General features: G+C 45.8%; 1 protein-coding gene, 1 long non-coding RNA gene and 1 pseudogene across 2 annotated transcripts; 2 read left to right on the top strand and 1 right to left on the bottom strand.

Moving 5' to 3' along the window:
- Nucleotides 1-38,978: 38,978 nt before the first annotated feature.
- Nucleotides 38,979-41,183, bottom strand: LOC138733842 (acrosin-like; annotated as a pseudogene).
- Nucleotides 41,184-41,327: 144 nt separating this feature from the next.
- Nucleotides 41,328-59,388, top strand: LOC138733815 (src substrate cortactin-like). Its single transcript, XM_069881301.1, has 9 exons — nt 41,328-41,451; nt 44,321-44,431; nt 45,047-45,157; nt 46,051-46,106; nt 47,379-47,489; nt 57,508-57,582; nt 58,086-58,196; nt 58,632-58,932; nt 59,204-59,388. The coding sequence occupies exons 1-8, from the start codon at nt 41,328-41,330 to the stop codon at nt 58,887-58,889; spliced, it is 957 nt and encodes a 318-aa protein (XP_069737402.1). The 3' UTR covers nt 58,890-58,932; nt 59,204-59,388.
- A 9,641-nt stretch (nt 59,389-69,029) lies between these two features.
- LOC138733849 (uncharacterized) lies at nt 69,030-70,339 on the top strand. The gene is made up of 3 exons (XR_011339482.1): nt 69,030-69,193; nt 69,380-69,507; nt 70,048-70,339. It is a non-coding gene; the product is annotated as an uncharacterized lncRNA (long non-coding RNA).
- The last annotated feature ends 1,429 nt before the right edge of the window (nt 70,340-71,768 follow it).

Raw genomic sequence — 71,768 nt, 5'->3', positions numbered from 1 at the left:
TCTGACTCAAACTCAGCAAGCTAGATGAGATTGATTGTCTTTGCAAGACTGCTGATAAGCTTCTAAGTGAGATGGTGTGTAGTCCATGCTGGACAAATATTAATTGCTCTCACGTGATTGCTCAGCGTACTGTGCTCTGGCAAGCCGGACAACCTATTTTTGTCCTTGTGAAATTGTCACCTAAAGGGTTAAGCAGATCAGTAAACTCTCCTTTCTGAAGTCTCTTGTGTTTTTAGGACCGATCTCATCTTCTGGGCACTGTGTAGGGGCTGCAGTGGACACAGCATTCAGTGCAGGGGTGTTCCAGTACCAAAACTCCTATGGGGAGCGGAGATGCTGTAGCAGGAACTGCTGCTTCTGCGCTGGGGAGCAGCTTTGCTGCTGGGTGCTGGTGCATGGAAGTATCCTGAAAGCACTGGGCAAATGGCTCCACAGATTTCAGTTAGCAGTCAAATGCAACAGTTCTAGAAGAGGATTCATTATTATCATCATTTATGTCGCTCCTTAATGGCTTTAAAATAAAAAATCATCCTTGGTTGCTCATAGAATGTTGTCTGCAACATGACAGAGACCTATGCAAAATGCATTTAAGCTGCTAAGTAACTGCTGCTGCAGCTGGCCACAGAGCTGCTGTGTATCCACGAGGAATGCTTTCAAACTCCTCTGTTGCAGGCTTATTTTGTTTGCACCCTTGCAGCAAGGAGAGGATGCTGCTGCTGGTGCAGAGTAAGGACCAAGGGACATGTAGTGAAATGAGCATGAAGTGTTGTGTGGCTCTCATGGGAGCCTTGGAAGCAGTCACATATGCTGCAGGGTGCAGCCCTTGGTGCTCCATGGGCCCTGCTTGTCTGCTGTGAGAGCTGTGTACGTGACAAACGGCTTTGCAGTGGGTATCTCAGTGGTTTACTTGCTCACGGGTTTTAACAGCAAAGTACATCAGTAGTTTCAGACTTGTGTGGCTGTGCAAGTTTTCTTGAGCATTTTTAAAGCTTCAGATCTCGGTACAAATTAGCTGCCTAGTAGGGTTGTTTTGAAATATCTTGCCTTGTTGCTAGCAAGTAAGTCCAGGATGAGAAGCATTGTTGAAATAATGCTTCCTACAGATGTGTGCTGAGAAAAGAGCGTGCTAGCTGCAGAATTCTTGCTGTTTGTTCCCCTGTTATCAAGCACAGACATGGATTATTTTGAATTAGTGTGTTAGATCTACCTGAACAGAATGCTTATTTAGTGAACATGCATGCTGTAAGCCCAACAAAAAATAGGAGTTCAGTGTATTTTAGAAAAGAAATTCTAACTTTGCATGAGTCATTCATGTTTAAGATGTTTTAATTCATTGGCTCCTCATGAGTTGTTTTTTTTTTCTTCAAAAAGAACCCTGAACAAGCTGTTTCCCTGTCCTAGATGCTTGTGTATCTCAGCTGCTCTTTGACTCTGTGTTATCAGAGAAGGTTGGGTTGAGCTAGTAGCAGTTAAAGTAATAAAACTAGAACCGGGTAGGTGTTTCTTAGCTGAAATAGGCTATGGAAACTAAATATGTTCAAGCTTAAAATACAATTGTGCAAAATAAATTGAGTCCTGTTATTGAAAAATGGCATAATTATGGCTTTTTAGGGCAGGACAAAATACACTATTCTAAAAAATAACAAGCATGACAAGCAGAAGTGAGAGGGGAAAACTGTAACTGGACAACACTTAAAGGAAAGCTGACTAAAGCATCAGACAGAGATTTTTATTTTTTTTGTCTTAAGTACTGTGGTTTCAACACATGTGATACAAAACCCTGCACAGAACAACAGAAATGAGGAAGACAGCAAGGAAGAGAAGAACTCACCAGAAGAGAGCGTAGAGGGGAAAAATAAGAAGAAAGAAAGGTGAAATAATAGCTGAGCATTATTATCCAGGACTTGAGTACATTTCCCAACATTCTCTTGAAGACTCTGATTAAGGCTTTGTTGTATTTGTGTAGATTTATGCTTGAACAGTGCTTATGGTGGGATTTCACGAAGCACATATGCCCTACAGCTCAGTTATCAGCCTACAAGTGCTTTCCTATTTAAACTTATTGAACTAGAGTATAGAGCACAGTAACTTGGGAAGTAAAGTGTCCAGGTGTTTTGTTTAACTTGTATCTGTTGGTGTTCCCTTCCAAGATTTAATTTGGGGGCTGGAAATATTTTAACTATTACCTGATTTGATCCTTAAGATCTATGCAGGCAAGAAAAGAAAGAAGTTCTTCTGTTTTTTTTCCCTTTACTGTTCTGGAAGTGATTAGAAATACTGTGTTTATAAAGTGCATGGACATTTCAAAATCAAGGCAGGACAGTATGTTACCATGTAGTTCCAAAAGTATATGCTTATCACACTTCTTTTATTCATCCTCCAAGTTGCAGTCTCAGATCATCTTGTGTAGTTCTCTTGCTTTGGCTTTTTATACCTTGCAGGGACTTAAATCGTGAGCTCAGAAGTGCTGGTTCAACCTGAGGGTGAGGGAGCAATAAGTCAGTACTGGGAATTGGAAAGGCTACAATTCCTCAAATATTTTGTATACATTTAGTTCATAGCTTCACTCAAACACATATTCAAAGCCTTGAAGAAACAGGTGAGAGAGACCAGGTCTTCAGTGATGTTTCAGCACCTAATCCTACAGGAATATAATGAGAATGTTGGTCCCTATTTTTAATGTTATGTGTTGAGCTCTAAGTCACTCAGAAAGGTTTTTAACATGGAAAGACATTCTTTGTGTTTTAAGTGACAGAATTTCTCAGCAGTCTTTTGCTTTTCTCAGAAAAAAAAATAGGATATTCAGTGAGTATGGCTGTCTGCCCATTTACATATATTTGTTCCTCCTCTAAGTTATAGAAAAATATTATTTACTGTGTTGTTTGTAAAATGTAAGAGCTAACATGCCAGAAGCTAAAGGACTTTAGCAAAACAATTTTGACATGGGGAAATTTCAGGGGAAACTGACAGAAAGGATGCTTAATCTTAAGCCTATTCTCAGAACTCATCTTTACCTAAGGAGCTGCTATCAAACTCTTGTATGGTACAACCAAGAGTCCTATATGACTGGAAAGTACCATATCATAGAATAAAAGACTCACAGAGTGCTTTGGTTGGAAGGGACCTTTACAGGTCATCTAGTCCAAGCCCCTGCAGAAGCAGGGACATCTTTATCTAGATCAGGTTGCTCAGAGCCCCATCCAACCTGACCTTGAATATTTCCAAGTATGGGATTTCTACTGCCTCCCTGGGCAACCTGTCCCAGTGTTTCACCACTTTCACTGTAAAAAATTTCGGTCTAAATCTATCCTTCCTTAGTTTAAAACCATTCCCCCTCCTTGTCCTATCACTTCACCCCCTGATAAAGAGCCTGTCCCCATCTTTCCTCCTGTAAGCCCTCTTTAAGTACTTGAAGGCTGCTATAAGGTGTCCCCAGAGCCTTCTCTTCTCCAGGCTGTAATGTGAAACATCAGTATCAATTCCTGTAAAAACAAACAGGCAGTTTACAAAAACACTCACCCAAGATTTGCAGTGTTTCCAGATCAGAAGAGTTTCAAATTTTCTGGATGAACCTCAGAAACACAATTCTGTGTTTCTACATCACTGGACTTCTTGATTTAATCCACTTTAGCGGAGACCTTTACGAAGCAGTAGACAGTTATTAAAGTAATCGGGTCCAGAGAACGGTCCCGGTTTTGAGAGTGTCCAAATCCCCAAATCCCCATCTCCCTCTGCAGGAGCTACAGCCACACTACAGGACCAAATCCTTATTTATATGCAATAAGACGTTTAAAAGGTCTGGATAGAGTGAAAACTACTTGATCAATTAAGATTTAAAATTAAGCAGTTACTAGGTCTCTGAAATTGTCACAAAATTGCATGTTAATTTTTAAAACTAGTGTTAAAAAAAATCAGCCATCAGGTAGTGGACGTGACAGAAGCTATTTATGTTAGCTTTTCTTTTTATTTACAACAGACGTAGAAACCGCTCTGGACATTACAAAGAAGTTACTCTTCTTCTATTAAATGTTAAATGTGCTGTTAGAATTTATGTCAAAATATGCTGTGGTGTTTTATTTTGAAACACAAGCTAAATTTACTCTGATTTGAGCTAACGCACATTGCTGAAAATCCTTTGAATACAAAAAAGTGTAGAACTTGGTTTAAGACATTCGCTCAGACTGGTTACAGGTTTCATTGGTTTATTTTTTCCATTTGTTTTAATTGTTACTATTTGCCTATTATTGCTGCAGATATTGACTTAGAAGTCCCAGAGAGTAAAATTATTTGTTTATTGCAGACTTCCTTCTGACTGTTAACACACACTGTTATGTAACTTTTACTGATTAGTGAGACAGTAATAACTCTGTCTACTAAAAGGGCATGGGGAGCTTGAATTCATCTACCAAGTGCCACAAGAACCCACATCATTTTTACTCAGATTGTGATCTATGTCATTTAATCTTACCACGGTTTCATCTACCCCTCCAAGTTATATTAGAATCCTACTGATGATCAGGAAAAGGAAAAAAATACCAACCCACAATACAATACCTGAGACAATGGGCTAACTCTGCAAATGAACCTGGACTACCAGTTGACCTTCATTATTATGGCCACATTCACTTTGGTCTTCCTCCCATCCAGATTATTCTCATGGCTTGTTTAAGCTCAGGGGTTTGAGTTGTGCTGAAGGTGAAGGTCATACCTAGCCTTGTCCTTTGCTGTCGTGACTTGATGACTAGTTTTCCTAGAGGAACCTCAGCCCTATGTTGTAGTCATGTCCTGAGCCCCAACTCCTGCTGCTCCTGACTGGTATCACTTGGTGGGCACTGGATTTATTGCATTACCTCACATGTGAGGGACTGTCAGTGGACCCTAAGAGCGACTCACCTGTGTCCCCTGGTGTTTTGGGATTGTGTCCTGCTTGCTGGGGTGACTGCCCTGCTGTGTCACCCTTGGGTCCCAGCTCATCCTCTCTCTCAGAATAAGCCTGCTCTTGCTGACACTGGGGATCTTTCCACCCAGCAAAACCTTCAGCTTTGACCTAGGAACTGAGCACTTAAGGACAGAGGTTACCAAAAGCAGCATGTTCAGTTAGAAGCTGTCCTATGCAGACCATAGGGAATGAGTAGGAAAAGAGTCACACAGAAGAATATAGGACTGCCTGTAGAAGTTCAGATTTAGCTTGACTAGATCTTCTGCAAGAGAAAGAGGCTTACTGGAACACAGCAGAGACTGATCCAAGCACATCCCTTTTTCTCAATGACAAGTAATAGAGATGTTCAGAAAAGCATAAAGAAATGGCACAAAAGGATTATTCCTTGTATACATTTCTGCGCATAATAGATACAGGGACCTACAAGGCAAAGTGACACCACGTTGCTGCATTTGATAGCCCACAGTGGACATAACCTCTGTAATCTTTTTAATCCATTTAGATGTTTGACCTCTACAATAACCCGTGTTAATGAGTTCTTCTGTTATGTGATGTGCATCCTTCCATTGTGAGCCTGCTGCTTGGATGCTGTCTGCTTCTTGCTGCAGAGAATCAGAAACCAAATCTCAAGAAAAAACAGGAGAAAACGTGAGACAAGAGGAAAGAGGAGCAAAAAGCATGGGTGACAATTCCCAAGCTGCAAGATAGACAAACAGCATTACGTATGTCCTCCTGCCCTTCTTATGATTGATATAATCAGGCTCTGTGTTCCAGAAAACATACTGCATGCAGCTTGAGAGCCTAAATAAGACAAATCTCTGAGGAAGAGTGGGCCAAAGTGACTTGTTTTTTCTTTCCAGCAGTATCCAAGGGACAGAGTTCAAATCTGCATGTGCTTTATTTGTGTGCGAGGTAAACACACAAGCCAGTAAGGGTTCCTGGGGGCAGTCAGCATAAACGCAAGGCACGCCTTCCCATGGTGCATGCTTTTTTTGTAAGAGCAGTAAAACAACAAACAGAGCTGAAAGAAATAACAAGAAATAAAATACTTTGTGTTCTAATCCATCTTGAATGTTTATCTAGTAAATATATAGTTCAAGTGCCTGAACCATCCAGATTTATTTAATTTTTAAAACATCATCTGTGCAGACCATGTTCCAGGGCAAACAGGTTTTATTATCATACATGACACGCTGCCTGCCTGGCTGCACAGCAGAGCTTTCAAATGGGGCTTTGCCGGCCTTTTTTTCCTGGGAGGAATAGCCCACTTGTCTTGCCGGGGCAGCGGACCTCACACCATGAAACAAACAGGAGCTCCTGTCCCTCGTGCAAGGCCTTACTATTTATTTCTTTGGATGTTTGGTCACTCTGGGAAACGTCCACTGTGTTGAAAAAAATTCCCTGTCCATCCATTTTCACTTCTGTTCACAATCAACACATGACTGGCTCTTTTATCTATTTAAACAGCAGCAGGTGGCATGTTGGCCATTTGGCTGTCAGTCCATGCTCACCTGTTGGCAGGTGCTTGTGGTTTTACTTTAAGTGAGACAGATGAAAATTACTGTCAAACAGAAATTAAACATTCTGAACTACTTGAGTAATCAGGTTGTTTAGTGAAGTCAGGAGTCATCCAAAGGGCATAAACAATGTATTTTTTTAATCTAAACCGTATGATTTTTCCCTCTCATCTGAAGAATAGTCTTACTGATACCAAATGCCATTTCGCATGCAAGTAATGGAAATAGAAAGCACATATTCTAGGCATTTTACTTTTACAAAGTACCTTTGAATATTATCTAGTTGACCAGAAGACTTGAAAAAGCAGACTACGGTCAGAAAGTGCTTTACTAAATTCTATTTGGTACAAATGATTAGAAAAGTATTTGAAGACATACTTCTTCCCACTTACACCAAAATTTTTTACTTAAACGCTTAAATCAAAATTACATTTGTTTTTGTTTTCAATACTCTTAAAAACATTGCTGTTTCTCTGACAAAATGGAAAATACAGCCTTCATAATAACCTTGTGAATTGCTTACTCCGAGTCCTAATGGTGTGTATGTTCTTCATTTTTATAGGCTGAATTCCTGCTTTAGCTCTGTGTTGCTGTGACATTCAGTACAGTCAGGTCTGCCACGGATCTTTTAAATTATTTCAAGTTTGCAAGGAATAAGAATGTCTTGGATAAATGTTCTGCTGGTATTTAACCTTAAAGGCTATGTTTCTGAGGAAACACCAGTATCCTCCCTGGAGGTGTTTAAGGCATGGGTGGATGAGGTGCTGAGGGATATGGTTTAGTGTTTGATAGGAACGGTTGGACTCGATGATCCGGTGGGTCTCTTCCAACCTGGTTATTCTGTGATTCTGTGATTCTGTGAATGGCCTCAAGCTCCGCCATGGGAGGTTTAGGCTGGACATTAGGAAAAAATTCTTCACAGAAAGGGTCATTGGTTCCTGGCAGAGGCTGCCCAGGGAGGGGGTTGAGTCCCCTTCCCTGGAGGTGTTTAAGGGACGGGTGGACGAGGTGCTAAGGGGCATGGTTTAGTGTTTGATAGGAATGGTGATCCTATTGATAATCGATGATTCAGTGGGTCTCTTCCAACCTGGTTATTCTATGATTCTATGATTCTATGATTCTAAGACTCACTCCCTGAGAAGGGCTGCAGCGATTTTGCAGGCCACGAAGCCAAGCGGTGAGTCTGTTCGGCGTGAAGCGCTAGAGATCTGTCCCATAGCTCACCCACCTACATCCCAAGCAAGTCCAGAGAAGCCTTCCTGGCTCTGAGGAAGCCTTCAAATCCCTGAACCTTGGCTGGTCCTACAGCACTAATTTTGCATAAATGCCTGATGTGATACGGTGTCACATTCTCCATCCTGTTTTTTGGCTCCGGCTGGCAAGGCAGCCAGTGCAGACCATCTGCACCGTTCTTCCTCCTCGCCCTCTGCACTCATCCCCAGCATGCTTTCTCTTGGGAGTGAAACACCTCTTCTTCTGCCCTGGAGCACCGTTCCGCCCATCCGACCTTCCTGCGAGCCAGGAGCTTCCACAGCTGCTTCCAAGGACACGAAGGCAGAGAGCTCCCAGCTCCTGCTGGCTGTCACTCTGCCAATCCTCCTGCCAGCAGCCGTTCGGGGAAGGAGCGTTGCCATCGCAGGCAGCAGCCAGGGGGCCAAAGCCTTCCAGGAAAATGTAATCGCTTCCAATAAGCACAAATGCAATATAGAGGAGAGCTTTGTGGCTAGAGATTACGAAGCCCAGAGGCCACGTGTGCTCAGCAGCTCTCTCAGTCTGGAGCAGAGCAGGGAGGCTGGCAGCTCCTATCCGTTCTGCTGCTCGCCTGGAGCTGTTCCATGCCAGAAGAAGAGTGTGGACCGTTCTCTGTCAACACGGCCGAGCCAGGCTGAGCACAGATCCTCAGCCTGTGAGGGCTGCCTGGCTTCTGGCTATCAGCTGGGGCTGGGGACTGAGGGGAGAAGGCTGGATCTCCGCAGCCTTGACAAGAGCAGCTCAAGTTTTCAGATGAGTTGTTCAGCTAGAGACACCTTCACACCACCTTTACACTTCGGGTTAATCATCTGCCCAAGAAAGAAGATGTAACAAGCGATGCTGTTGTCCTGCTGTGCACCAGTCACCCACAGGCAGGAACCGAAGGGCCAGCAGCATCGAGGAGCATCTCTTATCCGAAAGGTGCCAGTGAGCCCTTGGTACCTAGTCTTCAAACAAGTATTTTACATTCTGAATTGTGGAAGCTGGGAGCTGACTGCAGCTCTCCAGATCCCTGGACCAACCGCTGCAGTCGGCCCCTAGTTAAGAGCAGCCTCACCGTGTGTGACAGAGCATGGAGGTCTCCTTCCCTTCTACAGAACAGGGTCTGCTCAGGATGGGGTCAACAGCAAAAGGATTGTCTGAAAACCCATCTTTTTGGGAACTTGTGTCCCGCATGTTCCCCCAGAGCTGTTTGTCTATCGCTGCCAGCTGCTGTCACGCTGGTTCTACTGCTGTCACGCTGGTTCTACTGCTCTGGTCCATTTGCTGTGAACCTGGAAAGAGGAAAAGCTTTTGCCTCCTTGGCTGAGAGATGATGCCAGCTAGCAGGACAAGGTGGTTTTCTCCTGTGTCATCCTGAGTCAAGGTGAGGGAAGTGCCAATGTCTGAGATTTCATAAAGGATTCCACCGGAACTTGTCTTGGAAAGTGAGAGTCTAACAATGCTCATGAGATTAGTCTCCTTTCCAAATCTGATTTCAAAGTATTCATCTTTTTGAAAAGTTTCATGATAATTAGCTTCAATTTCCAAACAAGAGGTCAGTTGAACTGGAAAATAGATTATTTTTTTCTCCTTTGAGAACATCAAAACACTTTATTTTGACAACTTCAGAACTCATCCAAGTTTTTTCTGAGTCAATAAATTAATCAAAAGCGACCTTCTCTAAAAGTAATGTCAGCTTTGAAAAATATCAGTATTTTCCAGTGGAAAAAACACAATTCATCCAAAAATTTCTACCGTGCTTTCAGCCTGACTTCTTGTCTGTGTGCCTCTCCTACACTGCATTCCCAATAATGACGACCTGAGCTGGATTAATTAAAATAGGCAAGGAGACAAAGTCAGGAGCAGTTCCAGCCTAGGCAGAAAAATATGCAGTTTCTGAGATAGATTGAGAATGTTTTTCTTTTTCCTTGTTTCTACCAGTCAGAGGTTGAGCAGACTTCATGGTGTGGTGTCCACAGGGAGAGTTCCCTTTTCTGCAGCCTGTGACCCTTGAAATCCACCCCCCCTTCCACCAAGCGTGCGTTCCCTATTCATTCCCATTTCCCCCAAACCCAGGCTTTGGCTACCGAGCCTATAAACACAACTTCATCGCTGATGCAGTCCAGGAGGTGCTTTATAAAATCTTCACACCTCACTGAGACTTCACTTGAGCAACTCGGCTGGGAGCAGGCAGCGATCCAGGATACACGTGCGTGAGTCTGGAGTAACTCCACTGTTTGCAGTGGGCGTGTAAAGGTGCATTAGAAGTGGAGTCTGTAGAAAAGCTCTGGTTTCTGTAGGATTTGTTTACGCTGAAGAGACTGAGAGGGAAATGAGGACACTGATACCAGCAAGCAAAACTCTGTGGCAAGCTCTGTGCAGTGACTGATCGTGATATTCTGTGAGCTTGGATTTGGGAGGATCCACCTTTTCTGGCATCTCCTTGCACTACAGAGTGCAGGATGCAGTACTCGCAGCCCAAAGGGAGGAGTTTAATCCTCCTCGTGCTGGTGCCCAGGGGTTTGCCTGGGTGTCTCGTGCAGCAGTGGCTGGATGAGCGCTCAGCAAACCAGCCAGAGAGAGGATGCGGTGCCCCTCCTCACACACACCATGAGGAGAACTATTAGACATTCTGGGGGCCTGAAAGGGTCAAAGACAGAATAATGAAAGCCAAGAGCCTGGAGAGCAATATTCTGTCTGGCCTGAAAGGGTCAGGAACGGAATATCATGCCAACAACAAAGCTGCTCCTCCTGACAGGGAGGATGTGGACTATCAGGGCTCTTGGCAACATGCTTAGTTTCTCATCATTCCAGGGCCCGAGTTAAATATATTTCAAGAACACCTGCAGGTCTGAGATAAGACCAGCACAAACAGAATAATGTGTGAATCCTTGAACAGACACGTAGTCCCTCACTTGTAGAACTTGCAGAACTTGTATTCTCACGGTAAGAATAGCGGTAATGTAAACAGTGCACTCAAGCTTGGTAGAAACTGACAAGCTCTCCCAGGAGAGTATAAAAACTCTGGTTGAGGAATAAAGAATTGCTACTTGCCACCAGAGCAGTAGTCCGTCTAGTCTCTCTAAGACGTCCCTGTGAGCTGGTCTCCGTCATTTGGTGCCGAAACCCGGGATACTCGGTTGCTAAAGGACAGGACGTCGCTCGCCTTCACGAGCCGCGGTTGGTAAGTTGGAATCGAGGGCGAGGACAAGGGATTTTGAGGCAGACGAAAGAAAAGAGAAAGAGAGAGAAGAATAGAAAGAAAGAGAAAAGAAAAAAAGAGAAGAATAATAGAAAGAAAGAGAAAAGGAGAAAAAAAAAAAGAGAGAGAAGAATAGAAAAAAAAAAAAAAGAAAGAAGGGAATTTCTTTGATTAATGAACGTAACATTTTTGCAAGTATGTTAAAGTCCCTGCTTTGTGCTAGGGGGGTAAAAGTTACAAGAAAACAAGTTGATCATTTTTTAGATTTCGTACAAGAAGTTTGTCCATGGTTTCCTAAAGACAGTACAATTAATATTGAAACTTGGAATAAGGTAGGAGATAAGATTCAAAGCTATTATACTATTCATGGGCCTGAAAAGGTCCCTATTGATGCCTTCACCTTGTGGTCTCCGGTTAAAGAATGTTTAAGAGGAGACACAGGTGATGAAAAGTGGGTAAGAGAAACGCGCTCCTCCATTAAACGACTGTATCCTTCGCTTCCCTGTTCTAAGTCTCTGGATGCTTTTCCACCCCCCCACCCCCTCCAGGGTCCCGGAGCTCCGCTCCAGCCGCTCACCACCACCACTGCCGCCACGAAACCAAGTGGTGCTGCAATCGTCTGCACTTCACACAATACCACGGAACGTAAACGGACCATTGGGGGGTGGCTTTACTAACTTGCAATTAAAATGATTGTCAATAATTCGATTGGGAATCTTTGTTTTACCTGGGGTCATTAATGCAGGCTGTACTGGAACGATTTAAGCAAGAGTATGGATGCTGTCTCCACTAGTGTTATGAACACCATTTCCACTAGTATTAATACCAACAGATAGCCGAATAGTGTATTTAATTTTATTCAAAGCAATTGTGTTCCAAGCTGACTCTGTAGAGCATGACTCACAAAGATTTGAGCCCATTAGAATCCCTGAAATACATTTGGCTTAGTCCCTATAAACTCAGCCTCTTATGTTGAAATGTAGTGTAACCCTTAGTTGTGCACGTTCCACTAATCTTGTGGGGGAGAGATGTGTTAAATACAATGGGAATAGACATTGGAATCATGAACGAGTGAAAAATTGGGTACATTTCAAAATTTAGTGGAAGAGCAAATAGATCACGGGCATACAGTCCCATTTAATAGTCCTTGGAACATACCCGTATTTGTAATAAAAAAGAAATCTAGAAAATGGCATTTATTACATGACTTTTCTAGACAAACTACAAGAGACTCTAGATAAGCAAGCAGACAATATCACCGCTAGATAAGTGTTGCTTAAACGATCAGCCTAAAAGAATGCAAAGATGGACTTAGTGCATTGTTAATTGCATGATCACCTGTTACAAAGATTGCTTGTTTTACCAGAATTGACTGATGCCGACTTTATGAGAGCGATGCAAGTAATAGCTTGAATGCCTATGCCTCCTGACTTTATATCAAAGGGCACTAGAATCATTCAACTGATTTGTTTTTCAGCAGTTGCACCCCATGAAGAGACAGAGGCTGTGGTTCAACTGACCAGTCCGTGATTCTATCAATACAGAAACTACAAAAGATTACCATAAGTGAAATATTTGTTAGACAATCGATATAAGCCTTATTAGATAATGCATCTACGTAATTTAAGTGTTGTATGTTCCTGGTACCGTGTGTAATTTAAACATCCGTAACATGGAAAAATTGTGGATCCAATAGTAATAACCAACATTGTATGACTGTATTCGGCTAGCTGAGAAATGAGTGGGTGTGAGTGTGTGTGTTTGAAGCGCTTCAAACGTTTGTAAGACTTAAAAATTGTTTTTGATTAACCTTGAAAATATATCTCTGGGACCTTTCAATCTCAAATGTCCACTAAGCCGGCAAACAGGTAGATTTACCTGGAGATCTTTGGAATGAAAGGCTTCAGAAGGAAAAGTTTTAAAATACCTAGTAAAAGAAAAAAGTTTTAAAATGCCTAGCAAAACATGCAGCTGTATGTGTGTGAGTGCCCCCCCCACCCCCCACCCTCCCACCCTTCTCTTTCCTTTCTAAGTTTTTTTTTCTTTCAGCTTTGCAGCAGTCTAAAGGAGTTAACGGTGTTATCTTTCTAGGAAAATGTTGTGAGAACGCTCTGCATTCCACTGTTGCTCGTCAGCAATTGCTGGGTCCTAGTGCAGACAACCTTTAGAGATAATTGAGGCAATAATAGACGAAAATTCAAAAGCTTCATTACAAATTATTGAGTGGATATTTTGCCACATTAACCCCCAAAACTATATTCACTAAAATTGAAATGATTATAATGATAATCACTAAAGGAAGAAAAAGAAGTGTTCAGTTATTAGGCCAAGGCTCAACAATCATTTATATCACAATGATAAATGAATATGCTAAGTGCTGCATAGCAAATATTTTGAATTTATAAGTAGATCTAATAGATTATGCAGAAAGTATTGACATCCATTTACCCAGTCATGGCATTATTGAACCATCTACTTCTCCATGGAATTCTCCTATATTTGTAGTGAAAAAGAAAACAGGTAAATGGAGATTATTGCAAGATCTTCGGGCAGTAAATAAGGCCATGCATCCTATGGGTGCTCTGCAACCTGGGCTACCTAGCCCTATGGCAATACCACCAAATTATCAGAAAATAATAATTGATTTAAAGGACTGTTTTTATACAATATTGTTAGATCCCGATGATTGCCAGAGATTTGCTTTTACTGTTCCTTCTGTCAATTACAGTGAACCTATGGACCGATATCAATGGGAAGTTTTACCTCAAGGTATGGCTAATAGTCCCACTTTATGTCAGAAATTTGTAAACAAAAGTCTTGAACAAACTAGATTGTGTTTTCCAACATTAATTTGCATTCACTATATGGATGATATTTTGTTGGCTGCTGAATCTGTGGAATTACTGACAGCAGCCTATTCTCATATGGAACAACAATTAGAGCGAAATGGGCTGAAGATAGCCCAAGATAAAATACAGCGAACTTTTCCTTTCAAATACCTAGGATTTCAATTGTATCCTAAGTATTTTGCACCACAGAAAATTGCTCTTTCAGTACGACAATTAACAACCTTGAATGATTTCCAAAAACTTTTACGTGACATTAATTGGATACGGCCGTTTCTGAAACTCACCACTTCTGACCTCAGCCCTTTATTTAAGATATTGGAAGGAAACCCTGACCCTAATTCCCCTCGTGGCCTGACTGAGGAAGCCTCTCAAGCCTTGACAAAAGTAGAAAAGGCCATGACAGATGCGAGATTAAATTATGCTGACATAAATAAGCCTTGGGAATTAATTATTCTTCCCACTAAATTATCCCCTACAGGAGTATTGTATCAGGGTGGAATCCTCTGTTGGATTCATGGCCGTCATGGTCAGAATGTTGTCTTAAAATCGTACCCCCATAAAGTTGCAGAGTGTGTGCAACAAGGTCGAAAATTAAGTATAACTTATCTTGGAAAAGAGCCAGTAAAAATAATCTTGCCTTATAAACCTGATCAAATTACATGGTTGCTCAATATGATGGATGACTTTGCCTTATCCCTTGCAAATTTTCCAGGAGAAATATCTAACAAGTACCCATTAAACAAATTACTCAGTTTTGCAACATATCACTCTATTGTTTTTCCCAAAATTGTGAAACAAGCACCTTTACAGGATGCTTTGACTGTATATACTGACGGATCTTCAAATGGTCGTGCTGTACTATTATCACCACCTGATCATTTTGTTTGGATTTTACAGGATGTTTCTGCACAAATGGCTGAACTATATGCTGTTTACCAGGCATTATTAAAATATGCGCAACCTTTGAACATTATTACTGATAGTTTGTATATTGTACAGGCTCTGTGTATGCTTGAAACAGTACCAATGATACATTCTAAGGTAACTTTCATTCAACAGCACTTAAGTCTTAGACAGTCCCTGTTGCTGCAAAGGGACTGCCCGGTTTTTGTGGGGCACATTCGTAGTCATTCTAATCTGCCTGGTCCTATGGCACAAGGCAATCAATTAGCTGATGATCTGACAAAACCGCAAATATACAATATATGTAAGGCTAAACAACTCCATGTATTACATCACTTATCTGCCCGTACCTTAAGAAAAATGTGTAATATTACACGAGAACAAGCACGATTGATCGTTAAAGATTGCTCCTCTTGTGCTCCATTACTGCCTGCCCCTCACTACGGCGTTAACCCTAGAGGCTTGTTGCCTAATGATTTATGGCAAATGGACGTTACTCATATTCCAGCTTTTGGGAAACTTTCGTATGTTCATGTCACCATAGACACTTTTTCACATTTTTCCGTTGCATCTGCTCTGTCAGGGGAGAAATTATCGCACGTATGTACACATTTACTTCATTGCTTTAGTGTTACGGGGATTCCGAAAACGATAAAAACTGACAACGGCCCTGCCTACATTAGTCAAGGATTCAAAACCTTTTGTCAACAATTTTCTATTCAACACAAGACAGGCATTCCGTATAACCCGCAAGGACAAGGTATAGTTGAGAAATACAATCACCTTCTAAAAACTCAAATTAATAAACTAAAAAGGGGGACATGGGGAATAAAGGATACCCCATTTTCCTTATTATCACATGCCTTATTTGTTCTGAATTTTTTTTACATTGGATGAAGATGGTCAGTCTGCTGCTGACAGACATTGGGATTATAAAAATAACAATAAGCCTGAGATATATTGGAAAGATCCAATGGATGGAAAAATACGTGGTCCTGATCCGGTACTAATCTGGGGCAGAGGGTATGTTTGTGTTTTTCCAACAGATGAAACCTCACCCCGGTGGATTCCAGAACGGTGCGTCCGACATGCCAAAAACAAAAATGGGAAAGCTGCGGAGACGAATGCAAAGACTGTCGTTGAGCAGAGACTGGGAGACGAGGATCCGGTTGGTAGCAATGCTGCTGAGCACCCTATGGCTGATACAACACAGATGTAAGGCAGAAACCTATTGGGCTTTTGTCCCCAATCCTCCTGTTATCCATCCAGTCACATGGGAAGAACCAGTGGACATACCTGTATACAATAATCAGACTATATTTATGGGACAATATTCTGATAAACATATTATGGCTTTTTCAGCAAACTTTAACTTTTCTGGAAAAATAGATGGAAATCCAATGTGTTTTCAGACTAATCGTACTGAATTACTGTGTGAAGAAGTGATTGTTCAGCATGATTGGGATACTGATGTGTCAGCAGGGATTCATTGGGCTTTAGATTTTTATTATCCAAATCTTACGAATGGAAGTAAAGGTTCTGGAGTACCCCCGCCGCATATTCCCCCATGTCGAAATTTATCTCCTCCACAGATGGATTTTGCACCATCTTGGAGAGTGTGTCACGCTAATGAAACAACGTGTTCAAATACATCTCTATGTGACTGGAATATAATTAATAAACAATTGCGGCCAATAAATTTAGTTTCTGGAATATGGACAAAAAATAATCGTACATTCTATTCTAATTTATGGAAGGCTGTTGCCGCCATGGGAAAAGTTAAGGCAAAAAACCTAAATGTTACATGGACTCAAATAGGATCGGTATGGGCAATGGGAGAGACACAAAATGTCATTCAGTTTTATATGCGGGCTTGTGTTCCAGAACCTTATGCGTTCCTAAGTGGAATGTTGACCATTATTAATAATACAATTAATTGTACCAATTGTCAAATTTCCAATTGCATAAACAGCACTAGTGATTCCTTTTTATTGGTAAAACAGCCTGATTATGTATATTTACCTGTCAATCTATCGCAAAACTGGTATGCGGATAGAGGATCAGAAATATTGGAAAAGGCAACGCAGCAACTCATGCACCGGCATAGGAGAATGATTGGACTAATAATAGCAGGAATTGCAGCCTTAATTACTGCTATTACTGTAACAACAGTAGCCTCCATTTCTTTGACCACAAGTATTCAAACAGCCACGTATGTCAATGAGCTATCAATAAACATATCAAAGGCATTCCAAAATCAAATCAGTTGGGATGAGAAAATTGAACTACGTTTGAATTCGCTTAAAGACACTGTTGATATTATGGGGAGACAATTGCAGATCTTAGCAACTCGAGAATCCCTTTTGTGCCATGCAAAATATCGTACTATTTGTGTAACTCCAGTGAAATATAATTGCACTGTATTCTCATGGCAGAAAATCCAAAGTCACTTACAAGGCATTTGGGATAATGCCAATACTTCCTTGGACCTGGGTGAATTGAGGCAACATATTCAAGATATGTTAAATTCTCATAAGATAGATCTATCTGTAGCTGAACAGACAGAAACTTTTGTCAATGCTTTAAAATCTGCTTTTCCGTCTTTTGAATCTTTCAAACAAGGGATTTATGGCCTGATAATAATTGCTGTTGTAATCTTGTTGGGACTACTTGTCAGTCCATATGTACTAAGACTTATCATAAAACAATTCCGACAAGTAATAGTAGATTTGAGAAAAATTAAATTGGAACATATTAGAGACAAGCCAATACCACTTTCAATTTAACAAATAAGAAAGGGTGGAATGAGGAGAACTATTAGACCTTCTGGGGGCCTGAAAGGGTCAAAGACAGAATAATGAAAGCCAAGAGCCTGGAGAGCAATATTCTGTCTGGCCTGAAAGGGTCAGGAACAGAATATCATGCCAACAACAAAGCTGCTCCTCCTGAAAGGGAGGTTGTGGACTATCAGGGCTCTTGGCAACATGCTTAGTTTCTCATCATTCCAGGGCCCGAGTTAAATATATTTCAAGAACACCTGCAGGTCTGAGATAAGACCAGCACAAACAGAAGAATGTGTGAATCCTTGAACAGACAGGTAGTCCCTCACTTGTAGAACTTGCATAACTTGTATTCTCACGGTAAGAATAGCAGTAATGTAAACAGTGCACTCAAGCTTGGTAGAAACTGACAAGCTCTCCCAGGAGAGTATAAAAACTCTGGTTGAGGAATAAAGAATTGCTACTTGCCACCAGAGCAGTATTCCGTCTGGTCTCTCTAAGACGTCCCTGTGAGCTGGTCTCCATCAGAGTCCTACCTTAATGGTTTCATTAATGCTGAGAGTCCACTTAGATGCAAAATTTAGCAACCCTTTGGAAACAATTCTCCATTCAGCTTTACAATCTTTCTGAAAATAAGCCTTCAAATTCGTCAGCCTCTGCAGGACAAAATCCTGTATCGTAACCCTGACCTGCGTCAGACTGCAGAGGCATCAGGAAGCATCCATTTTCATCCAATTCAGGCACACGCCTCTGGGGAGACCTTTACTTGCAGTGCTTCAGACCCTCATGCTCCTTTAGTCTTGATCGTTCCAAAAACCACTTCCCAGAAGGTCCAAGACATCAGAGTAACTTTCTAACCCTGGCAGAAGTCTACGCCCAGAGAGAACCAGAGTCTCCTAAATGTTAATGCTGACATCTAGCTGTGGTAGAAGCAGGCATTCCAGGAATCCTATACATGGAAGCTACAGGCTCTTGATTACTTTGACCAACCCTAGCATACTTACATATTAATGCAGTAATTAGTATGGTAAAATGTTTACAGGCACTGCTCACCCAGTAGCAAAAGAAGCTGCTGGGGCTCTTTGCCCAGTGGACTTCTGAGCATCTCATGCTCAGGAGATGATAGGTTTCTGCTACAAGCCCTGGCTAAATTTCTACATGCAGGACCAGTACTCTGCCCTGGTGTATTTTTCTAGTATTCCTGGATGACTAGGTTAACATTTTAAAAGAGCAAAGGATTTTTTTCATGCTGACACATGAAAGTTTAAGGTACTTTCTGGAGCTGAAGAGCAGGCAAAGCTGCCACGGAGATAGAGGCTTGCTCTCGCATGACAGGCGTGGAAGCAACACCATTAACTCCTTAGGTTCAATCAGTATTTGCACCGGTTGTTGAATGTAATTGTTAGAAGATGCTAAAAAAACTACAAATACAGGTAGCAATGAGATTCTGGATAAATAATCCGTACCTGCATAACAATACTCTCACTACCACCACACTAGATAATGTTCAGAGACATTAATTTCTATTCTAGGTTTGGAAATCCATGACTGGTTCCCAAAAGAAATTTGTCTCACGATTAAGGAAAAATTGTGATCACTTGCAAGCCTTAACAACTGTGGAAACTAAACACAGCCATGGAAGGGAAGATTTCTGCTTAGACAAGTGCTGTGCAAAGAGAAACCCCTGAGTGAGCCGACCTTCAGTAGTTCCCTTTTATTATTAAATAATTGAAGAATGGTACAGATCAGAGAAGAGATCTACAGCTTTGATTTGTGGTTTATCAATGTCATTTTTTTAATTGGTATATTACATCATTTTGAAGCATGAAAATAGGAATACAATTTTGGGAATGAGAAAGCCAAAGAGTAGATAATTTCAAGAATAATCCCTGCTGAACGAATGATTTTCAGTAGTTATTGTATTTTTATGTTTCCTCAGCTGAGATCATCTAAGATAGGCAAAATGATGCCGTCTCTGTTTCTAGTAGCCTGAGAGTGCTGATGTTTAAACTGCAGCCCTCTAACCCTCTAAGATCAGGTCATTTAGCAGAAATATTTATCTCCAGTCAGAAGCATCAAGCCCTTTATTTCTCCGAAGTCTCATTGAAGAGATATATTGAATTTCAGCACACTTCAGTAAGAGCTGAAGAAACAGCCTCCCTAGAAGCACGGCTGCTCCCCAGCTTTGTAGGCTGAGCTGCCCGGCTCTGGTGCTCCCCCCAGGCTCAAACTATCAGCTGCCATCTCAGTCTCCCATTGTTATTATTTTAATTACTCAGCATCCCAGGGAAAAGCCTAACAAAACACCACTAAAATCAGATCTCCCAAACTGGCTGGAGTTCTCCTAATTCTTCCCTTTTCCCTTCATGTCTGACCTTTTTCTTTAAGAACATAGGGAAAGTAACAGTAAAAGGACGGAGTCCTTGTATGTTTTAGAAGACACCTGGGCCCATCAAAATAAATTTTCTCATGTTTTATTATACTCTTCTAACAGAAGACCAAATTAATCTTTGTTAGTTCAATATAAATTTCATGTCTGAATGTCCAAAAATATTTGCAAAGTGTCAGAATAATGGAGATTATGATTAAAGATTATGGGACTACTTGGCTAACTGCTTTTTCTCACCTGTAAAAGATGTCCTGCGTACCTTCTGAATCTCCCAGTTTTAGAAAATAAGGTGGTTACAGTTGCTTGGATGCCAGATTAGAGAGGGACTGGGAATTGAAACACAGAGAAGCAGCCCACATTTTGCATTGAAAGCTGTTCATAATTATTGCTATTTTCAACTGTCACTGACTGTTGAGGAATCAGTGTAGGATTCCCTTGCAGGAGTTAGTTGGGCCCAAATCATACGTGACCACACAGGATCAGAAAAGAACAAGTTTTTGTCTCTTTTCCCAGGCATCAAACCCAGAGTAAGGGTTGAAAAAATAGTTTCACTTATGTTGTTAATAAATCCAAACTTATGAGATGGAATAAAAAATACTACTGACCTCACTCTAAGGACAGAAATCACTTAGAAATGCAGAGTGAAGGTAGAAATAAATTCTGTGCTGAAAGAACATAAATATATGTTGGAAAGCAAAAGCAAGAGATTTACTCTTGAGTAGAACCTGTGGGTTCCCCAGCACAGGAGAGATGTTGCTGCCGGACTGGAGGGAGTGCAGCAGAGGAAAGGCCACCAAATTGGGCAGGGAATCACACAGAATCACAGAATCACAGAATAACCAGGTTGGAAGAGACCCACCGGATCACCGAGTCCAACCGTTCCTACCAAACACTAAACCATATCCCTCAGCACCTCGTCCACCCGTGCCTTAAACACCTCCAGGGAAGGTGACTCAACCACCTCCCTGGGCAGCCTGTTCCAGTGCCCAATGACCCTTTCTGTGAAAAATTTTTTCCTAACGTCTAGCCTAAACCTCCCCTGGCGGAGCTTGAGGCCATTCCCTCTTGTCCTGTCCCCTGTCACTTGGGAGAAGAGGCCAGCACTCTCCTCTCTACAACGTCCTTTCAGGTAGTTGTAGAGAGCAATGAGGTCACCCCTCAGCCTCCTCTTCTCCAGGCTAAACAACCCCAGCTCTCTCAGCCGTTCCTCATAAGGCCTGTTCTCCAGCCCTTTCACCAGCTTTGTTGCTCTTCTCTGGACTCTCTCCAGAGCCTCAACATCCTTCTTGTGGTGAGGGGCCCAGAAATGAACACAGTATTCGAGGAGCGGTCTCACCAGTGCCGAGTACAGAGGGAGGATAACCTCCCTGGACCTGCTGGTCACACCGTTTCTGATACAAGCCAAGATGCCATTGGCCTTCTTGGCCACCTGGGCACACTGCTGGCTCATATTCAGTCGGCTGTCAACCAACACCCCCAGGTCCCTCTCCTCCAGGCAGCTTTCTAGACAGACTTCTCCCAGTCTGTAGCACTGCATAGGGTTGTTGTGCCCCAAGTGCAGGACCCGGCATTTGGCCTTGTTAAACCTCATGCCATTGGACTCTGCCCAGCGGTCCAGCCTGTTCAGATCCCTTTGCAGAGCCTCCCTACCCTCCAGCAGATCGACACTTCCACCCAGCTTAGTGTCGTCCGCAAACTTGCTAAGGGTGCACTCGATGCCTTCATCCAGATCATTGATGAAGACATTGAACAGGGCTGGACCCAGCACCGAGCCCTGGGGAACCCCACTTGTCACTGGCCTCCAGCTGGATTTCACACCATTTACCAGCACTCTCTGGGCCCGGCCATCCAACCAGTTTTCCACCCAGGAGAGTGTGCGCCTGTCCAGCCCAGAGGCTGACAGTTTCTCAAGCAGAACGCTGGGAGAAACTGTGTCAAAGGCTTTGCTGAAGTCCAGGAAGACCACATCCACAGCCTTTCCCTCATCCAGTAGCCGGGTCACTTTGTCATAGAAGGCGATCAGGTTAGTCTGGCAAGACCTGCCTTTTGTGAACCCATGTTGACTGGGCCTGATCACCCGGTTCTCTTGCATGTGCTTCATGATAGCACTCAAGATCACCTGTTCCATGACTTTCCCTGGCACTGAGGTCAGACTGACAGGCCTGTAGTTTCCTGGGTCCTCCCTGCGGCCCTTCTTGTAGATGGGCACAACATCAGCCAGCCTCCAGTCCAGTGGGACTTCCCCAGTCTTCCAGGACTGTTGGAAGATGATGGAAAGGGGTTTGGCCAGCACATCCGCCAGCTCCTTCAGTACCCTAGGGTGAATCCCGTCCAGCCCCATAGACTTGTGGGTGTCCAGTCGGGCTAGCAAGGCTCTGACCACCTCCTCTTGGATCATGGGAGCCTCATTATGCTCCTCTAGCTCCTGGGTTTGTACACAGACGGAACGACCCTCCTTACGACTAAAGACTGAGGCAAAGAAGGCATTAAGTACCTCAGCCTTTTCCTCATCCCCTGTTACTGTTGTCCCTTCTGTGTCCAATAGGGACTGTATGGTCTCCCTAGTCCGCCTTTTATTATTTATATATTTGTAGAAAGATTTTTTGTTATCTTTCACTGACTTGGCCAATCCAATTTCTAGCTGAGCCTTAGCCCTTCTGATTTTTTCCCTACACAATCTCACTTCCCTCCTGTAGTCCACCCAAGAGGCCTGTCCCTTCTTCCAGAGGCCATAAACATTTCTTTTCTTCTTGATATCCCTCAAGATCTCTCTATTCAACCAAAAACCCGTGGCGCACCAGGAGAGGTTGTGGGAGCTGGGCTTCCCTTGCCTTCAGCAAATAAGACAGGCTAAACAGGGAAGCTGGCGGGCTCTTCCATTATCTTGTGGGTAGTTGCAGTCAGCACCCAGCCAGACTCTTCTCAGAGCTGCCCAGCCAAGGCAGGAGGCAGCAGACACCAGCTGCAGGAAAGGAGATGCCATCTGCACGGAGGAAGAAAATAACCTTCAGATTATTTGATCAGGGAGATCAGACAGGAGAATGAGCTGCCCAGAAAGGCTGTGGGGTCTCCAGCCTGGAGATGATCAGAACTTGAATAATCAAAGCACTCAGCAACCCAATCAAATTGTGAAAGGAGCAGGGGCAGGACCTGCAGAGATCGTAGCCAACTTAAATTACTCCGTGGCTCTCTGTACAGAAGTAGTATATACTACATTCTTCTGGGATATTTGGAAAATATCCAGAAGCTGTTTGGGAAAATATACCAAAAGCCATTACTAATACAAAGCGGGGTGGTGCCAACAAGAGAGATGATTTATATTTGTATCGGTTGTTTTGGGAGCCAAGGTTCCTGATTGACCGCAGCTCCTGCTTAAACTCCTGTGTCCATCCTATAGAATCACCTGAAATTTTCCTTACCAGGTCTCTGACGCAGCTGGTTCTGCAAAGGAAAATTCAGGCACAAACTTCTGTTTCACTTCCACCTGAAAAGATCGAGATTGTGCATTTTTTAGGTCCTTGGAGACAGCCTTAATTAGTCTGATCTTTTGCAGGAACTTTTAATTAAAGTAAAATGAGCAACAGCAGCATCTTAGCTTGCTGTTTGATATTTTGATATAGTTTCAGCAGATACAAAACTCAGTCCACAAACTTATCCTCACAGTCAGCACAATCTGCTTGCAAATCTTGAGGTTTGCTGAACTGTTTCCACTTCAGGTGAAAAACAAATCAATTTACAAAACAAAACGCCACTAAACAAAACTATGCTAAACTTAGGGTCTATTCACAGAGTGGAACTAAACTCTACTTTACATATCCCGAAGCTAGCTCTAAATGTTGAGGAGTTTTTAGATCAAAATGGGCACAGATATTTAGACGTGCACAACCCAGCTTCTGCACCTGAATAAAGCCAGCCTGGCAAAAGAATTAGTTACTGTAGAGGACACGTTGTCTTTAAGGTTTCTCTCTGTATCATTAGAAAGTTGCTCTGTCTTGTACTCCTCTCATTTCTCGGGAAGCTTCCCTCGGCAGTCCCTGACTTGTTCCTTTGGAGACCAGAGCGCTCACAGAGCCGCTTCTCATGGGAAAGAAAAATAATGTATGTAAACAATGATTGTTTACTGCTAAAGGAGAACTGACGAATCATCTTGTAACATCACGGCTGCCTCTGCTAAGAGAGGTATAAATGTGTTGTGAACTTGGAATAAAACGGCTTCACTAGATCATATTGGTCGTGTGATGTCCGTATCCTCTGCAAAACCCTGCACTGCACTGCTTACTCTTTGCCACCTCAGCCACTCCTTACACGTAGGGTGATCTTAAGGCCGTCACATGGATTATGCAGTTTGTGGCTGCTTTATATTAACACCATGGACAGCTGGAGTAGGCATATTTACCCAGTACGTCACTACCATCCTACTCTCTCTGGGTTGGCTCACACAAGGCGCTGTATTCACAGAAGAAATAATTCTTCTGTTTCAGGGCCACTGGCAACCAGAAACCCTCTGCCCATCTGCCCCAAACCTCTGTGGCCACACAGCTAATTAAGGTGAAATAAAACAGGCACAGGCGTGGGCTGCAGCCCTGCCCAGCAGGGTAAACGGTGAGTCCAGCCCCTGCATGGTTCTGCCTCAATGCAGTTGGTGTCTTCCCACAGTGCAGATTAGGGGAGGGAGGCTTTTTCCCTATGGGAAGCACGGGTGAGGCCACCTTGTTTGGGAGGAAAGAGCTATTTGAATGCATGGTGTTGACGGAGACCAGCTCACAGGGACGTCTTAGAGAGACCAGACGGAATACTGCTCTGGTGGCAAGTAGCAATTCTTTATTCCTCAACCAGAGTTTTTATACTCTCCTGGGAGAGCTTGTCAGTTTCTACCAAGCTTGAGTGCACTGTTTACATTACTGCTATTCTTACCGTGAGAATACAAGTTATGCAAGTTCTACAAGTGAGGGACTACCTGTCTGTTCAAGGATTCACACATTCTTCTGTTTGTGCTGGTCTTATCTCAGACCTGCAGGTGTTCTTGAAATATATTTAACTCGGGCCCTGGAATGATGAGAAACTAAGCATGTTGCCAAGAGCCCTGATAGTCCACAACCTCCCTTTCAGGAGGAGCAGCTTTGTTGTTGGCATGATATTCTGTTCCTGACCCTTTCAGGCCAGACAGAATATTGCTCTCCAGGCTCTTGGCTTTCATTATTCTGTCTTTGACCCTTTCAGGCCCCCAGAAGGTCTAATAGTTCTCCTCATTCCACCCTTTCTTATTTGTTAAATTGAAAGTGGTATTGGCTTGTCTCTAATATGTTCCAATTTAATTTTTCTCAAATCTACTATTACTTGTCGGAATTGTTTTATGATAAGTCTTAGTACATATGGACTGACAAGTAGTCCCAACAAGATTACAACAGCAATTATTATCAGGCCATAAATCCCTTGTTTGAAAGATTCAAAAGACGGAAAAGCAGATTTTAAAGCATTGACAAAAGTTTCTGTCTGTTCAGCTACAGATAGATCTATCTTATGAGAATTTAACATATCTTGAATATGTTGCCTCAATTCACCCAGGTCCAAGGAAGTATTGGCATTATCCCAAATGCCTTGTAAGTGACTTTGGATTTTCTGCCATGAGAATACAGTGCAATTATATTTCACTGGAGTTACACAAATAGTACGATATTTTGCATGGCACAAAAGGGATTCTCGAGTTGCTAAGATCTGCAATTGTCTCCCCATAATATCAACAGTGTCTTTAAGCGAATTCAAACGTAGTTCAATTTTCTCATCCCAACTGATTTGATTTTGGAATGCCTTTGATATGTTTATTGATAGCTCATTGACATACGTGGCTGTTTGAATACTTGTGGTCAAAGAAATGGAGGCTACTGTTGTTACAGTAATAGCAGTAATTAAGGCTGCAATTCCTGCTATTATTAGTCCAATCATTCTCCTATGCCGGTGCATGAGTTGCTGCGTTGCCTTTTCCAATATTTCTGATCCTCTATCCGCATACCAGTTTTGCGATAGATTGACAGGTAAATATACATAATCAGGCTGTTTTACCAATAAAAAGGAATCACTAGTGCTGTTTATGCAATTGGAAATTTGACAATTGGTACAATTAATTGTATTATTAATAATGGTCAACATTCCACTTAGGAACGCATAAGGTTCTGGAACACAAGCCCGCATATAAAACTGAATGACATTTTGTGTCTCTCCCATTGCCCATACCGATCCTATTTGAGTCCATGTAACATTTAGGTTTTTTGCCTTAACTTTTCCCATGGCGGCAACAGCCTTCCATAAATTAGAATAGAATGTACGATTATTTTTTGTCCATATTCCAGAAACTAAATTTATTGGCCGCAATTGTTTATTAATTATATTCCAGTCACATAGAGATGTATTTGAACACGTTGTTTCATTAGCGTGACACACTCTCCAAGATGGTGCAAAATCCATCTGTGGAGGAGATAAATTTCGACATGGGGGAATATGCGGCGGGGGTACTCCAGAACCTTTACTTCCATTCGTAAGATTTGGATAATAAAAATCTAAAGCCCAATGAATCCCTGCTGACACATCAGTATCCCAATCATGCTGAACAATCACTTCTTCACACAGTAATTCAGTACGATTAGTCTGAAAACACATTGGATTTCCATCTATTTTTCCAGAAAAGTTAAAGTTTGCTGAAAAAGCCATAATATGTTTATCAGAATATTGTCCCATAAATATAGTCTGATTATTGTATACAGGTATGTCCACTGGTTCTTCCCATGTGACTGGATGGATAACAGGAGGATTGGGGACAAAAGCCCAATAGGTTTCTGCCTTACATCTGTGTTGTATCAGCCATAGGGTGCTCAGCAGCATTGCTACCAACCGGATCCTCGTCTCCCAGTCTCTGCTCAACGACAGTCTTTGCATTCGTCTCCGCAGCTTTCCCATTTTTGTTTTTGGCATGTCGGACGCACCGTTCTGGAATCCACCGGGGTGAGGTTTCATCTGTTGGAAAAACACAAACATACCCTCTGCCCCAGATTAGTACCGGATCAGGACCACGTATTTTTCCATCCATTGGATCTTTCCAATATATCTCAGGCTTATTGTTATTTTTATAATCCCAATGTCTGTCAGCAGCAGACTGACCATCTTCATCCAATGTAAAAAAAATTCAGAACAAATAAGGCATGTGATAATAAGGAAAATGGGGTATCCTTTATTCCCCATGTCCCCCTTTTTAGTTTATTAATTTGAGTTTTTAGAAGGTGATTGTATTTCTCAACTATACCTTGTCCTTGCGGGTTATACGGAATGCCTGTCTTGTGTTGAATAGAAAATTGTTGACAAAAGGTTTTGAATCCTTGACTAATGTAGGCAGGGCCGTTGTCAGTTTTTATCGTTTTCGGAATCCCCGTAACACTAAAGCAATGAAGTAAATGTGTACATACGTGCGATAATTTCTCCCCTGACAGAGCAGATGCAACGGAAAAATGTGAAAAAGTGTCTATGGTGACATGAACATACGAAAGTTTCCCAAAAGCTGGAATATGAGTAACGTCCATTTGCCATAAATCATTAGGCAACAAGCCTCTAGGGTTAACGCCGTAGTGAGGGGCAGGCAGTAATGGAGCACAAGAGGAGCAATCTTTAACGATCAATCGTGCTTGTTCTCGTGTAATATTACACATTTTTCTTAAGGTACGGGCAGATAAGTGATGTAATACATGGAGTTGTTTAGCCTTACATATATTGTATATTTGCGGTTTTGTCAGATCATCAGCTAATTGATTGCCTTGTGCCATAGGACCAGGCAGATTAGAATGACTACGAATGTGCCCCACAAAAACCGGGCAGTCCCTTTGCAGCAACAGGGACTGTCTAAGACTTAAGTGCTGTTGAATGAAAGTTACCTTAGAATGTATCATTGGTACTGTTTCAAGCATACACAGAGCCTGTACAATATACAAACTATCAGTAATAATGTTCAAAGGTTGCGCATATTTTAATAATGCCTGGTAAACAGCATATAGTTCAGCCATTTGTGCAGAAACATCCTGTAAAATCCAAACAAAATGATCAGGTGGTGATAATAGTACAGCACGACCATTTGAAGATCCGTCAGTATATACAGTCAAAGCATCCTGTAAAGGTGCTTGTTTCACAATTTTGGGAAAAACAATAGAGTGATATGTTGCAAAACTGAGTAATTTGTTTAATGGGTACTTGTTAGATATTTCTCCTGGAAAATTTGCAAGGGATAAGGCAAAGTCATCCATCATATTGAGCAACCATGTAATTTGATCAGGTTTATAAGGCAAGATTATTTTTACTGGCTCTTTTCCAAGATAAGTTATACTTAATTTTCGACCTTGTTGCACACACTCTGCAACTTTATGGGGGTACGATTTTAAGACAACATTCTGACCATGACGGCCATGAATCCAACAGAGGATTCCACCCTGATACAATACTCCTGTAGGGGATAATTTAGTGGGAAGAATAATTAATTCCCAAGGCTTATTTATGTCAGCATAATTTAATCTCGCATCTGTCATGGCCTTTTCTACTTTTGTCAAGGCTTGAGAGGCTTCCTCAGTCAGGCCACGAGGGGAATTAGGGTCAGGGTTTCCTTCCAATATCTTAAATAAAGGGCTGAGGTCAGAAGTGGTGAGTTTCAGAAACGGCCGTATCCAATTAATGTCACGTAAAAGTTTTTGGAAATCATTCAAGGTTGTTAATTGTCGTACTGAAAGAGCAATTTTCTGTGGTGCAAAATACTTAGGATACAATTGAAATCCTAGGTATTTGAAAGGAAAAGTTCGCTGTATTTTATCTTGGGCTATCTTCAGCCCATTTCGCTCTAATTGTTGTTCCATATGAGAATAGGCTGCTGTCAGTAATTCCACAGATTCAGCAGCCAACAAAATATCATCCATATAGTGAATGCAAATTAATGTTGGAAAACACAATCTAGTTTGTTCAAGACTTTTGTTTACAAATTTCTGACATAAAGTGGGACTATTAGCCATACCTTGAGGTAAAACTTTCCATTGACATCGGTCCATAGGTTCACTGTAATTGACAGAAGGAACAGTAAAAGCAAATCTCTGGCAATCATCGGGATCTAACAATATTGTATAAAAACAGTCCTTTAAATCAATTATTATTTTCTGATAATTTGGTGGTATTGCCATAGGGCTAGGTAGCCCAGGTTGCAGAGCACCCATAGGATGCATGGCCTTATTTACTGCCCGAAGATCTTGCAATAATCTCCATTTACCTGTTTTCTTTTTCACTACAAATATAGGAGAATTCCATGGAGAAGTAGATGGTTCAATAATGCCATGACTGGGTAAATGGATGTCAATACTTTCTGCATAATCTATTAGATCTACTTATAAATTCAAAATATTTGCTATGCAGCACTTAGCATATTCATTTATCATTGTGATATAAATGATTGTTGAGCCTTGGCCTAATAACTGAACACTTCTTTTTCTTCCTTTAGTGATTATCATTATAATCATTTCAATTTTAGTGAATATAGTTTTGGGGGTTAATGTGGCAAAATATCCACTCAATAATTTGTAATGAAGCTTTTGAATTTTCGTCTATTATTGCCTCAATTATCTCTAAAGGTTGTCTGCACTAGGACCCAGCAATTGCTGACGAGCAACAGTGGAATGCAGAGCGTTCTCACAACATTTTCCTAGAAAGATAACACCGTTAACTCCTTTAGACTGCTGCAAAGCTGAAAGAAAAAAAAACTTAGAAAGGAAAGAGAAGGGTGGGAGGGTGGGGGGTGGGGGGGGCACTCACACACATACAGCTGCATGTTTTGCTAGGCATTTTAAAACTTTTTTCTTTTACTAGGTATTTTAAAACTTTTCCTTCTGAAGCCTTTCATTCCAAAGATCTCCAGGTAAATCTACCTGTTTGCCGGCTTAGTGGACATTTGAGATTGAAAGGTCCCAGAGATATATTTTCAAGGTTAATCAAAAACAATTTTTAAGTCTTACAAACGTTTGAAGCGCTTCAAACACACACACTCACACCCACTCATTTCTCAGCTAGCCGAATACAGTCATACAATGTTGGTTATTACTATTGGATCCACAATTTTTCCATGTTACGGATGTTTAAATTACACACGGTACCAGGAACATACAACACTTAAATTACGTAGATGCATTATCTAATAAGGCTTATATCGATTGTCTAACAAATATTTCACTTATGGTAATCTTTTGTAGTTTCTGTATTGATAGAATCACGGACTGGTCAGTTGAACCACAGCCTCTGTCTCTTCATGGGGTGCAACTGCTGAAAAACAAATCAGTTGAATGATTCTAGTGCCCTTTGATATAAAGTCAGGAGGCATAGGCATTCAAGCTATTACTTGCATCGCTCTCATAAAGTCGGCATCAGTCAATTCTGGTAAAACAAGCAATCTTTGTAACAGGTGATCATGCAATTAACAATGCACTAAGTCCATCTTTGCATTCTTTTAGGCTGATCGTTTAAGCAACACTTATCTAGCGGTGATATTGTCTGCTTGCTTATCTAGAGTCTCTTGTAGTTTGTCTAGAAAAGTCATGTAATAAATGCCATTTTCTAGATTTCTTTTTTATTACAAATACGGGTATGTTCCAAGGACTATTAAATGGGACTGTATGCCCGTGATCTATTTGCTCTTCCACTAAATTTTGAAATGTACCCAATTTTTCACTCGTTCATGATTCCAATGTCTATTCCCATTGTATTTAACACATCTCTCCCCCACAAGATTAGTGGAACGTGCACAACTAAGGGTTACACTACATTTCAACATAAGAGGCTGAGTTTATAGGGACTAAGCCAAATGTATTTCAGGGATTCTAATGGGCTCAAATCTTTGTGAGTCATGCTCTACAGAGTCAGCTTGGAACACAATTGCTTTGAATAAAATTAAATACACTATTCGGCTATCTGTTGGTATTAATACTAGTGGAAATGGTGTTCATAACACTAGTGGAGACAGCATCCATACTCTTGCTTAAATCGTTCCAGTACAGCCTGCATTAATGACCCCAGGTAAAACAAAGATTCCCAATCGAATTATTGACAATCATTTTAATTGCAAGTTAGTAAAGCCACCCCCCAATGGTCCGTTTACGTTCCGTGGTATTGTGTGAAGTGCAGACGATTGCAGCACCACTTGGTTTCGTGGCGGCAGTGGTGGTGGTGAGCGGCTGGAGCGGAGCTCCGGGACCCTGGAGGGGGTGGGGGGGTGGAAAAGCATCCAGAGACTTAGAACAGGGAAGCGAAGGATACAGTCGTTTAATGGAGGAGCGCGTTTCTCTTACCCACTTTTCATCACCTGTGTCTCCTCTTAAACATTCTTTAACCGGAGACCACAAGGTGAAGGCATCAATAGGGACCTTTTCAGGCCCATGAATAGTATAATAGCTTTGAATCTTATCTCCTACCTTATTCCAAGTTTCAATATTAATTGTACCGTCTTTAGGAAACCATGGACAAACTTCTTGTACGAAATCTAAAAAATGATCAACTTGTTTTCTTGTAACTTTTACCCCCCTAGCACAAAGCAGGGACTTTAACATACTTGCAAAAATGTTACGTTCATTAATCAAAGAAATTCCCTTCTTTCTTTTTTTTTTTTTTTCTATTCTTCTCTCTCTTTTTTTTTTTCTCCTTTTCTCTTTCTTTCTATTATTCTTCTCTTTTTTTCTTTTCTCTTTCTTTCTATTCTTCTCTCTCTTTCTCTTTTCTTTCGTCTGCCTCAAAATCCCTTGTCCTCGCCCTCGATTCCAACTTACCAACCGCGGCTCGTGAAGGCGAGCGACGTCCTGTCCTTTAGCAACCGAGTATCCCGGGTTTCGGCACCAAATGACGGAGACCAGCTCACAGGGACGTCTTAGAGAGACTAGACGGACTACTGCTCTGGTGGCAAGTAGCAATTCTTTATTCCTCAACCAGAGTTTTTATACTCTCCTGGGAGAGCTTGTCAGTTTCTACCAAGCTTGAGTGCACTGTTTACATTACCGCTATTCTTACCGTGAGAATACAAGTTCTGCAAGTTCTACAAGTGAGGGACTACGTGTCTGTTCAAGGATTCACACATTATTCTGTTTGTGCTGGTCTTATCTCAGACCTGCAGGTGTTCTTGAAATATATTTAACTCGGGCCCTGGAATGATGAGAAACTAAGCATGTTGCCAAGAGCCCTGATAGTCCACATCCTCCCTGTCAGGAGGAGCAGCTTTGTTGTTGGCATGATATTCCGTTCCTGACCCTTTCAGGCCAGACAGAATATTGCTCTCCAGGCTCTTGGCTTTCATTATTCTGTCTTTGACCCTTTCAGGCCCCCAGAATGTCTAATAGTTCTCCTCATGGTGTGTGTGAGGAGGGGCACCGCATCCTCTCTCTGGCTGGTTTGCTGAGCGCTCATCCAGCCACTGCTGCACGAGACACCCAGGCAAACCCCTGGGCACCAGCACGAGGAGGATTAAACTCCTCCCTTTGGGCTGCGAGTACTGCATCCTGCACTCTGTAGTGCAAGGAGATGCCAGAAAAGGTGGATCCTCCCAAATCCAAGCTCACAGAATATCACGATCAGTCACTGCACAGAGCTTGCCACAGAGTTTTGCTTGCTGGTATCAGTGTCCTCATTTCCCTCTCAGTCTCTTCAGCGTAAACAAATCCTACAGAAACCAGAGCTTTTCTACAGACTCCACTTCTAATGCACCTTTACACGCCCACTGCAAACAGTGGAGTTACTCCAGACTCACGCACGTGTATCCTGGATCGCTGCCTGCTCCCAGCCGAGTTGCTCAAGTGAAGTCTCAGTGAGGTGTGAAGATTTTATAAAGCACCTCCTGGACTGCATCAGCGATGAAGTTGTGTTTATAGGCTCGGTAGCCAAAGCCTGGGTTTGGGGGAAATGGGAATGAATAGGGAACGCACGCTTGGTGGAAGGGGGGGTGGATTTCAAGGGTCACAGGCTGCAGAAAAGGGAACTCTCCCTGTGGACACCACACCATGAAGTCTGCTCAACCTCTGACTGGTAGAAACAAGGAAAAAGAAAAACATTCTCAATCTATCTCAGAAACTGCATATTTTTCTGCCTAGGCTGGAACTGCTCCTGACTTTGTCTCCTTGCCTATTTTAATTAATCCAGCTCAGGTCGTCATTATTGGGAATGCAGTGTAGGAGAGGCACACAGACAAGAAGTCAGGCTGAAAGCACGGTAGAAATTTTTGGATGAATTGTGTTTTTTCCACTGGAAAATACTGATATTTTTCAAAGCTGACATTACTTTTAGAGAAGGTCGCTTTTGATTAATTTATTGACTCAGAAAAAACTTGGATGAGTTCTGAAGTTGTCAAAATAAAGTGTTTTGATGTTCTCAAAGGAGAAAAAAATAATCTATTTTCCAGTTCAACTGACCTCTTGTTTGGAAATTGAAGCTAATTATCATGAAACTTTTCAAAAAGATGAATACTTTGAAATCAGATTTGGAAAGGAGACTAATCTCATGAGCATTGTTAGACTCTCACTTTCCAAGACAAGTTCCGGTGGAATCCTTTATGAAATCTCAGACATTGGCACTTCCCTCACCTTGACTCAGGATGACACAGGAGAAAACCACCTTGTCCTGCTAGCTGGCATCATCTCTCAGCCAAGGAGGCAAAAGCTTTTCCTCTTTCCAGGTTCACAGCAAATGGACCAGAGCAGTAGAACCAGCGTGACAGCAGCTGGCAGCGATAGACAAACAGCTCTGGGGGAACATGCGGGACACAAGTTCCCAAAAAGATGGGTTTTCAGACAATCCTTTTGCTGTTGACCCCATCCTGAGCAGACCCTGTTCTGTAGAAGGGAAGGAGACCTCCATGCTCTGTCACACACGGTGAGGCTGCTCTTAACTAGGGGCCGACTGCAGCGGTTGGTCCAGGGATCTGGAGAGCTGCAGTCAGCTCCCAGCTTCCACAATTCAGAATGTAAAATACTTGTTTGAAGACTGGGTACCAAGGGCTCACTGGCACCTTTCGGATAAGAGATGCTCCTCGATGCTGCTGGCCCTTCGGTTCCTGCCTGTGGGTGACTGGTGCACAGCAGGACAACAGCATCGCTTGTTACATCTTCTTTCTTGGGCAGATGATTAACCCGAAGTGTAAAGGTGGTGTGAAGGTGTCTCTAGCTGAACAACTCATCTGAAAACTTGAGCTGCTCTTGTCAAGGCTGCGGAGATCCAGCCTTCTCCCCTCAGTCCCCAGCCCCAGCTGATAGCCAGAAGCCAGGCAGCCCTCACAGGCTGAGGATCTGTGCTCAGCCTGGCTCGGCCGTGTTGACAGAGAACGGTCCACACTCTTCTTCTGGCATGGAACAGCTCCAGGCGAGCAGCAGAACGGATAGGAGCTGCCAGCCTCCCTGCTCTGCTCCAGACTGAGAGAGCTGCTGAGCACACGTGGCCTCTGGGCTTCGTAATCTCTAGCCACAAAGCTCTCCTCTATATTGCATTTGTGCTTATTGGAAGCGATTACATTTTCCTGGAAGGCTTTGGCCCCCTGGCTGCTGCCTGCGATGGCAACGCTCCTTCCCCGAACGGCTGCTGGCAGGAGGATTGGCAGAGTGACAGCCAGCAGGAGCTGGGAGCTCTCTGCCTTCGTGTCCTTGGAAGCAGCTGTGGAAGCTCCTGGCTCGCAGGAAGGTCGGATGGGCGGAACGGTGCTCCAGGGCAGAAGAAGAGGTGTTTCACTCCCAAGAGAAAGCATGCTGGGGATGAGTGCAGAGGGCGAGGAGGAAGAACGGTGCAGATGGTCTGCACTGGCTGCCTTGCCAGCCGGAGCCAAAAAACAGGATGGAGAATGTGACACCGTATCACATCAGGCATTTATGCAAAATTAGTGCTGTAGGACCAGCCAAGGTTCAGGGATTTGAAGGCTTCCTCAGAGCCAGGAAGGCTTCTCTGGACTTGCTTGGGATGTAGGTGGGTGAGCTATGGGACAGATCTCTAGCGCTTCACGCCGAACAGACTCACCGCTTGGCTTCGTGGCCTGCAAAATCGCTGCAGCCCTTCTCAGGGAGTGAGTCTTAGAATCATAGAATCATAGAATCATAGAATAACCAGGTTGGAAGAGACCCACTGAATCATCGATTATCAATAGGATCACCATTCCTATCAAACACTAAACCATGCCCCTTAGCACCTCGTCCACCCGTCCCTTAAACACCTCCAGGGAAGGGGACTCAACCCCCTCCCTGGGCAGCCTCTGCCAGGAACCAATGACCCTTTCTGTGAAGAATTTTTTCCTAATGTCCAGCCTAAACCTCCCATGGCGGAGCTTGAGGCCATTCACAGAATCACAGAATCACAGAATAACCAGGTTGGAAGAGACCCACCGGATCATCGAGTCCAACCGTTCCTATCAAACACTAAACCATATCCCTCAGCACCTCATCCACCCATGCCTTAAACACCTCCAGGGAAGGTGACTCAACCACCTCCCTGGGCAGCCTGTTCCAGTGCCCAATGACCCTTTCTGTAAAGAATTTTTTCCTAATGTCCAGCCTAAACCTCCCCTGGCGGAGCTTGAGGCCATTCTCTCTTGTCCTGTCCCCTGTCCCTTGGGAGAAGAGCCCACCTCCCTCCTCTCCACAACCTCCTCTCAGGTAGTTGTAGAGAGCAATGAGGTCTCCCCTCAGCCTCCTCTTCTCCAGGCTAAACACCCCCAGCTCTCTCAGCCGTTCCTCGTAAGACCTGCTCTCCAGCCCCCTCACCAGCTTTGTTGCTCTTCTCTGGACTCGCTCCAGAGCCTCAACATCCTTCTTGTGGTGAGGGGCCCAGAACTGACCCCAGGATTCGAGGAGCGGTCTCACCAGTGCCGAGTCCAGAGGGAGGATAACCTCCCTGGACCTGCTGGTCACACTGTTTCTGATCCAAGCCAAGATGCCATTGGCCTTCTTGGCCACCTGGGCCACTGCTGGCTCATGTTCAGTCGCTGTCAACCAACACACCCAGGTCCCTCTCCTCCAGGCAGTTTCCAGCCAGACTTCTCCTAGTCTGTATCACTGCACAGGGTTGTTGTGCCCCAAGTGCAGGACCCGGCATTTGGCCTTGTCAAACCTCATCCCATTGGTCTCAGCCCAGTGGTCCAGCCTGTTCAGATCCCTTTGCAGAGCCTCCCTGCCTTCAGCAGATCCACACTTCCACCCAGCTTAGTGTCATCCGCAAACTTGCTAAGGGTGCACTCGATGCCTTCATCCAGGTCATTGATAAAGACCTTGAACAGGGCTGGACCCAGCACTGAGCCCTGGGGACACCACTTGTCACTGGCCTCCAGCTGGAGTTAACTCCATTTCCCACCACTCTCTGGGCCCTCCATCCAACCAGTTTTCCTCCCAGGAGAGTGTGCGCCTGTCCAGGCCAGAGGTGACAGTTTCCTAAGCAGAATGCTGGGAGAAACTGTGTCAAAGGCTTTACTCAAGTCCAGGAAGATCCATCCACAGCCTTTCCCTCATCCAGCAGCCGAGTCACTTTGTCATAGAAGGTGATCGGGTTAGTTTGGCAAGACCTGCCTTTTGTGAACCCGTGTGGACTGGGCCTGATCACCTGGTTCTCTTGCATGTGCTTCATGATCGCACTCAAGATCACCTGCTCCATGACTTTCCCTGGCACTGAGGTCAGGCTGACAGGCCTGTAGTTCCCTGGATCCTCCCTGCGACCCTTCTTGTAGATGGGCACAACATCAGCCTCCAGTCCAGTGGGACTTCCCCAGTCTTCCAGGACTGTTGGAAGATGATGGAAGGGGGTTTGGCCAGCACATCCGCCAGCTCCTTCAATACTCTTGGGTGAATCCCATCCGATCCCATAGACTTGTGGGTCTCTAGTTGGGCTAGCAAGGCTCTGACCACCTCCTCTTGGATCATGGGAGCCTCATTTTGCTCCTCCAGCTCCTGGGTTTGTACACAGACGGAACTACTTTCTTTACAATTAAAGACTGAGGCAAAGAAGGCATTAAGTACCTCAGCCTTTTCCTCATCCCCTGTCACTGTTGTTCCTTCTGTGTCCAATCGGGACTGTATGGTCTCCCTAGTCCTCCTTTTATTATTTATATATTTATAGAAAGATTTTTTGTTATCTTTTACAGACTTGGCCAATCTGATTTCTAGTTGAGCCTTAGCCCTTCTGATTTTTTCTCTACACAGTCTCACTTCCCTCCTGTAGTCCCCCCAAGAGGCCTGTCCCCTCTTCCAGAGCCCATAAACATTTCTCTTCTTCTTGATATCACTCAAGATCTCTCTGTTCAACCAAGCTGGCTTTCTCCCCTGCCGGCTTTTTTTCTGGAACATGGGGATGGCTTTCTCCTGAGCTGCTAGGATTTCCTTTTTGAAGAGCTCCCAGCCCTCATGGGCTCCCTTGCCCTTAAGGACTGTCTCCCATGAGACTTTGCCAACCAGCCTTCTGAAGAGTTCAAAGTCTGCCCTCTGAAAATTTAATGCTACCGTCCTACTAACCACCCTCTTCACTTCACCTAGAACAGAAAACCCTATCATCTCATGGTCGCTTTGTCCTAGGCGTCCACCTACTGCCACATCCCCCACAAGGCCTTCTCTGTTCACAAACAGCAGGTCCAGGAGGGCACCCTCCCTTGTTGGTTCATTCCCCAGCTGTGCGAGGAAGTTGTCTTCCACGCACTCCAGGAACCTCCTAGACTGCTTCCTTTCTGCTCTATTGTACTCCCAGCAGATATCAGGAAGATTGAAGTCTCCCACAAGAACCTTGTTGCATCGATCTAGAGATTAACCCCAGCTGTTTATAGAAGAGCTTCTTCAGCTGCTTCTCCTTGGCTGGGTGGTCTGTAACAGACTCCCATCACAAAATCTACCTTCTGGTGGGCTCCTGTGATTTTAACCCACAGGCACTCAATCTCCTCATCGCCACAATCCATCTCAATGGTGTCCAAGTCCTCCCTTACAAAGAGGGCTACCCCGCCTCCTCTCCTGCCCTTCCTATCTCTCCTGAAGAGTTTGTACCCACCATAGCTGCACTCCAGTTATATGAGTCGTCCCACCACGTTTCCGTGATGGCAATGACATCATAGGCTCCTTGCCCTACGACAGATTCCAGCTCTTCCTTCTTAATCCTCCAGTTCTCCCAGTCAGATGGGTGTTCAGGCGGGCCAGTGACCCGGTGTGGGTTGCAGGCTGGAAGATCTCTCGCCTGTATCTGCGCCCACGAGACACAGAGTGGCGGCTGTTTCCTCAGCATGTGAATCCCTCCCCCACACCAAATCCCTCTGAATGTGCACAGTTGCCAGCAGATCCAGGCAGGTGTTTTACATTAGCACATAGATTTGAGGACACGCCTCAACTCCTGGGTTTAGTTCTGGGCCCCTCACTCCAAGAGGGACACTGAGGGGCTGGAGCGTGTCCAGAGAAGGGAACGGAGCTAGGAAGGGTCTGGAGAACAGGGGCTGTGGCTTGTGTTTAGCCTGGAGAAGAGGAGGTGAGGGGAGACCGCATTGCTCTCCGCAGCTCCCGAAAAGGAGGGTGGAGCGAGGTGGATGTTGGTCTCTTCTTCCAAGCGACAGGTGATAGGGCAAGAGGAAAGGGCCTCAAGGTGTGCCAGGGCAGGTTCAGGCTAGATATCAGGAAAAATTTCTGCACTGTAAGAGTTCTTGGCACTGTCAGGGGCTGCCAAAAACATCTAGACACACCTACTCAACCGAAACAAACTCTCCTGTGTCCCGCTAAGTGACCTAGAACCTCTCATTTATTCTCCCGTTGTCCCTCCTCACTCCTCCTCAGCCAGGCTCCACCTTGCCCTTTCCATGGCTCCCTTCCACCCTTACGAGCCATTCACCTCTACAACAACCCCCGTGTCAATCGTGGCCTTTGTTCAGTGGTTGGTACCATCCTCCTGGATGGATCCACCCGATCCACCCAAACCCTTTCCATGGTGATGGAGTCCAGCACCCAGCCTGCCGTGGGGTGAACGAGGCCACCTCCCAGCCTGCTGTGGAGTGAAGGACACCAGCTGCAACCCTGCAGGGGTGTGAAGGAATCCATCCCCAGCCATGCCGCCAGATAAAGGACTCCGGTTCCCAGCATGCCACCAGGCTAAAGAGGGAAATTCTTGAGACTTTGATTTAGCAGCAACTTTCAATTTATTGAGGTGGATCACAAAAGTAAATTAGCTATTATCTATTAACACTCAATCATCAGTTGGTCGACAAAGTAATTCTAAATTGTTCAGAAAGATTGGCTAGAAATGAATCAAAAACTTAACTGCAGATTCAAAACTGACAAGGGTCATTGCACCAGATCTTATCCATCGTGCTGCTCAAGCGTACATTTCCTTTATGGACTTCAGGATAGCCTGCAGCAGATTAACCAACTTTTTTATCTTCCGTCGTGGAACTGGACAGGGTGTCTTGCCCGTGTGTGTTGGCTGTGAGGTCGGTGCAGCCGCCCCTGCTGGGTTCATCCCCATCTTCACCAGGATCCAGTCTCGGAAGTGCTGCGTGGAGGTGTAGATCCCCGGCCGACGTACCCTGGCACAGCCTGTTCCCCAGCTGGTCAGTCCCACCAGCCAGAAGTGGTCCGAACGGCGCTTTTGCACATGAGAGGACCCCCGCTGTCCCCCTGCAGCAGAGGAGAGGGGATTGTGGGTGCTGGGGGGCCTCCGGCAGCATGAGGGCCGGCTCCCCCTCTCCCAGCAGCTGCCAGAGCTGTGTTCCCTCCACAGAAGGGCTCTGCTCCGCTGCAGAAGCTGGCAGAACCCGGTCTGGGAGGGGGTCGTTGGGTTTTCTCTCCTCTCTGCACGGCGTGACCCTGGCTGTGCGGAAGAGGGATGTTCCAGGATTGGCCCCTGGACCTGAGGGCGGCCAGGACCGCTGGGTGGGTTTTCTGGGCAGAGTCTGGAAGATGGGGAAGGGGAGGTGAGCCCCACGAGCAGTGGGATGGTTTGCGTGGCTGTGCCGGGGCTGCTGGTGCCGCTGGGACCCGACTCGTCGCCTGCTCCTACCTGACAGGTGTCGATGCCGCCCTGCGGGTATCCCGCACACAGGTTGTGGGGGTGGATGGCCCCGCGGTACCACCCGCTGCTGTTGCAAACGCGGGTGTCGATGAGGGGCACCTGGGCCTCCTGCAGCACGTGGGAGGTTCCGGCTGTGGGCACAGACAGAAATGAACATCCAGCGGCGTGTTGCCAGGTCTCCTCCTGCCCTGCCTGGGGTCGGCTTTGCCTCCGGAGAGGATTGTGCCGGTGTATCCCTCCCGTCTCGCCCTGGGGAATGGGGCAGGACCACCCCTCCAGGGGCAGACGCTGCCTCTCGCCCCTGCTGCCGGGACGCCCAACCCACCGCCCCAGGGTGCCAAGTGGGCGCTGGGGACACGAGTACTTTTGGGGAACTCACATTCCTCGTCGGTGGCGCCCCAGCCGCTGACGTAGCAGGGCGCGAGCTGCGACACTCGGATCAAGGCATCAGGCAGGCAGGCGAGCTGCATGTGGGAGCTGCACCGGACGGGCTGGTCCAGCTCCAGCAGGGCAATGTCGTTCCTCTGCGAGGTGGTGTTGTATTGTTCATGAATAATGAGCCGCTTTATGCTCCGTACTTGAGCCTTGGGGCCCAGTTGGGTCAGATCGGTGGCACCGGCCACCACACGCCACATCTCGGTGCTCCTGGAAGGCAAATGGAGAGCGGGGTGGGAGGGGGCACAGCCACGCGCTGCAGCAGCCCAGCAGTTCCCCGCTTTCTCCTTTCCAGGTGGGAGAGGAAAGCAGCGCTACGGAGCGACGAACACGGGGCTGGAGGCTGCCAGCGTTGCAGGGGAGTCCCTGTTCTCAGCTCCTCCTTACGTGGTCCTGGTGAAGCAGTGGGCGGCCGTGAGGACCCACTGTGTGCCGATGAGGGTCCCTCCGCAGACGTGCCCCGTGCCGGCTTGCCAGGGGCTCTGGATGCTGACGATCCAGGGCCAGGTGCCCGGCTGGGCATCTCTGCCCCCGACGACACGCGACTTGTCAGAATCGTAATCCATGGGCCGGTGTCCGCAGGTCCTGTGGAAACCAGAGGCTTGTGAGTGCCCTGCCGGGTGCCTCGCCACCGCTGGGGCTGAAGCTCGGCCGCCTTCCCTCGCGATGCGGCCAGGGAACGCCGTGGGGTGGGCGGGCATCCCCCCCTGCCTCAGCTTCAGCCCCGCAGAGGAGCTGTGCCAGCCCTGGGGAGCCGTGTTGTGGCCACGAGGGACCAGCGGGCGTCCTGCAGGGATCCCCGCAGCCCGGGACACTCACTCGCAGGTGTCCCCCGTGCCCTGCACGGGCCAGCACAGGGCCAGCAGCACGAGGACGAGGAGGATGCACATGCTTCCAGCAAGACGTGACACAGCGACAGGCGAGGGCTTCTTGCCACCAGGCAGCAGCCAACAGATGCCCGCGGCGCTGGTGCTGCCGGCGATGCCCTTGGCCACGGGATGAAGTCACAAAGACGTGGGTTGCGGGCACCCGGCATGGTGAGCTCGGGGCAGGGGGGCAACTCGGGACGTTCCAAGCAGAAGGGGAGGCAGGAGCTGGGGTCGGACGCCTCTGACAGACCCACCGAATGGTGGGTGACGGGGGGCAGCCGCCTCACAGGTGGCAGCGAGCAGGGAAATGCCACACACGGCGGCACGGCCTCTCTGGGAAGGGCGCTGCCACCCTGCTCCTGCAGCCGGGCCCCACCACGTCCTTCCCCCGGAGCATCCAGGACAGGGCTCCTACAGCTTCTCTGCTTAACACATTGCTGGTTTCAAAATGGATTTTTTGCAATGTGTGTTTTCAGTCTTACACTGCAATAAATCACAGCAATAAATGATGCGATGACTGCGTTCCTTTTCAGATCTAACTTTTCTTTAAAGATTGTGAGACACTGGGCTTGTGAGAATTAATTGAGAAGTTTTGCTGCAGCTGCTTTGTATGTTGAATTATCTCATCGTACAAAGCTGTCTTGTAAGATGTAGCTGGCTTAGGTGAGGAGATAACCTGAAGGGAGTGCCTGGATGTGGGTGGGTAATTGGGAAAAAAACCCCAAACCAAACAACATTGTTTGATTTACATGGTTCTTTGTCTGAAGTCCTGGGCTGCAGCGTGGGCAGCAGGGAGGGAGCGATCCGGCCCCTCCGTGCCTCTCTGGGAGACCTCGTCCGGAGTGCTGTGTCCAGTGCCGGAATCCTCAGCGAAAGGAGGAGATGGAGCTGTGGGAGCGAGGCCAGAGGAGGCCACGGAGATGATATGAGGGCTGGAGAACCTCCTGTACGAAGACAGGCTGGGAGAGATGGGGCTGTTCAGCCTGGGGAAGAGAAGGGAGACCTCAGAGCAGCTTCCAATAGGGGGAAGGTCTCCAGGAAAGCTGGAGAGGGGCTCCTTGTCAGGGAGGGCAGGGATAGGATGAGGGGGAATGATTTTCAGCTGAGAGAGGGTAAATTGAGGTGAGATCTTTGGGCAGCAGGGGTGGTGTGAAGGGCTGAGAAGCCCCTATCAGTCCAGGAGTGGGCGGGCACCTGTGTGGCACCACCAGACGAGGAGCAGGAGCCCATCTGAGCCCTAAGAGGAGGGTTGGTGGGACCAGACTTGTCCCTGAGGACAACTGGCATTCCTTCTCTTCTTCTTCCAGTCAGCGCTGGGCTTTGAATACAAGGGTGAGGTGGAGAAACACTCATCCCAGAAAGGCAAGTCCATACCCTGTACCGTCTGCTGTGGGGCAGCTTCTTTTGCTATCGCCCTCCTCCCACTTGTTTCAGAGTCCAGTTCCAAATTGGTCACTCTTGTAGCCCCATTCCCCGCTGTCCCGTCACCACCCTTTTTTACCCTCCACTGGTCTACATTTGGCTTTGACGGGAACTGTCACTGTCCAGCTCCACATTCTGGTCTCTAAATTGGAGAGATAAGGAGTTGACAGATGGACCACTTGGTGGAGAAGAAATCGACTGGATGGTCGCACTCAGAGAGTTGTGGTCAATGGCTCAATGTCCAAGTGGAGACTGGTGATGAGGTCTTGATGGACCTCTGTATGAGGATAGGCTGAGAGAGTTGGGTTTGTTCAGCCTGGAGAAGGGAAGGCTCCGAGGAGACCTTAGAGCAGCTTCCAGGACTGAAAGCTGGGGAGGGGCTCTTGATCGGGGAGGGGCTCTTGATCAGGGAGTGCAGGGATAGAACAAGGGTGGATGGTTTTAAGCTAAAGTAGGAGAGACTGAGATAAGATCTTAGGAAGAAATGTTTTCCTGTGAAGGTGGGGAGGCCCTGGCACAGGTTGATCAGAGAAATCATGGCTGCCCCATCCCTGGAGGTGTTCAAGGCCAGGTTGGATGGAGCTTGGAGCCCCTGATCCAGTGGGAGGTGTCCCTGCCCATCACAAAGGGGTTAGAACTGGATGATATTTAAGGTCCCTTCCAACCCAAACCATTCCATGATCCTATGAAATGTGGGTTTCAGCCCTTGCTGCATCTCCCAGAGTCCGTGGTTTTCATGTTTTCATTGTAACAAAGGTAAATCCCACAACAGGTTTCCGATTTCTTCTGTACTTTCAAGGGCTCAATATTCTCATTCACAGACCTTTTTAGAGACTGGAAGACCACAGGTTGAAGCCTTTGATCTGGAGATGCCTGAGTAGGGGGGTGGCCAAGCTGTCATTGCCCGAGTCATCCCCCTCACCACAAGAAGGATGTTGAGGCTCTGGAGCGAGTCCAGAGAAGAGCAACGGAGCTGGGGAAAGGGCTGGAGAACAAGTCTGAGGGCCCTGGGGGTGTTTAGCCTGGAGTAAAGGAGGCTGAGGGGAGACCTCATTGCTCTCTCCAACTCCCTGAAAGGAGGTTGTGGAGAGGAGGGAGCTGGGCTCTTCTCCCATGTGACAGGGGACAGGACGAGAGGGAATGGCCTCAAGCTCCACCAGGGAAGGTTCAGGCTGGACATCAGGATGAAATCTTTCCCGGAAAGGGTTACTGGGCCCTGGCAGAGGCTGCCCAGGGAGGGGGTTGAGTCACCTTCCCTGGAGGGTTTTAAGGGACGGGTGGACGAGGTGCTGAGGGACATAGGTTAGTGATTGATGGGAATGGTTGGACTCAATGATCCAGTGGGTCTCTTCCAACCTGGTGATTCTATGATTCTATGACTCTTGCTTTGGCTTTACGTCCTTGCCTGGCTGAGCTCCCACTGTCTCCCCAAACACCCTTGCCATGTTACTTTTCTTCCTTGCCCTCTCGGCCTCCTCTGTCTCCTGCTGCCACAGTCCCCATGACTCACACTTGCTTTGTGCACCCATTCTAATAGACTCTCATCCTCCATGGTCCTGATGGTGCTTCCTACCATCCACTCTGCCCCTTCCAAACCCCATTTCCTAGCTTTTTCCTTTGCCCCTGCTGCTCTTCCTCCTCCTTGGAGCTCCTCCCCGGTGCTGCTCCCCATCTTCTCCCCCTTCCCTCACCAACCCCATGCTCAGGGCACCATTTCATTCCGTGCACCACCTCAGATTACTCCAAGGGCTTCGGTGGCCGCTACGGCATGGAGAAGGACAAGGTGGACAAAGCAGCTGTGGGTTTTGACTGCCAGAGCCAGGCGGAGAAGCACGACTCTCAGAAAGGTGAGCTGGGGGAGCCCAGTGCTGCAGGCAATGTCAGGACTGGAGCTTGGGACTCTTCTTAGTGGGGCCGTGGAGCACTTGGGGTTTCCATGAATGGTGGAAAAGCCACAGGGAGCTGTTGGTTGCTCAACGCTTGGAGCAAGCGGATGGGACAGGTGAGGAAAGCCACTGGATGAAGAGGAGCAGCAGATTTCTATGGGCACAGGGATCTCCTGGGCAGTATAGAGACTATATGCCCAGAGAGGTGGTTGAGTCCCCTTCCCTGGAGGTGTTTAAGGGATGGGTGGATGAGGTGCTGAGGGACATGGGTTAGTGATTGATGGGAATGGTTGGGCTCGATGATCTGGTGGGTCTTTTCCAACCTGGTGATTCTATGATTCTATAGTCACCAAAGGGAGGGTGCAGGGAAACCCAGGTGGCTGCTCATAGCAGGTGGCATCCCAAAAAGCTATCGCTGCAGCCACCAGTGGGGAAACCTGGACTTGCTCCATGTCTTTCTCTTAAGTCCTGGGCAGGGAAAACTGTTACACCTGACCTTCACAGTGCTGCTACTTCTGTCTTTCCCTCCCTTGTTTGTTCTGTTCCACGCCACGACCCGGATGCCTGAGGCTGAAGATTATTCTGTGGGCTTTGGTGGGAAGTTCGGGGTGCAGAGGGATCGTCAAGACAAGAGTGCCCTTGGCTGGGACCACCAGGAGGAACTTCAACCCCATGCATCCCAAACAGGTAGGACAATGCTGCCAGAGCACGATTTCCTTGGAGCATGCACAGACCTAGAGCCAGTGGTTCGTACCTGAGAGAGTTCCTCCTGCTGAAAGCTGAATGTGGACACCACGTTGTGGAACCACCAAAACACAAGCATGAACTTTTCCAGAGAAGGCACATGCTTGGATCAGTGGGGGATATTGAATGCAAGATCCTGAATCCAAGCTTCCTAGACCATATTGTGCTTTCTCAGACAGGTTCGTTCCTGGTTATAAGCTCATTGGAAGGGTGAGTACATGGGAACCAAGCAAAGCAGATTCTAGGAGCAGCTTGACTGGCTTTTCATCCCAGTTCCTGGAAGCAGATTTGCCAACGTCCAGCACTGAAACCTGTGCACTTCATAGAATCACGGAGTGGTTTGTGTTGGAAGAGACCTCAAACCCCATCCAGTTCCACCCCCTGCCATGAGCAGGGACACTTCCCACTGGATCAGGTTGCTCAAAGCCCATCCAACCTGGCCTTTGAACACCTCCAGGGATGGGGTAAAAATTTCACTCAAAGGAATTAAGAATAAGCCTTAAAAGCTCTTGTCCATATAATTTTGCCTGTGTTGTCTCTGTTTAGTTCCATGTGTGATAAGAGTAGAATCATAGAATTGCTTGGTTGGAAAAGACCTTTGAGATCATCAAGTCATAGAATCATAGAATAGTTCAGGTTGGAAGGGATCTTAAATATCATCCAGTTCCAAGCCCCTGACGACACCTCCCACTGGATCAGGCTGCTCAAAGCCCCATCTAACCTGGCCTTGAACACCTCCAGGGATGGGGCAGCCACAGCTTCACTGGACAACCTGGGCCGGTGCCTCATCAGTCTTAGCATGAAGTCCAACCTCATTTTTGTTTTTTCCCATACAGACTATTCCAAGGGGTTTGGAGGCCGCTATGGGGTCCAGAAGGACAGGGTGGATAAGGTAAGACCACGTGCTGCAGCTTGAAATTGTTTCCTGCTCATCAATGCTCTTTGTGTTGCTACAAGGGAAGAAGCTTCCAAGCTGGAGATGTGATCCCAGTGCTGCGTGTGCACTACTGCAAGGGAAAGGGAACTCGTGTGGTTTAAATAGAAGAGGGTGTGGAGGAGTCCAGACTGGGGGGACAGATTTTTTTTCCATTCTCAGCTGCTTTTGAACCATTCCACTCTCAGACTGAACCATCACCCACCTCTTTCTCTGGATCACTGAAGGCTGGATCCCACCTGCACTTTCCTTTTTGTATGAAAGTAGATAAAACCCCTTGATCCCACTTCTTTTTTGCTGCAAATGCCCTAGGGATCATAGAATCATAGAATAGTTTGGGTTGGAAGGGACCTTAAAGCCCATCCCGTTCCAACACATCCAACTAGATCAGGCTGCCCAAGCCCCATCCAACCTGGCCTTCAACATCTCCAGGGATGGGGCAGCCACAGCTTCCCTGGGGAACCTCTACCAGGGCCTCACCACCCTCATCGTGAAGAATTTCTTCCTAATGACTAATCTAAACCTTCCCTCTTCCAATTTAAAGACATTCTCCTTCATCCTACCACTCCAGGCCCTTGTAAGAAGTCGCTCCCCAGCTTTCCTGGAGCCCCTTCAGATACTAGAAGGCTGCTCTAAGTTCTTCACAGAGCCTTGTCTTCTCCAGGCTGAACAACCCCAACTCTCTCTTCTTCATGATGAGGGTGGGGAGGCCCTGGCACAGGTTGCCCAGGGAAATTGTGGCTGCCCCCTCCCTGGAGGTGTTCTAGGCCAGGGTCCAGAGGAGGCCACAAAGTCAGTGGAGGGTTTAGAGGGAAGTCGTATGAGAAGCAGCTAAAATCACCTGGTCTGTTCAGCCTGGAGGAGGCTGAGGGGAGACCTTGTCATGGTCTAGAGCTTCCTCATGAGGGAAGAGGAGAAGCAGGCACTGAGCTCTTCTCTCTGGTGACCGTTGACAGGACACGGGGGAATGGCAGGAAGATGCCAGGGGAGGGTTAGGTTGGATATTAGGAAAAGGTTCTTCTCCCATAGGTGATGGAGCGCTGGAACAGCTGCCCAGGGAAGCCATCACGGCTCCAAGCCTGATAATATTCCAGAAGCATTTGGCCAGCTCCCTCAGGCTCATGGTGTGAATGTTGGGGTTGTCCTGTGCAGGACCAGGAGTTGGACTGGATGGTCCTTGCAGGTCCCTTCCAACTCAGGACATTCCATGGTTCTGGCCTCTTCTCGCAGGTGACAGGGGACAGGATGAGAGGGAAGTTAGCAGAGGAGGAGAGCAGAAGGCAGGCGGAGGAGGAGCGAGTGAGGTGTCAGGCTCGGGAGAGCGAGCCAGCTCGGTGGAAGGTGAGCCATGGCCATCCTGCGGTGTCCTCCAAGGCTTGTGAAGCAGACTTTTCCTTTCAGCTCCATCTCCTTCCACCTGGTCTCTTTACAGTAACCTCCTGCCTGAAGTGCTTCCCTGCAACTGCCAGGGTCTTTGCTCCTCTGCTTCTCTCTTGTGAGTCCTCATCTGGAGGACTGTGCCTAGTTCTGGAATCCTCAAGAGCAAAAGGGGATGGAGCTGTTGGAACTGGTCCAGAGGAGACTACAAGGATGATGTGAGGGCTGGAGCATCTTCCATATGAGGACAGGCTAACAGAGTTGGGGTTGTTCAGCCTGGAGAGGAGAAGGCTCCGAGGAGACCTCGTACTGACCTTCCAGTACTTGAAGGTGCTAGGAAAGTTACACTTAAAGTAGGATAAAACACTGATCATTGACTAATCAAGAACTAAGACAGAATATAAGAATTGCATGATTCTGTTGATTCTTAACGTATCCTAGCAACAGACCCCAAGGTACTTGCTCAAAAGACTTTATGTGACAATAGGATCCAAGTGTGCTTAGGAAAAGTACATACTAGCTACCCTACCCAAGTAGAACATACACCTGCAACAGCCAAAAGACCATCATAAATCTTGTGAAAGACAGAAGAATAGGTTTCAGGAGGCAAGAAAGATATACCTGAGCGGTCAAGTGGAGATAAGTGTGGGCCCAGCCAAGAAAAATCGACGAGTTTGCCAAAAGAACAAGAAGTAATAAAGACAATGCGAGGAAGACTATTTACTTCATCTGAGGAAGACTACTTACTTCATCAGGACGACCCCCAGAGGGGGCTACGCAGGCGCAATAGAGACTGATGTCGCAATAAAGCGATGAAGTAACCTACCTATGCATATGTATTAGATAATGAAGTCACCTGTTGAATATACAATAGATTGCGAAACTTTTAGAGAATAAAAAGCGGACGCGATGTGACGGTCTTTGGAACCAGATCTGGGTGCGTACCCCTGGTTCCCGGGGCCTCGAAATAAAGCACCACATATAACCTCCTAGTGTGGTTATGTGTTTGTCATTCTGCTAACAGTTTTTGGCGACCCAGGTGGGACCTCGCGGGCATTGCTGAGGCGGCTCGCGCATCGATCCTGCTCCAGCCGGCACCGAGTGATTCTCGGGGAGCCATCGACCGCGACTGACCTCCGCTGCTCCCGACGGACCAGGGATATTGGTAAGACACGGTGCTTTATCTGGAATGGTACCATTTGGGGTCTGGTAAAGCCTGCCTGTCAGACGCGGCGAAAGCTGCGCTTGGTTGGGCTCAGGGGTCTGGTAAAGCCTGCCTGTCAGACGCGGTGAAAGCTGCGCTTGGTTGAGCTCAGGGGTCTGGTAAAGCCTGCCTGTCAGACGCGGCGAAAGCTGCGCTTGGTTGGGCTCAAGGGTCTGGTAAAGCCTGCCTGTTAGACGCGGCGAAAGCTGCGCTTGGTTGGGCTCAGGAGCTCCGACGGGAAGCCTAGGCGCCGTCCGTAAGACAGCGGCGAAAGCTCTGCAGGTTCGGCATCAGTGGTCTGGTCTGGTAATTCCGGAATTCTGGTATTTCTGGTATTTTGTAGTTTTGTTCTGCTCTCAGTAATTTATACTTTCCTGTCTAGTTAATCCATTTTAAGCTGTTTGTGGTAAAAAGAGAAAAAAAGAGAAAAAGAAAGAAAAACTAAAAAAAAAAAAAAAAAAAAAAGAGAAAAAAACAAACAAACAAACAAAAAAAAAAACAACAAAAACTCAACCACAATGTCAATACCTAAGTCATCTCCATTAGGATGTATTTTGAGCCACTGGAAGGAGGGAAGATTTGGGCAGGATATGCAAAAAGGAAAGTTGATTGAATATTGTAATGTCTGGTGGACACAATATGAATTAGAAGACCAGGTTCATTGGCCAGAAAATGGGACTCTAGATTATAATACGATTTTTCAGTTAATGTTGTTTTGTAGACGAGAGGGAAAATGGGATGAAGTACCATATGTAGAACTGGTTTTTATTTTAAGGCGGAATGATGAATGGAAAAGAGCATGCGGACTAATGGTTGTCAGTGTAAAATCAAATGGGCAATGTCATGGTTGTGTGGCTGAAAAAAGTGCATAAAATGTTTAGCAGTAGAAAATGCTTCATGACATCAGCAAGATGATGATTTTGATTTATTGATAACCCCCTCAGCCCCAGACCCCAGGGAGGGGGGATCGGGTAATGAGGAGAGGGACAGAAAGGGGGGGGATTAAAAATGCGAATATGAGGAGGAACAGGTTTATCCAGGTACTCCGATCTCTCATCGAACGTGGCAAAGAGAAATCCAGGGGAGGGAGGCTGGACGTCAGCCATCTAAGGCATTACTAGCACCACTGCATCAGGGGGTCGGAGCGGAGGGTCCGGTATATGTTAAAGTGCCTTTTACGCCAGGAGATTTGATGCTTTGGAAACAGTCTGCTGGAGTTTATCGAGAAAACCCAGACAAGGTAGCAAGGGTAATAAAAATGATTCTAAAGACTCAGAATCCTGATTGGGATGATATTCAGGTGTTATTGGACACTTTGATGGATTCTACAGAAAAGGAGATGGTTCTGGGAAATTATGGAAACCAAAGCTGACTAGATTTAGAAAGCAGTGAACCCCTAGTGAAAATAAAATTAGGAGGGGAAGAGGTGCAATTTTTGGTGAATACTGGCGCAACATATTCAGTTTTAAATGATTTGTATGGAAAAATAGGAAACAAAACTACTACAATAGTAGGGGCCACAGGGAAAGAGGAAATACGGCCATTCATGCGACCCTTAGAGTTACGATTTGGGGGAAAGGAATTAACACATGAATTCTTATATGTACCCGACTGCCCGGTTCCTCTTCTGGGAGGGGCTTGTTATCTAAACTAAATGCAAAAATCAACTTTAAAAATGGAGAATTGATTATGCAAGTCCCAGAATCGAACGTAGGAAAGATTTTAGTAGTGAAGGAAAATCCCAAACCTCAGATACCCAAGAAGGTAGAAGAGGCAGTAATCCCTACAGTTTGGGAAACAAGTATACCAGGAAAATCAAAAACTGCTCAACCGGTAATAGTGGAGTTAAAAGAGGGAGCAAGGCCAGTACAAATAAAACAGTATCCCATAAAATGGAAGCCCGATACGGAATAGTAGAAATCATTGAAAATTTTTAAAATTTGGAATATTGGAGGAATGTGAGTCAGAATATAATACTCCGATCTTTCCAGTAAAGAAACCAAATGGGGAGTATAGGTTAGTACAAGATCTGAGGGCCATCAACAATATTACGAAAGATATACATCCAGTCGTAGCTAACCCATATACATTGTTGACATCTGTGAAGGAAAAATATAAATGGTTTACAGTAATTGATTTAAAAGATGCCTTCTTCTGCATTCCCCTTGACAAAGATAGTAGGAAACTTTTTACTTTTGAGTGGGAAAACCCATATAATGGACGAAAAACGCAACTCACGTGGACGAGGCTCCCACTAGGATTCAAGAATATCCCAACTCTTTTTGGAAACCAACTGGCGAAAAAATTGGAGATCTGGACTACGCAAGGAAAAATTCAGGTACCAAGAACACAGTATCTTTTGTTACAATATATAGATGACATATTCCTTGCAACAGAACAAGAATCATTATGCATACAAGTGACTATTGAGATTTTAAACCAACTGGGCCTAATTGGATACAAGGTTTCAAGAGAAAAAGCTCAAATTGCATGCACAACTGTATTTTATCTTGGATGTGAGATAACACAGGGACAACGAAGGTTAGGAACGGATCGTGTTAGAGCAATTTGTGCGATTCCAGAACCCCGGAACTTGCATGAACTGAGGACATTCTTGGGAATGGCAGGGTGGTGTAGGCTGTGGATAATGGACTATGGACTTATAGCAAAACCTCTGTATGAGGCACAAAAATTGCCTAATCTCATTTGGGAGAGACCTCAAAAGGAGGCCTCTAAGAAACTAAAAGAGGCCTTGACTAAGGCACCAGCATTGGGCTTATCGGATTTAACAAATACTTTCCAGTTGTTCGTTCACGAAAGACAACGATTAACACTGGGTGTCTTAACACAGAAATTAGGAAGCTGAAAACGACCAGTGGGATACTTCTCTAAACAGTTGGACCCCGTTAGTGCAGGTTGGCCATCCTGCCTGAGAGCCGTAGCAGCAACTGTAATTCTGATACAAGAAGCCAGAAAATTGACTCTAGAAAAAAACATTGAAGTTTATATACCTTACATGGTGTTAACAGTCTTAAAACAAAAAGGGGGGCATTGGCTTTCCCCTAGCCGAATGATGAAGTTCCAAGCCATACTCACTGAACAGGATGATGTAAGTTTGAAAACAACTAACCTGTTAAACCCAGCAGCCTTTTTAGGTGCAGCAACAGAAGATGGTCCTTTGGAACATGATTGCATAGAAGTCATAGAACACACATATGCAACGAGAGCGGACTTGAAAGATACTCCAATCGAACAGCCTGATCAAGAGCTCTTCACAGACGGGAGTAGCTTCGTGGAGAATGGGACGCGGTATGCAGGATATGCCGTGACCACACAGAGCATGGTAATAGAAGCACAGGCCCTACCGGTGGGGACCTCAGCACAACAGGCAGAAATAATAGCCCTCACAAAGGCATTAGAATTAAGCAAAAATAAACGAGTAAACATATGGACAGATTCAAAATATGCCTTTGAAGTAGTTCATGTACACGGAGCTTTATGGAAAGAACGAGGATTATTATCCTCGCAGGGAACCAATATAAAATACCAAAAGGAAATTTTAAACTTGATATCTGCTGTGCAATTACCGGAGCAGGTAGCGATCATGCATTGCAAGGCACATCAAGGAGGAGACTCTAAGGTGGCTGAAGGAAACGCATTGGCAGATCGAACGGCTCGGCGGATAGCACGACAGGTACAGACGATGATAGCCTTGATACCTACCAAGGTAAGCCCTTTACAAGATTACCTGACACAGAAACCGAAATACTCGGAAGAGGACAAGAAATTGGCCAATTTAATGAAGGCAAACCTAAATTCTGAAGGATGGTACGTAACTACAACTGGACAAATAATTGTACCTCCTGTCATTATGCGGGCAATTCTACAGGCAGAACATCAAAAGTGCCATTGGGGAGCAGAAGCATTAGTGACTTATCTGAAACGAAGCATAATTTCGGCACAGATGTTAACAATGGCAAAATCTGTAAATTCAAAATGTGAACTTTGCTTGAGGAATAGTCCTGTGGTTAGGAGGAGAGTAGAAATAGGACACATCAGAGTAGGCATGGAACCAGGAGATTATTGGCAAATAGACTTTGTAGAATTACCTAAAGCTCAAGGGTACAAATATTTGTTAGTCGGGGTTGACACTTTTTCTGGATGGCCAGAAGCCTTTCCCTGTCGCACCAATCAAGCCAAAGAAACAGTGAAATGGTTGTTGAGGGAAATTATCCCTAGGTTTGGGGTTCCCTTAGGTCTATCGTCTGATAGGGGACCACACTTTGTAGCCACAATTGTACAAGAAGTAAGTAAGGCATTGGAAATTTCCTGGAGTCTCCATACCCCATGGAGACCACAATCTAGTGGACAAGTAGAAAAGATGAATCAGACGATAAAAAGACAGGTCAGTAAAATATGCCAAGAAGCTAAAATTCAATGGCCCCAGGCATTACCAATAGCCCTTCTAAGAATAAGGATAAAGCCTAGGAGTGGGATGGGACTGAGTCCTTATGAAATCCTCTTTGAGAAACCATATGAGTCGCCACAACCAAACCCAAACATACATATTAAAGGACACCAAGATGTGTACAACTATATGTTATCTCTTAATAGAACTTTGACACAGCTACGAAGGGCCTTGATCTGGAACCGTCCGGTGTCATTAGAGAATTCAGTACACGAAATTAAACTGGGAGACCAGGTCTACGTCCGCGATTGGAGTGAAGAGCCACTGAAAGAACGGTGGAATGGACCGTACCGGGTGCTGCTAACAACTTTCACTGCGGTAAAGGTAAAAGGAATAGACTCTTGGATCCACTACACACGAGTAAAGAAGGCACCCAAGAACTGGAGAGTCGAAGTAGTTGGACCAACGAGACTGAAGCTGAAAAGCAAGTAAAATGTCGTACTTCGAGTACGGGACTTTGATTATAGTTTGGTCCTTGATACCTATAATAGGTGTCACATCTCTAGAAATTTCATGTAAGAGAGAAACAAGCAAGTATACCATTGGACAAAATGCCATTCTGTCTTGCAGGTTTCAAAGTCATGTCCCAATGAAAAGGAAATTAATTCAGATTTTTTGGGAAAAGGTGTCTAAAACTTGTGGAACACCTGAAACAATCCATGATAGCAAAGATTTGGGGTTAGATGGTTACAAACAAGAACTATGAGGGACATGGAAACTTAAAGGGAAAGTATCGAACAAGTTTTATCCGCGAAATCCCATACGAGGTGAGACAAAACTGGAGCTGACGAATTTAACTTTGACTGACCAAGGAAAATATAGGTGTTTTGCGGGAGCAGGAAATAATGTAGACTATGGAGAAAGAACACTGATAATAAATCCCCTTCAAGACCATGGAATAAAAGCAGGGCATACACATTATCCGGCTCCTCTGGGTAGTGAGGCACTTATTTACTGCCTCCTAGAGGACCCCCAGCCTGAGAAATTTGGATGGATAAAAGAAGGAAAAGCAGTTCTAAGTGATAAAAGACATTCAATAGAATTGAGACTGAGAGGAATGTTAGTCCAGATTATTAAAGGGATAAAAAGATCCGACTTGGGAACTTACAGATGCCAATATCAAAATGCTACTACCTTTGGATATAGCGAAATCAATATTACTGAAGCCAGAGTGAAACGAGCCATAGAACTGACCCAGGCACCCCAAGAGATTTATGTTCAAAAGAAAGATGCTGAAGAAAATTTGATGATTGGGTTAATCAAAGATTTTGCTAAAATGCAAAATACAAGTAAGATTACAGCATGCTTGCCTTTACCAAAAACGGCTGGAGAACCGATAAGCTGGGAAATATTGACTTTCCCACTCCCAGAGGTAAAAAGAATAAAACCGAATGTAAACAAATAATAACACCCATACAGAAAAAACAGAAAATAAGTATAAGAAGAGAGTGGAGAACTGCAAGAAGTCAAAGCAATTGTGAAAAATTACCAAATTATAAGTTCACACGTATCGGACGATTTAAAGATGTAAGATGGTGTTCATATGATGAAATAAAGGAAATAGTGAGGGAAAGAAATACAATGGAATGGGTGTGCCAGAAAAGAAATGATACAGAACAAAATTAAGACACAGTTTGGTCAACAAGTATTTTACAAAAATTCCAATACGGAGGAAAAACATCTTAATATTTTAAATGGACAGGAAAACAAAGTAGTGACAAATTACCAGTAAATGGCCGGATCAGTAGAGATCCTATTGATAGCGTTCCATAGTAGAATTGTTCTAAAATTTTAGATTGTGACCTAGACCCTGAAAAGATCACCATACCTCCAGTTAAAATGGCTCTAATAATAGGGTGTGCCTGTCGGGGATTTAAGGTCGGGGGAAAGGTAATACAAGTACCAGTTAATGGAATAAACTGTAAATATTCAACAGTACGCAGTATGGGTAATTTTGTTTGAGCATCTAATGATGGAACTTGGACTACACATTTATCAATGGAGGGTCCAGTTAAAGAAATAACTCTGGGGTTGCCTACCCTGTGCCCAATTTGGAAGCGATCCCCCTTCAGAGGTAAATTGGAAACTTTACAAATTCGTGCTAAAAGAGACATAAAAAATGATATTAAAGACATAGATGACACTTGGCAGAAGCCTGAGACAGGAGTTAAAGTGGGATGGGCATTAGAATCCCTTTTTGCCCAAATAGCGACGTATCGTAACAGAGAAATGATTTACAAACTAATTGGACAAACTGAAAGATTGGCAAAAATAACAAAGAAGGGATTTCGAGATTTAAACTTGCAACTACAGGCGACAACGAAAATGACTTTGCAGAACAGAATGGCATTAGACATGCCCTTGTTAAAAGAACATGGTGTCTGTGGATATCTCAAAGATCGAACTGATCACTGCTGTGTGCATATACCTAATGTCACAGCCGATGTGGAATATGATATCTCGCAATTGAGAAAAATAGAAGAAAAAGCTGAAAAAAAGAAAGAAGAAATTGGTCAAAATTGGGTTGGGGCATTATTTAATAAATTAAGCATCCATCTTACTGGCTGGATACACTCTCTCATTCAAACGTTATTCACACTTTTGCTTATATTCCTTACAATCTATCTGTTGTATTTGTGTATCCGGAGAGAAATTACTCGCAAACAAAACTGGACACACAAAATTATTGGAGCAGTGACACGAAAATATCCACAGCACCCAATACCCCCATCAACTTACCAAGAAACAGTTACATGAAATGAAAATACTTGCTAAGGTGAAGTATTTTCAAAGGGGGGAAATGCTAGGAAAGTTACACTTAAAGTAGGATAAAACACTGATCATCGACTAATCAAGAACTAAGACAGAATATAAGAATTGCATGATTCTGTTGATTCTTAACGTATCCTAGCAACAGACCCCAAGGTACTTGCTCAAAAGACCTCATGTGACAATAGGATCCAAGTGTGCTTAGGAAAAGTACATACCTAGCTACCCTACCCAAGTAGAACATACACCTGCAACAGCCAAAAGACCATCATAAATCTTGTGAAAGACAGAAGAATAGGTTTCAGGAGGCAAGAAAGATATACCTGAGCGGTCAAGTGGAGATAAGTGCGGGCCCAGCCAAGAAAAATCGACGAGTTTGCCAAAAGAACAAGAAGTAATAAAGACAATGCGAGGAAGACTATTTACTTCATCTGAGGAAGACTACTTACTTCATCAGGACGACCCCCAGAGGGGGCTACGCAGGCGCAATAGAGACTGATGTCGCAATAAAGCGATGAAGTAACCTACCTATGCATATGTATTAGATAATGAAGTCACCTGTTGAATATACAATAGATTGCGAAACTTTTAGAGAATAAAAAGCGGACGCGATGTGACGGTCTTTGGAACCAGATCTGGGTGCGTACCCCTGGTTCCCGGGGCCTCGAAATAAAGCACCACATATAACCTCCTAGTGTGGTTATGTGTTTGTCATTCTGCTAACAAAGGGGCTCCAGGAAAGCTGGGGAAGGACTGTTCCCAAGGGCTTGGAGTGATAGGACGAGGAGCAACGGGGATAAACTGGAGAGGGGCAGAGTTAGACTGGACATCAGGAAGAATTTCTTCACCATGAGGGTGGGGAGGCCCTGGAGCAGGTTGTCCAGGGATGCTGTGGATGCCCCAACCCTGGAGGTGTTCGAGGCCAGGTTAAATGAGGCTTTGAGCAGCCTGATCCAGTGGGAGGTGTCCCTGCCCATGGCAGGGGGGTTGGAACTGGATGATCTTTAATGTCCCTTCCAACCCAGACTATTCTCTGATTCTCTGATTCTATTGAACTTCACAGTTGTCACCATATTTTCCCTTCCAGCACACAGTCAAGGATGTTCCCTCACCTAGCCATGATCTCCTGCGCTTTAGCCTAGGCTCCCTCTTGCCTCTAGTATCATAAAATCATAGAGTCACCACCAGGTTGGAAGAGACCCACCGGATCATCAAGTCCAACCATTCCCATCAGTCACTAACCCGTGTCCCTCAGCACCTCGTCCACCCGTCCCTTAAACCCCTCCAGGGAAGGGGACTCAACCCCCTCCCTGGCCAGCCTGGGCAGTCTGTCGCAGATGGATTGTGAATGGTCCGTGTTTATACTGCCAACCTCATCTAGGAAGCTGTGTCTCTAGGTGGGCAGATACTGACTTAGGCATAGTTCTTTCTGAAGATGTGAGCCCATCAGTCTTTGAGTCATACCACACAAAATTGAAACTCATCTTCTCCTTATTTCTGTGCAGAAGAATGCTTTATAACAAACGTTACTCCGAACTCAGGGGGAACTAAGAGAAGCCTCCCAGCAGCTAGAGCAGCTCAGGCAGGAGATGAAAGAGCAGCGAGAGAACGGGCAGGTAAGTCTGACTAGAGGCTAGGTTGAAAGAACAGGCAGGTGGCAATGGGATGTGAGCTGCGAGAGCCAACTAACAGAGCAAAGGGAAGTAACAAGAAATTGCAATGCAAGTTGTAGGACTGAGAAGGCAAGGACAAATGCAAGCTGGGCAGGTAATAGATAGAGAACAGCCCTGCTGGGAAGGGTTTTGGGTTGCTTGGGGATGAGAAGCTCAACATGAGCCGGCAGTGCGTGTTTACAGCCTAGAAAGCCAACCATATTGTGTGCTGCATGCATACCCAAAGCATTCTAGGATTCTATGATTGTACTTTACTGCAGGCCCTGAAAGCACAGAGCATGGTAAGCTCCAGTGATCAGCAACAGGAAGGAAAGGTTACAACAGAAGCAGAGCTGGGTAGAAAAGCAGAAAGAGGTGGCTGAATGAATGTGATGTTGAGACAGAAGGACAAAAATGTTGTAGCTGTTGGCAGGTCCCAGTAACACATTCTCCACTTGTGTTTATAGAACGTCACAGAAAAGCTGCAGACAGAACTGCAGGGAAGTCAGAGCGAGATCAAGGCCATCAAAGAGGAAATGAATATCCTAGTTCAGCAGAGGAATGCTCTGCAAAAACAAGTGACTGAAATACTGATAGGTACTCCAGTCCTCAAACAGGCGGTCTCTCCCCTTCCTGCCTCTCCATTGCAGAGCAGGCTCATGGGGATATCCCTCTGACTGCCATCATAGTGTGGTCTCCATCTCGGCTGGTCTGAAGGAGACTTACTGGTCAGCTGCTGCCCTGGACAAATGGGCTCGTCCTTTTGCTTGATCACCAGCAGTCATCAAAATGGATTTCTGCTGGCCAGTTACTGCTAGCCTTCTTTTCTAAGGTGGTTCCTCAGACAGATGTGGTGACCCACTTGAGTTTTTAAACAAGTTGTCTGTATCCGTTGTCAATCTGGTACTGCCACAATGGGGTGAAATTTAAAGCTGTTCTTTTCCTCACAGGATATGATATGACTGACAGTGACAAGCTGTAGTATTTCACTACTTTGTTATGTTTTACTTCAGGTGGAAGAGTTGTCATCTGAGCTTGCAACCTCCAAAGAGTCGCAGCAACTGATTTGCCACAAAGCTCAGCAAGATCTGAATGAGGCACGGGAAGTGTCAAGAAAGAAGATGCTGGAGGCTGTGCACCTGCAGAAGATCCTGGAGGAGAAGAGGAGTCAATGGGAGGAGGTGGAACGTCAGAACAGGGAGCTGCAAGCATGTCTAAAGTCCCTGGAGATGAAGAAGAGTCAAGGGAAGAAGTGGAGCATCACAACATGAAGTTTCAGACTTCCCTAAAGGTCCTTGAGAGTGAGAATGCCAGGTAAATGGAAGCCTGTGAGACTCTCCGTTCTGTTAAATGGGTTTCCTCTTTCAGATCTTTGCATACGTAAGTGGCTCTGGCAGCATTTCATAAAAAGCAGAGTTCTGAACTCTCCATGCAGATGGGTTTCGTCCTCTTGATTTTGTGTTTCATTTTTTTTCCTTTAATCCTCCAGTTAGAGTTTCCCTGAAGACAGTGGCTTTTGGAGTAGTCCTAAGAGTTTATTAACTGTTATACCATGTAGTAATGAGTTGGGTGCTCTCTCTTTCAGGCTGAATCAGTCTCTGAAAGAGAAAGAAGTGAAGGTCAGAACCCTGGAAGAAAACAACCTTGCCCAGCACAAGGAGGTGTCTCGGCTTCTTTCTGCTATTGAGCAGAGCCGGCAGCAATATTCAGATGACAGAAGAGAAATACAAGCACTCCACAACCAGGTAACCTATGCACTAGCATCCTCTTCTCCCAGGACATGGAATAACACCTTCAGGCTGTAGGCCCCTCTCTATTTCCCCTCCCAACAACACACGCTCCTTCTTATTTTGCCTAGTCTTTGCCCATCGAAGTCAAGGCTGGATCTGCCTCTATTCTCCCCTGTTCCTTGGTGGTTCTTGGTATTAAATCTCTGAGGATCATAGAATCATAGAATAACCAGGTTGGAAGAGACCCACCGGATCATCGAGTCCAACCATTCCTATCAAACACTAAACCATGTCCCTCAGCAACTCGTCCACCCGTGCCTTATACCCCTCCAGGGAAGGTGACTCAACCCCCTCCCTGGGCAGCCTCTGCCAGGGACCAATCACCCTTTCTGTGAAGAATTTTTTCCTAATGTCCAGCCTAAACCTCCCCTGGTGGAGCTTGAGGCCATTCCCTCTCATCCTGTCCCCTGTCCCTTGGGAGAAGAGGCCAGCACCCTCCTCTCTACAACCTCCTTCCAGGGAGCTGTAGAGAGCAATGAGGTCTCCCCTCAGCCTCCTCTTCTCCAGGCTAAACACCCCCAGCTCTCTCAGCCGTTCCTCATAAGGCCTGTTCTCCAGCCCCTTCCCCAGCTTTGTTGCTCTTCTCTGGACTCGCTCCAGAGCCTCAGCATCCTTCTTGTGGTGAGGGGCCCAGAACTGAACACAGGATTCGAGGAGCGGTCTCACCAGTGCCGAGTCCAGAGGGAGAAGAACATCCCTGGACCTGCTGGCCACGCCATTTCTGATCCAAGCCAAGATGCCACTGGCCTTCTTGGCCACCTGGGCCCCTGCTGGCTCATGTTCAGTCGCTGTCAACCAACATCCCCAGGTCCCTCTCCTCCAGGCAGTTTCCAGCCAGACTTCTCCTAGTCTGGAGCTGCTCGGGGTTGTTGTGCCCCAAGTGCAGGACCCGGCATTTGGCCTTGTTAAACCTCATGCCATTGGTCTCAGCCCAGTGGTCCAGCCTGTTCAGATCCCTTTGGAGCCTCCCTGCCCTCAGCAGATCCACACTTCCACCCAGCTTAGTGTCGTCTGCAAACTTGCTAAGGGTGCACTCGATGCCTTCATCCAGGTCATTGATAAAGACATTGAACAGGGCTGGACCCAGCACTGAGCCCTGGGGACACCACTTGTCACTGGCCTCCAGCTGGAGTTAACTCCATCTCCCACCACTCTCTGGGCCCTCCAGCCAACCAGTTTTCCACCCAGGAGAGTGTGCGCCTGTCCAGGCCAGAGGTGACAGTTTCTCAGGCAGAATGCTGGGAGAAACTGTGTCAAAGGCTTTACTGACATCCAGGAAGATCCATCCACAGCCTTTCCCTCATCCAGCAGCCGAGTCACTTTGTCATAGAAGGCGATCAGGTTAGTCTGGCAAGACCTGCCTTTTGTGAACCCGTGTGGACTGGGCCTGATCACCCGGTTCTCTTGCATGTGCTTCATGATAGCACTCAAGATCACCTGCTCCATGACTTTCCCTGGCACTGAGGTCAGACTGACAGGCCTGTAGTTTCCTGGGTCCTCCCTGCGACCCTTCTTGTAGATGGGCACAACATCAGCCGATCCCATAGACTTGTGAGTGTCTAGTCGGGCTGGCAAGGCTCTGACCACCTCCTCTTGGATCACGGGAGCCTCATTATGCTCCTCCAGCTCCTGGGTTTGTACACAGACGGAACGACTTTCTTTACAATTAAAGACTGAGGCAAAGAAGGCATTAAGTACCTCAGCCTTTTCCTCATCACCTGTCACTGTTGTTCCATTCTGCGTCCAATAGGGACTGTATGGTCTCCCTAGTCCTCCTTTTAGTATTTATATATTTATAGAAAGATTTTTTGTTATCTTTTACAGACTTGGCCAATCTGATTTCTAGTTGAGTCTTAGCCCTTCTGATTTTTTCTCTACACAGTCTCACTTCCCTCCTGTAGTCCCCCCAAGAGGCCTGTCCCCTCTTCCAGAGCCCATAAACATTTCTCTTCTTCTTGATATCACTCAAGATCTCTCTGTTCAACCAAGCTGGCTTTCTCCCCTGCCGGCTTTTTTTCCGGAACACGGGGATGGCTTTCTCCTGAGCTGCTAGGATTTCCTTTTTGAAGAGCTCCCAGCCCTCATGGGCTCCCTTGCCCTCAAGTACTGTCTCCCATGAGACTTTGCCAACCAGCCTTCTGAAGAGTTCGAAGTCTGCCCTCTGGAAATTTAATGCTACTGTCCTACTAACCACCCTCTTCACTTCACCTAGAACAGAAAACCCCATCATCTCATGGTCACTTAGTCCTAGGCGTCCACCTACTGCCACATCCCCCACAAGGCCTTCTCTGTTCACAACCAGCAGGTCCAGGAGGGCACCCTCCCTTGTTGGTTCATTCCCCAGCTGTGCGAGGAAGTTGTCTTCCACGCACTCCAGGAACCTCCTAGACTGCTTCCTTTCTGCTCTATTGTACTTCCAGCAGATATCCGGAAGATTGAAGTCTCCCACTAGGACAAGAGGTAGCGATCTTGAGACTACTCCCAGTTGTTTATAGAGGAGCTCCTCAGCTGCTTATTCTTCGCTGGGTGGTCTATAATAGACTCCATGCTCCATCTCCTTCTTCTGCACAGGGAGATGATGCCACTTTTCAGGACAGCAAGTTTATAAGTATTTATGTAGCCAGGTATAATAGATTAAGGTATAACAGGATATTTGAACAATAAAGCATATTTGATTGAACTTTGCTTTAGTGATCCTGTCTTTACACACTAGTATCTATACATGAACCTGATATATAATTGGTGATGAGGATGGGATACCAGTAGTGCAAAGCAATACATCTTTGGATTTTGAATCTGTCCTTTATGCTGGTCAGAAACCCCACCATGAAGGTAAGGAGCTGGGTCACCTCCCCTCCCTGCACACCACACAGCTTGCAGGTCTCCATGGTGCTCAGTTGGCTGCTCTGGGAGTGGGATGTTATTCTGCCCCTGTACTCAGCACTGGTGAGACCGCACCTTGAACCCTGTGTTCAGTTCTGGGCCCCTCACCACAAGAAGGATGTTGAGGCTCTGGAGCGAGTCCAGAGAAGAACAACAAAGCTGGTGAAGGGGCTGGAGAACAAGTCTTACGAGAAGCGGCTGAGGGAACTGGGGTTCTTCAGCCTTGAGAAGAGGAGGCTTAGGGGAGATCTTATTGCTCTCTACAACTACCTGAAAGGAGGGCAATGGAACAAGTTGCCCAGGGAGGTGGTTGAGTGACCCAGCCTGTCTAGGTCCTCCTGCAGAACCTTCCTGCACTCCAGCAGATCGACACTCCCAACTATATTGGTGTCTGACTGAGGGAGCACTCAATCCCCTCATCCACATCACGGATAAAGATAACAAATCGCAAAAAAATGGGTTGCCTCAACTTTAGGCATTTTTTTTTTATTTTGGTCATTGCTTTTAGAGAATAATTGGAGTCCATATACAATTTCCAACTCTTTTTTGCTTTCAGGAAGAGGCAAACCAACTGCTGTACAGTGCTGGCTTTCTCTTCACACAGGCAAGCACACAATTAGGCAAACAAAGCATCCACAATGCCCTAAGTATTGTCTAATATTAGTTTAATTCCCAACGCCATGTAAAAATACATTCTAATTAATTGCTTTTTCAGGGGACCTCCAGAGTTGAAGATAAAGATCATAAATAAACAACAAATCAAATCCCTGCAAACTCAGTCAGGGTTGTCAATTCACAACGTGCTCTCAGCCTCCCTTCATGATAAATTTGATACGTTTTAGCACAGCAGGATACTGGTACACAACTACATCACTGAAAGTTCTATGTGCAGGTTTCTATTCACTTCCCCTTCCACAGACTCGCTGGCAGAGGTTGGTTGCTTCCCATAAAATTTCTTATTCAGAAGAAAGATCAGAAGGTTGACATTCACTTTTGCTCTGTCAAACAACTTCATGACTGCAACACCTTCATACGGCAGCTGCAAATGATCCTGCAAAAGAGGATACCTTTACGAGCAAGGAGTCCTCATGAGCTTACAGAGAATATACCAGATCCTAAGGTACAGTAGGTAGTTAAGGATCACAAAGTACATGGCATAAAATAGAAAAACAAAAGACTCTTTAAAGTTCTGCTCATGCTGCACTAACAATAACATCCCTCTAAGACATTTAATATATTCATTTTTTTTAATAAACATGGGTTAAAACATGACAATGTACGAGAGCAGAAATAAAAGACCATTCTAAGAAAGCCGAATTTGAGATCCCATCATCTCCAGGCTTTCCATTTGCATAGTAGCCATGAAGTTGCTGTAACATTAGAAAGGGTCTCCTATATGCCTCATTATATCATGCACCCGAGGAACATGATGACGTTACACATTGTCACTTTCTAAAAGTCTCGGTTGCCACAGGTCTTGGTGAGGTGGTTTAGAGCACTGCAATACAGGGCAGAGAAAGAAATAGCATCGCTGTTAGGATCACATACATGATGCCAATTCAGCTGCTCGAGCCTTTATGCGGGCAGTATTTCCAGTTACACTTTGCACCCAGACTCACTGAACTGATTCATCTCAGTCATGAATTTCTGTCAGCAAGCCTGCTCTTGAACAGCAAACACTGGAGAAGGCATTCAGGTACTGCTACTGAAGGGAAATGCTGTATGCATTCTATAACCCAAATCTGCCTCCTGCAGCCGTCCAGCCTGCATGACAATGGAGCAAACAATGATAAAGCTATTTCTACTGCTTTCTGTAAAATTTTGGCAATGGTAACACAAATCTCTATTACTGATGCCGCTGTCAAGGCTATACTCGGATAACCAACGGCAGTTCCCTCATTGCTGTCCTCTCAGAACATCTGATTTTCCCACAAAGCAGTGCTACTAAGCCATAGTGGTAGAGCAACACAGGTACCTGAGCAGCAAACAAGCTCGGACAGCCCCCTAAACCAAGAAGTTTGTGACCAGCTCTGACAGATGAGGACCAGAATGAACTAGGGAAGTACTTGGAGCACATGAGGCCATGTGGGAAGTAGCCATGCCTCCCAGCAGCTGGTTAGGTGTCACAGACTTATCTCAATGTCAGGTGCTCTGCAAAATATGTTCCGAGACCCCCGAGGCATCCACGAATAACAAACCTAACAACACCCAAGTTGGTGGGCAGGCACAGAAATGGAAGAGGACAGAGACACCAGGTGTTGTAGCACTGGCGTTTGGGAAAAGGTCAGTCAGTAGGCCAGGCTACTGGAACAGCCTAAGCCAAGGCTGAAGACTCCGAAGAACTCTATGGCTAAAGAAACCAGTCAGTGTAGGGTGGCAGAAAGGATATCAATGCGAGAAGACCAGCTAAAGCCAGCACACCCAAGCCTATCTGACTGCCACCACAGACTCCCGATCTCTCTGCTGCATCAGGAAGTTATTGCAAATGCACATGTTCATTTTGTGAGTGCGCGTACAAGTGTCACCCAGACCACAGACCAATATCGGGCTTTCATTAGTAAAGAAACACAAGTAGTCTCAGTCCTCCATTTGTGTCGCATCTGTTTCGCCTGCTACAAATGGGTTGGATTTAAGAGCATTTTTCAGACTGTTCAGGCAGGAAACATCATTATTACCCTGATGAAAAGTACAGCAAGCAGAACTTACACGCTACTTTAAATGGGACAGATCTAACCTGATAATGTAACATGAATGTTTCCATCTGCACCCGCATGAGTTTTGCTTTTACCTCAAAACCTCCTACTTCTTCTGTTGGACTAATTTCAAATATCACATTTTTAAACCTATTAAGTTTGAGAAATGAAAAACCACAGCTGATTACTGAACAGGCAATTCCTATTGAAACAGCGAGAGAATGCAAGAGATGAAATCTGAAGATAAATTTCTTAGAAACCTATTCTTTACTCTTTATGCTTTATTCCCATTTGGAATGAGACCATAAAAGCTGACCAGACTCAACACAACAATGACTGGAAGCCTACCAGGTGCCATGTCACCTTCACACAAGTGTAGTAAGAAATGCGGGAATTTAGCCTAAGCGCAGTCTCCTTGGCGCTGCACGTTCACACCTCATTTAGTGAACAAAATACAAAACATGATTCAGGGTTGAAAAAAAAAATCTATTAACAGGCAGCTTCCATGGAAGATACACCAAGTTTAAGGCTAGCAAACTGCAGCTGGACAGACTGAAACTAGCTGACCTGATTTTTTGACAGTGAGGGCTATTAACCACAGCAACAATTCACTGGAGGAGGTACCCTTCTGTGACTGTGTGAGTGACAGGGAAGGGGTGGGTGGGAAGAAGATGTCACATTTAAATCTCATTGTGCTTCTCAATCAAAGTCCTGCTTCTCTTCAACCAGAAAGAGAACTGAAAAGTGATGTTTCTTGGCCCAAGGAATGCCAGCCTAGATTACCAAAATGATTACTTCACCTTTAATATTGGGTTCAATGGAGGGCTTGGGAAGGGAGTCACACACCATCAACCAGCAATGCTAAATTCCAGAAACAAACCCACAAGGCGGTTTGTCACAATCTCACACAGAATCATAGAATGGGTTGGGTTGGAAGGAACCTTAAACACCACCAAATCCCACCCATCCTGCCAAGGGCAGGGACGCCTCCCACTGGATCAGACTACCCAAGGCCCCATCCAACCTGGCCTTGAACACCTCCAGGGATGGGGCAGCCACAACTTCCCTGGGCAACCTGTTCCAGTGCCTCACCATGCTCATCGTGAAGAAATTCCTGCTTATGTCTCATCTAAAGGTTCCCCTCTCCAATTTATAGCAACACAATCTCAGAGCTTCTGTTCCTCAACTGCCTAGGGTAGTTTGGAGAAAGAGGCAAGAATTCAGCATACCTGAAGACAAAAGACCCATCCAAACAAGATGATCGGTCAAGTGAGTAAAGAAAATTTAGAGAGTAAACATTTAAAACTATTTGGATGAGGGGACAGAACCAGTAAAGCAAATCAATTGTGATCAATGCAGTTAACAGAAGATGTATTTTTACCAGTGAGTTTATCTACAAAGCACTTGTAACCCAGATTAGACCTTTGATTTTCTACTCTTTACCTATGACTGTTATGCTACAGTGGAAGAAACAAATAACCCCCCACTCCTCAAATTGTAACACCATGTGGTACTTCACAGAAAGTTAGGCTACAGGGGATCTGGTGACAACTGATGTGGAGAAGGCCGACACAACTCAACAACTTCCTTGTGTCAGTTTTCACTGGCAGTTCCTCTTCCCACATCTCACTAGGGAGGAAGACATTTTTTTTTCAGGAAAAACTGAACTGTCTAGCACTACAACAATGGACTTCATTCAGGATAAAAACAAACAATGTGATCAATGTTATCCTTGTAGATAACTATGTTATTGTCATTCTCTGCTCCTGGAAAGGATGACAGGACATGCTGAGCGGCACCCACTTTATCTGGAATACCTGCTTCATTCCCACCAGACTGTCTACACTCCCCTTACCCGAAGGAACCAAAATTATTTCAAGCGTGTCTTTTTAATCCCATTTGGGACAGTACCCTCTCCCTGTACTTACCCACCACTGGACCCTTTCCCTAGAACTATCACTGTGGTAAAGAGCATGACTGAGGAGCTTTGAGCAGATAGCATTATCATTCTTCTAGCAACGACCTACCCATGCTTCCTGTAAGAAGCACAACCAGGGCCACGCCATGGTTCTGAGACACTTTCTTGCCTTTGCTGGCCAGGTTATCCTAACAGGTTTTGATGTAGCTTTTGTAATAATCCACTTGTTCCTCATAAAAATGTAGCTTTGGAATTCAAGGCACTGTAGGTCTGCTGCATGTTTACCAGCTCTGTTTTTCTTCCCTGACGGTATCAATGCTGGTTTTGGATATCCTATGTCACAGAGGAAGACAGGCAAAGACTTAACAGTCATTTGAGCTCTCCAGCTGCTCAAGCACAGGGCAGAGAGTATTTGAAACACACCATTTGGTTTTGTTCAGTCTTGCTTCATCCTACAAGCTCAAGCCCTCCATTGCACTTGACCCAGGTTGTAAGTGTCACCACTTCTTCCCCCTGCTGACTACTTTTGGAACTAAACCATCTCTGCACAGCACTTCATTTGAACCTCTTGCTGCTTTCTCAAACTTCAGTGTTGTCCTAGTCACAATGACTACAGTGGGCACCAACAGCTACACAAATTAAAGGAAGGCAGCAAATTTTGCCACTGCTGGGTAGGAAAGCTATGTTACAAATCAAGCACTACAGCAGCGTACAAACTTACCACAAGAAATAGGAAAAATTATCACTAAGAACAATACTACCACCCATACAAATTAAAACATCAGGCTTATTGGCCACCAGTTAATTTCACCTATAATGACAGGGAAGGACAAATCGAAACCTATGTATTCACAATTCAAAGGGCAAAGTGTTAGATATTTTCCCTATTTTAATATTAGGGAACATCCATCAAGATACAAGAATCAGACCAATAGGACACAATGTTTGAGCAAAATATAACAATAACACAGTGAAATGATGGAGTTAGTACTGAAACCTGCATCCCAAAAGAACAACTAGGATGTATTTGTGAAAATACGATAACTTAAAGATCTGTGCTTAGACACAGAGGACAGTACATGTACCTTTGAAATACTTCCCTCAGGATGCGCTCAGTCACAGATATATTATGTAAAGAGAGGATGTGCCTGTATGTAGTCGTGCTAATGCTAGTATGAATACTTGTGAAGAAGAAACAAAGGCAACTAACTTCTGTGTTTATAATTTTACCAAAATACAATATCTTAATTTTCACTATTGTACTCCTATAACCACCTCTCAGTTAATATCTGACAACGTGTGCCACTGAGCTCCCTGTCTGCAGCTTTGGGAACGTGCTGGGAATAACCCCCTCATGGCTGTACTCCGGGGGCATTTCCAGGCTGTGCGTCCATGTGAAGTTGAAGATGTCATACTGGACCAGTCTGGGCAACTTCATTATAGAGAAAAATTCAAAAGAAAGAAAAGGAAACCCCTCCTGAAACTTCTAATCAGTCCCAGATCCACCTCTCGTTCGCTTTCTGTGTGGTTCTATCATGTGTGCCACTGCTCCTGCCTCTGCCTGTCTCTCAGTTTAATATTTCTACTCATTTTGCCCCGTGTTTTCTGGCTGTGTGATCCCTCTGCCGTAATTTCCATCTCCTCATCCAGTTCTGGAGTCCCAGGGGTTCCCTGCAGGAGGGAGACCTGGTGCGGGTGTAAACGTGGGGCAGGGACGGAGGGGAGAGAACAAGTGGAGAGAGCAGTAGAGACACCACAGGGTTTGATGGTGACTGGGTCCCCCTCAACACAGGGTTTAACAGGGACTGGGCCCCCCCCCCACCACCACCACCATGGGGCTTTACGATGTGAAAATTTATTGAGAAGTTTTGCTGCAGCTGGTTTGTATGTTTAATTATCTCATCATATAAATCTGTCTTAGGCTAAGAGACAGCCTGTCTTAGGGCTGTGAGAATGTATCAATGTGCTCAGTGGCCTTGTAAGATGCTGCTGTCTCTCTCTTTGTCTAGAAACCAGAGACGCAGCCAGCAAAGAAGCTGTCTGGGCTGGAGGAGATTGGGGTCTCTGTGCCCCGTAGAAGAGTCAGCACAGGACCAAAGCTTCCCACGTCCTCCAAGGTGCTGCAGGAGCCCAGACAGCACCTCCCTGCTGTGCCTGGAGTCAAGCCACCTGCTCCAGAAGGCTCCAGGCTGGCTAAATTGAAGAGGTCCCTGTTGACCGGTGGCGCTGTGGAGGGGAGCAGCTCCACATCACCACCACTAGCAAAGAAGCTGGCACTCTCTGCAAAAAAGGTGAGTCTGACTTTCTGCCCGGTCTTCAGTCGGCACCTTCTGATTCTTCTTCTACCATGCCCCACTTCCCTCACCCAGTCTGTCTGTCCCGTTTCTCTGGGGTCCCCTTTTTGATTTTCTCCTCTTGGGTCATGGAATCCTCTTTTCTTTAGACCACCAGATTTTTATTCCTGTCCATAACTACAGGGCAGAACTCCGCAAGCAGCGAGCAGAGGTGACCACTACACAGAACCTCACCCACAGCTTCCCGAGCAGATCCAGCCCACGGACACCACTCACGCTGACTCCACTGCCCAGCCTTCTGGCAAGTTGAGGTAAGCAATGCCAGTTGCTCCCAGGCAGCAGGGCCAGTAGCAATCTTCAGATACTCCATGAAGCAACTGCCTGGCACGGCAGCTGGCTCGAGGAGTGATCTCGGCAGCCGGCTCTCCTGTTCCCTGGGGCTGGCAGGGCTCGCTCTGGATCCCAGAAGCAGGGCGCTGTATTTGTTAGCACAGGGCGGGAGGCAGCTTTGCAGGCCCTCACCATGTACCGGTGTCCCCTGGGACCAGGAGGCACCAGCCTGGTTTAGGTCTTGCTCTGGGTTTTCCTTTGTAACCTTTGCCATCAGCACGTGCTGCAGCAACACTCGCTCCTTCCTAGCCCCCCGTGGGACAGCGTGTGCTCCGGGCGCGGGGCAGGTCATCGTGTGTGCTTGCAGCTGCTGCCCTAGAGCAGGTTCTAATTCAGATTTTGTGGCTGAGATGGCAGATGTGCGGTGCTGTGCTCGTGCATCTTGGGATGGTGAGGAAAAGAGGGGCTCCCACTCAGGACCTGGCTTTAACACCATATCTGCATCTTTTCCAGTCTTTCAGCCCATCTTCATCTGCGCTCAACCTGCCGAATACAGAAACACCTCCTCTGAAAATTGTCATCAAATTATCAACCCTTCAGGTGCTCAGCTCCCCCCTGAAAAAGCGCCACCATGAGGCAGATGGCAGCCCTCATTCTCCATCTGTCAATGGCAAAGGTGACACCTCCAGCCCGCCCAGAAAGAAGAGGTGCACACAGGGGGACTCGGTGTCCCTCACGGGGGAGGAGGCAGGCAAGAGCCCCAGTGGTGGCCAGGAGGAGCCAGGCTGCCCAGAGCTGGGTGCAGAGCACAAGAAGAAGAAGAACAAGAAGGAGAAAAAGAAGGAGAATAAGAAGAAAAAAAGGAGAATCGAGTCAAAAGAATGCTCTCCTGGGGTCTGTTGGTCCTCGGGCAGATGAGAGGCTGAGGTCTGTTCTGTCTCTGCAGCAAAAATATGTGCCTGGCAACACCAGGCTGGCGATGGAGCCAGGGTCTCCAAGGCTCTCCAGAGCCCCAAGCCAAACTGTGGGGCCAGCACACCACCTGGGAGCTGCAATGCATCCCATGTAGCGAAGGAGCTACTTAAGGACACCGTGAACAAAATCTACGTCTGTGCCATCCCTGAAGTTCGTATGCCTCGTCAGCCTTCTCGGGGCAGCGTGTCCCCTCAAATGAATGGGAGAGGCGATGCCACAGCTGGAGAGATGCCGAGTTGCCTCCTCCCTGGACAGCAGTGTAGGTCCAGTCTTCTGGCTGTGGGGAGACAGAAAACCCTGTGCTCTGACCCCAGGACACCTCCTGCCTTTGCGTAGGTAAAGAAGACTAAATTTAAATGAGTGATGAAATGGACTAGGAAAAAAACATTTGCCTGCCAGCAACTGAAAAACCAGCAGTCGTTCTGAAGCAATACTAGCCTGCCAAGGGAGCCAGCCTGAGATATCGGATCTGAGCTCCTGCTCCCTGCCCGCTTCTGTCCGTTGTTCATTCTCTCCACCTCCCATGTGGACAGGGCTGGTACCCACCGCCCTCCCCGCTCTTTGAGTTGTAATGCAGTTTTTTTTACCCCCCGCTGTCACCACCCCTTCCCTTGCCCTTCCTTCCCATTCCCTGCCTCTCCCACCCTCCTTTCGCTCTTCACCATGTCCTTTTGCTCTTCGCTGTGTCCTTTCATGCTTCGCCACGTCCTTTCACCCCTCGCCTTGTCCCTTCACCATGTCTCTTTCCCCCTCCCCGTGTCCTTTCCCCTTGCCGCGCCCTTTCACGCTCTCCATGTCCTTTCCCTGCTCTCCATGTCTTTTCCCCGCTCTCTGTGTCCTTTCCCTGCTCTCTGTGTCCTTTCCCCCTCTCTGTGTCCTTTCCCCTTGCCATGTCCTTTCCCCGCTTCCTCATGTCCTTTCCCCCTCACCATGTCCTTTCACCACTTGCCATGCCATTTCACCCCTCACTGTGTCATTTCACCCCTCACTAGATCCTTTACCCCCCTCACCATGTCTTTTTGCCACTTGCCGTGTCCCCTTGCCTTGCCACGTCCTTTTGTGCTCACCATCTCCCTTTCCTCTCACTATGTCCTCTCCCCTCGCTATGTCCCTTTGCCACTTGTGTGTCCTTCCCCCTTGCCATGGACTTTCCCCTTTCCATGTCCTTTCCCCTCACAGTGTCATTTCACTCCTCGCCATCTCCTTTCCCCCCTCCCCACATCCTTTTGCCCCTTGATGTCTCCTCTCCTCTCACCACCCCCCTCTT

This window comes from Phaenicophaeus curvirostris (assembly GCF_032191515.1).
Source record: "Phaenicophaeus curvirostris isolate KB17595 chromosome W unlocalized genomic scaffold, BPBGC_Pcur_1.0 scaffold_35, whole genome shotgun sequence".
Lineage (NCBI taxonomy): Eukaryota > Metazoa > Chordata > Aves > Cuculiformes > Cuculidae > Phaenicophaeus > Phaenicophaeus curvirostris.
This window is presented reverse-complemented; position numbering and strand designations above follow the sequence as displayed.

Excerpts from the sequence above, each read along its gene's own strand:
- LOC138733815 (XM_069881301.1), top strand. The coding sequence starts at position 41,328 with ATGGTGAGCTCGGGGCAGGGGGGCAACTCGGGACGTTCCAAGCAGAAG. Across the intron at positions 44,432-45,046 it reads GAAGCACGACTCTCAGAAAG|ATTATTCTGTGGGCTTTGGT; the intron begins GTGAGCTGGGGG and ends CTGAGGCTGAAG. Across the intron at positions 47,490-57,507 it reads GCGAGCCAGCTCGGTGGAAG|GGGGAACTAAGAGAAGCCTC; the intron begins GTGAGCCATGGC and ends CTCCGAACTCAG.